This window comes from Saccostrea echinata, unplaced genomic scaffold, assembly GCF_033153115.1.
Source record: "Saccostrea echinata isolate AGI-Se365-2 ecotype Australia unplaced genomic scaffold, CSIRO_AGI_Sech_v1 ptg000054l, whole genome shotgun sequence".
NCBI lineage: Eukaryota > Metazoa > Mollusca > Bivalvia > Ostreida > Ostreidae > Saccostrea > Saccostrea echinata.
The window spans coordinates 48,351,006-48,423,094 of record NW_026889803.1 but is presented as its reverse complement, the minus strand read 5'-3'; the positions used below and the strand labels follow the sequence as shown (position 1 = coordinate 48,423,094).

Genomic DNA, 72,089 nt, shown 5'->3' with positions numbered 1-72,089 from the left:
GAATAAAAGTAAGGAATATTGACATTTTTTTTCCTCTTGAAAATTAAGTCTTAAACATGAATTTCTGCAAAATCAGAAGATTCAATCTAATACGCATGACATAAATGCTGATTGCCACACTTCTTTTTGAAGCACATACATGTATAATTAGAAATAGATGGATGCACAAAGAAAATAAGGTCATATAGAAAGCCTTGAAACATGCACTAGTTATCGGTAAGTGAAGATATCTTACATTGTTTTTTTTAGAGGGAATGAGGTAAATGCAAATTGCTAAATGAATGATAGAATAGAAAATGTGAATAACACTGCATCCTCTGGTAACAGCAAAAAAAAAAAAAAAAAGAGGCCCATGGGCCACATCGCTCACCTGAGCACATTAGCTAGACACAAATCAGTTCAGTATTGAAAAGATTACTGGGGGTTGGGGGGGGGGGGGTTGGGGGGGTTGAATTTTAAACTACCTGATGATGCTTCGATGTCAATATAACAAATGGCTTTGTTGTACTTGAGAAGATTTTTAAAAAAAATTTTCCCATATATTCCTTTGTAAAATTTTGATCCCCCATTGTGGATCCTCCCTATCCCAGGGGTCATCATTTGAACAAAACTTGAGTCTACACTACCCAAGGATGCTTCCATATCAATATGACTAAACATAGCTTTTCTGTTCTTGAGAAGAAATATTTTTTCTATGTGTTCTTATGTAAAACTTTCGATCCCCATTGGGTCCCACCCTACCCCTGGGGGGTAACATTTGAAAAAAAAATTGAATTTACACTACCTGAGGATGCTTCCATATCAAAATGACTAAACATGATTTTCATTTCTTGAGAAGAAGATATTTTCCAATATGTTTATATGTAAAAAATTTTTGATCCCCCATTGTGGTCCCGCCCTATCCCCGGGGGTCATCATTTTAACAATCTTGAATCTACACTACCTGAGGATGCTTCCATATCAAAATGACTAATCATGGCTTTGCAGTTCTTCATCAGAAGATACCTTCCTATACATTTCTATTTCAGACATTGATCCTCCATTGTGGCCCCGCCCTACCCCCGAGGGTCATGATTTGAACAAAATTGAATCTACACTACCTGAGGATACTTCCAAATAAATATGATCAATCAGGGCTTTGCTGTTCCTGAGAAAAAGATTTTTAAAGATTTTTCCTATATATTTCTATGTAAAACTTTGATCCTCCATTGTGGACCCGCCCTATCCCCCGAGGGTCATGATTTGAACAAACTTGAATCTACACTACCTGAGGATGCTTCCATATAAATATGACTCATCATGGCTTTGCTGTTCTTTAGAAGAAGATTTTTAAAGGTTTTTCCAATATATTTCTATGTTAAACTTAGATCCTCCATTGTGGCCCTGCCCTACCCCCGAGGGTCATGATTTGAACAAACTTGAATCTACACTACCTGAGGATGCTTCCATATAAATATGACCAATTAGGGCTTTGCTGTTCTTGAGAAGAAGATTTTTAAAGGTTTTTCCTATATATTTCTATGTAAAACTTTGATCCTCCATTGTGGCCCCACCTACCCCCGGGGGTCATGATTTGAACAAACTTGAATCTACACTACCTGAGAATGCTTCCATTTAAATATTAATTATCATGGCTTTGCTGTTCTTGAAAAGAAGATTTTTGAAGGTTTTTCCTATATATTTCTATGTTAAACTTAGATCCTCCATTGTGGCCCTGCCCTACCCCCGAGGTTCATGATTTGAACAAACTTGAATCTACACTACCTGAGGATGCTTCCATATAAATATGACTCATCATGGCTTTGCTGTTCTTGAGAAGAAGATTTTTAAAGGTTTTTCCTATATATTTCTATGTTAAACTTTGATCCTCCATTGTGGCCCTGCCCTACCCCCAGGGGTCATGATTTGGACAAATTTGAATCTCCACTACCTGAGGATGCTTCCATATAAATATGACCAATTAGGGCTTTGCTGTTCTTGAGAAGAAGATTTTTAAAGGTTTTTCCTATATATTTCTATGTAAAACTTTGATCCTCCATCGTGGCCCCACCCTACCCCCGGGGGTCATGATTTGAACAAATTTGAATCTACACTACCTGAGGATGCTTCCACATGAGTTTCAATTTCCCTGGCTTTGTGGTTCTTGAGAAGAAGATTTTAAAAGATGCTATTAATTTTTCACTAATTCTTTATTATCTCCCCTTGAAAGAGGGCGTGGCCCTTCATTTGAACAAATTTGAATCCCCTTCACCCAAGGATACTCTGTGCCAAGTTTGGTTGAAATTGGCCCGGTAGTTCTGGAGAAGAAGTTGAAATTGTGAAAAGTTTACGCCAACGACAACGAAGACAACACCAACGACAACGGACAAATTTTGATCAGAAAAGCTCACTTGAGCCTTTGGCTCAGGTGAGTTAATATATATATATATATATATATATATATATATATATATATATATATATATATATATATATATATATATATATACAGGTAAACTTCGTTGTCTCGACATCGACGGGACCATCGGAAAATGTCGAGATATCCGAGGTGTCGAGATATCAGAGTTGAGACTTGACGTCCAAGATTTCACTGCATAACCAAACACATACATGTGTATAAGCTTATTATACGTACATGAATTCAATATAGACTGTAGGTCAACTTATTTCAGCAATCCCTCTATTTTTATTAAAAATCTAAGAAGTTATTTTTTAAAATCTTATTTATAAAACCTGTTCTTTCTCTTTATCGAAATCATTCTAAATTTTTGTAGTTTTCCATCCAGCATTCGCGTGTTACTTGCTTTTTTGTCAGAACAGGATACGAAATGCGCTCTGTAAACTTCGAACCGAACTGTAAAAACATGATAAAGTCGACATCCGAGATACGAAAACATATTAAATGCGTAATCATTTTTTTTTCTTATTTCATTCAGGAAGAATGTGCATTAATATTATTTTTTTAAGAGATATGTGTATCTAAACTAACGTAGTGATATTACAGATGCATGAATTACGGATGATTCGGTTAATCTTGTCGTTAATCGATTATTTCCTGTTGAATGCATTTTAACTACAAAATATTATTAGAACATCGTTTAATTCTTTCGTTTGAATTTATTCAATATGTTTATTATTCTTTGTAATTTAGTTATCTTTTTCAATTTTAAAAGTTATGTTAGGTTTCGACATAAATAAACACCTGTAAATTAAGCAGAATCGTGTAGATTTAGCAATGATATTACCCAAGCTGAACATTAAGCAATTAACGTCTCAAAGACGCCGAGGGGGCTTGGGATTCACCTACAAACACAGTCTATAGAATTAATTAAGCAGCGTGCAGTCAAAACATGGGTGTGAAAGGTGTGAATTTTTGACGACGTCGAGATACCCGGAGCCGTCCGTGCGTGACGAGCGACCCTATCTGACAAACAGTTAGGTTCAGTGGAGCAGAAAATTGCCGATGTCGACATATACCAGGTAAATTTTGCTCATGGGACTGTGAATATACGTCGAGATAACCAGGGTTGTCGAGATTACCGAGGTCGACATATCAGAGTTTTTGCAAATCATTTATATAGTAAATACTGCCGTGACCGCGGACGGACCTCGACATATCCCAGGTTGTCGACATATCCGATGTCGAGATACCGAAGTTTACCTGTATATATATATATATATAAAAGAATAAAGCCTTACTATCAACATCCACAACATTATGCAGGACTTCATTAATTTTGTTCTGGTAGGGCCCAGTCTTTATCACAGATATGTAGAGGAATGATATCAGTTCTTGTAATGCTGACATGGAACTCATGAACCGTGACTCATTTAATGGAATGTGGTTACAGTTTGATGCTTTCTGAGCTGCCAGAGCACTCTGAAATACATAGAGATATCTTACTCTCTGCAGAGCTTTCATAGAATAAATTTCTAAGTCCTTTATTTTAAAGATTAATTATAGATAATCAGTGACCTTTTAAGGGAAAAAATCATTATTGTTCGCACAAAAAATTTACAATATGTATAAGAGATTGTGTATGACTGGCATGAAAATAATTTGCAATTCTGCGAACTTAACAAATCTTTAACATATTATTTTACTCTTTAATGAAAGCATAAAATAATGTTTGATTAAATTAACCATCACCAGATTAAAGTCAAAAATATTCTGTAATTTTGACGCTGAAATATTAAATATGTTATCATCTATCAGCTCAATACTATGCATAATAGATTTCTATCTGGATATAGAGAAAATTAAAGGATAATAGAATTTCATACACATTTTAATATGTAAATCAAAAAAAAAGAGAAAAATTTTAAAGACAGGAACATAAAAAATATAGACTACTCAGTTTTTATATGAAATTCAATATATCTGTAGTAAGTGAAAATTTTCAAAGTTTGTATATAAAATTACAGAATTTTGAAAAAAAATGCATGTTTTAATAAAAGTTCAACTGTACATGATATAGTGGTTTACAGAATATTTTTAATTTATACAATACCAAGAGGAGGTTACTGTGCTCATCATAGTTCTAATGGAAATCAGCAGCAAAGAAAACACATCAAATTCACCGCACATTTATTATTTTTTTTAAACTTAAGATACAGTGTTACAAATTCATTATAGTGATAATAATTTATGTTAATCTACACTACAAAATTGTGAAGTGACTTGTGAAAATTCAAAGCTTAATACTCTTTTAATTAATCAAAATAAAATCAACGATATTAAAATTAATTAAAAAAAATTAAAAAAGCATTAAATCATTTATAAAAGCTTTACTACATTAATTAATTAAAAGTAGTAAAAAAAATAAGCAGATCAGTTATAACCAGCATATTAATGTAATGCACCAAAAACATCTAAGCATGTTTGCAAATACACCCCCCCCCCCCCCCAAAAAAAAAAACAAAATCTCCTTCTTTGTTTTTGGAGTACCAATTAATCAAAAAATTATTTGAAACTCTTTGTATAAAACATATTTAAATCCATCTCACAAATATGTCATTAAACAAATCCCTCTCTGCTAATTTTGGTAGATTTATGCTGTTATAACAGAGTGTGACTAGCAAAGAAAAAGAGGGATTATACTGGTTCCCATCAGGGAATTGCCTTAACTAGTTCTTCCAGATCTTTGACCACACTGTGTATGAGACTGTGCTGGAGTTTATCGAGCTCATCTGCCCAGACAGCAAGGGAGGGGAGAAAGATATGGAGGGAAGCAGTCACCACACGCTCTGAAGAATCCTTCAGGGATGCCCATAGTAATTCACAACCCTACAACACCAGGCAATTACAGGATCAATAAATCATATAATTTGTGTAGTTTTATGTATTTACTAAAACATTTTTTGTGAGATACAAGAACCCTAGGTACATGAAGTATTAACATTTTAAATACATGCAAATATACTTCCTATTATTCATGTCTGCTTTATGTATTGCCTTTCCTTATCATGACACAATTACATCTACATTGTAAATGTAGCAATCCTTTTGCATAATGCTTCAGTATGTAAGAGTTGTTACTTGTGTGTATTTGTCAGTATGTAAGAGTTGTTACTTGTGTGTATTTGTCAGTATGTAAGAGTTGTTACTTGGGTGTATTTGTCAGTAGGTAAGAGTTGTTACCTGTGTGTATTTATCAGTATGTAAGAGTTGCTACCTGTGTGTATTTGTCAGTATCACAGATAAATCCAAAGAGAATTCCCAGACTCCGGACCACAGCCTCTCTCACTTCCGCCTCCTTATCCTCAGCCATCATCTGCTGGAGCATCGACAGAATGAGCGAGCTCAAAATCTCAGTCTGAAAAAAAATTTAAATTAGATAAGTCAAAATCTCAGTCTGAAAAAACATAAATTAGGTAAGTCTGAGAAAAATTAAATAAGTCAAAATCTCAGTCTCAAAAAAAATTAGAATAGATAAGACAAAAATCTCAGTCTGACAAAATAAAGGATCAGACAACTGAAAACCTAGTCAATGGAAAATAATTGCCTGGAAAAGAAAACTCAAGTTCTTAGAACTACTGTGTACTTGTAAGTAAAGCAATGTTTTCTCAACTAGTGGAGGTATAAACAAAGGATAACTTACAGGTAAGTAGGATGCCAGTGCGCCACATGCTTCAGCCACTAGGATTCTTCTCTCTGGATACTTGTGGTTTATCTACATGTATATGAATTATTTCTTTGTTTTAGAGATAAATTACCTCAATGGGAGATATGGGACATATTCAAATGGAAAAACTGAAGTAACAAAATCACTAACACGCGTGTACATATAAAATCAATATTATTGTTTAAAAATACAATTATTATATGCTGTCACTGTAATGTTCTTCATGTTTCACAATTTTTTCTTACTCTTGGAATACATTTGAAAGAGTAACTACCTGTTCCCAACACTGAGGAAGGAGTTCCTCCATCAGACGAGCACTTCCTGTGTGTTGGGCAAACGCCACACAGCCTGTCATGATCATCTGCCTATAAAAAATATCAAACTAAAGCACATGTCCTGGTAATTGATCTTAAATCATATTTTTCTGCCACAGATTTATTTTAGTGCAAGTATTTGGGGTTTTTTTTTTTGCAGAATTTCTGAGATATTTTCATTACAAAGTTACTTTTGACTAAGTTTTGAGACAATAAATGTTAATCACAATCAGCAAACCTTTGTTCTTCATCTGGTTTTTTGATCAGATTAAAGAGAATGTTAAGGAGCTTGTCTCTCTCTTTAGAGTCTGTATGGAGCATGGCAGTGCACAATATCAAGGGAATTAACTCCTGTCAAAAAAAAAAACAGTCAAAGACTTGAATAACTAAGTCATGGAAATATTTTGTCTTCATTACCGGTAGACAGATTTGTCTGTATAATAAACTGTAATTTTGTTATTTTAAATTCAATTTTAATTTACTATAATACATGTATTCAAATCTTAGATTCAATTTTAATTTAGTCACAAATAAAAGTAAAATATGATGATTTATTGTACTTCAGTATTCTAGTTTTCATTTTTATTTTATAGAATACTGTGAAATTACTAATTTTCATGAGGGGTTAATTTTCGTTGTTTTCGAGGTATGAAGAGAATTTATGTCCACCACAAAATATAATTCTTCACAAATATTACAACTCAGCAATTCTTCATTCACAAAATCAAATCCCCAAGAACCCATATTTTTCCCTCAAACTACGACAATTTGACCCCAAGAAAATATATGATTTTACAGTACCTGTATCAGTGTTCTAAAACTCTGATACTTAAATTCATTTCTTTGAATACCAAAAAGAAATTCTACCTCTCTTTTAGCCAGGAGTACATTGGGGACTATATGAGGAAGACAGCGTGCCAACATAGTGACGATGTGGTCTCTGTCAGCACCAATGATTCGGGACACCTGTCAAAAAATAAAAACATAGGCTAATAAACCTCCTACATTGAAAATAAAAACAAAATGCAATAATATATGACACATGTAAATTATCTTACTTAACAAAAAAATAAACAATTATATCTTATTTTTGAAACATACATTTACAGCCCCTCTAGACGACTCAATAGTCACTTACCTCATGTACAATACGATTATCTTTAGAAACATGGAAACAAACATCTAAGAGAGCTTTTCTGAAAGTGGGTGATAAATGCCTGAAAAATCAGAAACATTCAGTTATGAATTCTCTAACATTGCCCTGGTTTCGTTTTACATTGTATATCATCACACTTTTATAAGCATTGTTTATATCCAGTTCTTGGACTAATGCTTTGTTCACTTACCGCCCTGAGTCATCGTCTGGATTTTCTTTACTGGAACTTTCTTTTTTGTCAGGACTTTTATCACTTATGCTATGGTCTGAATCTATGACAACAAAGTCATGTGACCCCACACTCATGTCTTTATCATTAGACTGGTCCCCTTCTTTCACAGTTTTTGCCTCACTTTCACAATTAGTGTCCATCATTGACTCACCATTCATAGTTCTCTTATCACACTCTTCATTACTATTCTCACCAACACTAGGGCTTTCCACAGCCACTGTGTAATCTATTTCCTGATCAGACAATTTTGAAGATTTCAAAGGAGCAGAATTGTGTATAACCTGGTTTTCAGATCTTTGGCTAGAAAATTGAAAAAGAGTGTTTCAGATTAAGTTCTATCAGATATCCTTCACGAAGTGTGTCCCTATCTGTATGAAACCTACCTAGTTTTACAAGAGAACTTACCATTAAGGAAAATAAATACATTTATGATTTTTTTGGAAACTCCTTAACTTAATAACTTTGTAGAAAAAATCATTGTGTAATAATATACATATACTTCAATAAATTAACTAACAAAAGAAATCAAAGGATGAAATATATTGCAAAGAAAGTGTTGTAAAATGAGGACCTAACTAACCTATGGAACTGAGTAATCTGTGACATCAAGTTCTGGTTTTCTGTTCTTAAGATTGAAATCTGATTTTCAAAATCAGCAATATTTGACTCCTGTTAAAGACAGCACAGAATGTACATACCAGTATTAATCAAACAAATGAAACAAAGATACAAGTACTTCTACATTTAATATACATATATTTTCAAACCCTATTTCAACTTCCAAAAATAACTCTGCCCCTCTAACCGTCCCGTTTCCTCTTGCTGTACATACCAGGTAAGATTCCCAATATACCCCTGCCCCTTTAACCATTCCATATCCTCTTGATATACATACCAGCTGAGATTTCCCAATATACCCCTGCCCCTTTAACTGTCCCGTTTCCTCTTGCTGTACATACCAGCTGAGATTTCAGATCATTCCATTCTTCCTCCCTCCTCTGATTTTCCTCCAGATCCAGATCTGCCTGACAGGAGAAGTCCTGAGTTTCAGTTTGTGGGACAGCATGGCTCCCGAAATCTTTGTACAAATGTAAGAGACTTGGTGGCCGAGCCCTGTTTAATCCCACATCATCCCAGTCTTCAAAATCCTAACAAAGCACAAAATTAAAAGAGATGGTGTACACTAGGATTTTATGAAATAAAAAATTAGATTCATCTCAATTTGTAGCTCTGAGATATATTTGAGAAAGCATTTTTTGCAAGATAAAACTTTAAAAAGTTCTGTCATAAGTAACACATCTTAAAGTTGTGACAGTTAACAACAGACTTACCTGATCTTCATTCTCCTCTGAGAAGGTGACAGCTGTGAGTTTGTAGTTCTGCTGTAGGAGGAACTCATTAATCAGGAAATTAATGGCCCTCCTCTCTAATGGTTTAATGGCCTCCTCCTGTCCCAGAGTGACCACACCCTCATTTACCTTCTCTGTTGATCCAAGCTCATTCTCTGCATAGTAGAATTTAATGAATATTTGTTAACAAGCTGAGCTACCATATATTAAAATTTTGGCAATATTTAACTGCGTAAAACTTTTAATCACAACAGCATTTGAACAAAAACTGCAAGTTTTTCCTTTAATATTTCATGCACATACCAGTACTGTATTTTTTTTATATTTTAAAATATGTTGACTACAAAAATTACTAATTTTTACCTGCTTCTTTTGTTAAGCTTGCTCGAAGAGATTTGATGGAATCTTGTGCTTTTCTAAGTTCAAATTCCAGAACTAAACAAAAAATAAACATGAAATGAAATGGATGATATAAATGTATGCAGTACAGCATTTTCAAACCCCAGCATATATCTTTCAGGAGACAATATTTAGAATGCTAAACAATGATGCCTCATACCTAAGTGTACATGTATTTAAATGGCTAGAAAGAAGCAAAAACAAATGGTATGAATGGTCTAACACTCGTTACTCAATTTGTTTGCACAACCATTGCAGTTATCAGACTACATCTTTCAAAAAATAATAATTCAATGCTTAAATTGTTGCCATAAATCAGAACATTTATACTTGCTATTGTCTGATTAGACAGTAAACACAAGTGTTTTTTTTTTAAACAAAAGCCAGACATTAATATCACATATATCATGCAAATTATGCAGGAAAATTCATGCAAAGCTAAATAATTTCAAAGATTATTCATAGGTATAAAATTAAATTAATGCTATACTTATAGATACTGGTAAATCCCTATTGATAGGATCAATCAAACTGCTCACACATGTACCAAATTTAAATATTCAGGTATTGTATCTTTTTTGATTCTTGTTGATGTGGTCTATTTGAACATCCTCTATTTCATCTGCCACCCCAATGTTATATATCTGTGTGTTTATTCTCTCTAGATGTCAACTAGATACTCTGTGTATGCTTATTCCTATCAGAACCATCTAGATATCATCTACAGGTGTTCTGTGTGTTTCCATTAAAACCCCTTTAGATGTCTTCCATATAGGTGTTATATGTTATGTTTATTTCTATCAGAATTCCTCTAGATGTCACCTATTGACACCTATAGTTGTTATGTGAATGTTTGTTTTATACCTGCCACTCTTTCATCCACCTGTCCACCTCCATCATCTGAATACCGGGCAAAGTCCAGAGAATCAAATGTCTGTATACTGGATGTTCTATCTGTTGATTATTATCAAATGGAAAATATTTAAACATTGGATTTTAAAATGTCTATTTTATTTATATCCTAGTAAAAAATGCATGCTGATATCATAAAATAATAGATGCTATTTGAGGAAAAAGCAAAGCTATACATATTTTTGCTATTTAAATAAATATAAAATTTGAATTAAAGATTTATCAAATTAGTCAGAAAGGAAACAAAAGCAAAGGAATCAATTTTATCACATGACCAATCATGAAAAATACTTAAGATAGTTTGGGACTCCAAAATCTATCAAAATAAAAAAAAAATGCAAGAAAATTTCATCTTAAATATTATCATGACAATCCATAAAAATTACTATGCTTGATTGAAAATGTGTACATGTTATCACTTTATAAACAGCTATTTATGACATGTACGGCTTTACTACATTTTCATATTTAATCCCAAACTTGCTATGCACAGTAATCAACCTTATACAGTAAAACACGCTTATAGTCAGTGAATACGCTTATAACAAATTGATGCTAATTGATATAACAAATTACGTAAATAACAAAGCAAAATTGTCCGTCCCGGCCTGGCACTTCATTATAAGTGTGTTTTACTGTAGTGAAGTGACATGGACAAACAATTTTGATTCATTAAAAGAGGGTCATTCAAAAAATATGTAGACTTTCATCATGATAACTTTTTCATTTAACATCATGTAAATACCAGATTTAGTCACATATTTTAACAATAAATCCAAATAATTTGAATAAAAAATTTGAAATATGATATTTCAAAATTATTTTAAATTTAAGACTGTGAAAATGGGGTCATGCAGCCCATCAAAGTTTGGTAATTTACTAACAATACATTATAAAGTATTTATTGTCATATCCCTGTAAAATAGGGCTAAAATGAAATTAAATTTAAACATTCAAGTAGAGTATTGTTTCATCATTTCACATTCCAAACTGTGAGGTAATATTTTGCTCTTTTGAAAAGAAATCAATTACAGAAGACTGGTAGTCCTCCTGGAAAATGACAAAAAGATGTTGCATGATCCAGATCCAAAACAAACTCTGAAATGCACGTGGAAGCAGGAATTATATAAAGTGACCTATGCATTTGTGTAAAAATGGCAAAGGCAGTTTTTGAGTAGTACATACTCTGTATATAAGGATGATTTATCAGACCTGTGAGGAAACAGATTATTAGTAAAAACCTGGTCAAAAAGAGTTAGAAAATGTCACGGAAAGTGATGGGTGTTTGGGAAAGCTGAGTTACACAGTGAAAACATCTAAACATTGGTGATATAAACAATTCTAACATAGCAACCTAAGAATCAAGTACGTGAGTATTCATTTTTAACGAGCGGTCAAGGCACCACAAACTGTTCATGACATTATATTTTGATGTTACAATGTTGTTAAGAGTGCTCCATGGTGTCAAAAAACATTGGTTTTAAAATGTAGTACCATGAGTTCGATTTGAACAAATGGAATGCAACTGCAACTCGAGTTCATAAACAAAAACATTTTTTACAAATGATAATGTCATCTTAAATTTCTTAAAAATGATAACAAAAGCAACTTTGTCTCCATATTTTTTGAATGACTGTTGTAAATGAAATTTGTTAATTCATAATATGTTTAACCAGAAGTCTCTGATGAGACTGTAACTCTACTGGTTTGTACTTATAACAAAGGAAGATAAAAGTAGCACTTGGACGTGACACTTTGCAACAGCAATAAATAGAATAATGATCCTTGGTTTAGTCTCTTTTTGTGGCAAGATTTATTGCAATCAGACTAAAACTGTAGGAGGAGTAGCCTTTTAAAAGAACTTTTCAGAAATTTTGATTTTAGTAACCATGGCAACATCATTCAACAAAAAAAATAAATAAAGACAATTATGTATCTCAGTGTAGTTTAATTGTGTGTCAAGTTATACTGAAATCAGACTTAAAATGTAGGTGGAGTAGGGTTATGAAAGTATTTCAAGGAAATTTCAATTTTTTAATAACCATAGCAACACTGTTCATCAAAATTAAAAATGGATACATAGAATTATGTATCTAAGTGCAGTCTACTTGTGTGCCAATTTATACTGAAATCAGAATAAAAATGTAGGAGGAGTAGTATTTTGAAAGTATTTCAAGGAAATTTCAATTTTTAGTAACCATGGCAACACCATTCATCGAAATCATAAACTTATAAATAGAATTATTAATCTTTGTGTATTCTACTTTTGTGCCAAGTTATACTGAAATCTGATCAAAACTGTAGGAGGAGTGGCGTTTTGAAAGTATTTCAAGGAAATTTCTATTTTTAGTAACCATGGCAACACCGTTCATCGAAATCAAAAACCGATATACAGAATTATGTATCTTAGTGTAGTCTATTTGTGTGCAAAGTTATATTGGAATCAGATCAAAACTGTAGGAGGAGTAGCATTTTGAAAGTTTTTCACAGAAATTTCTATTTTTAGTAACCATGGCAACACCGTTCATCGAAATCAAAAACTGATATATGGAATTATGTATCTTAGTGTATTCTACTTGTGTGCCAAGTTATATTGAACCAGACCAAAATTGTAGGAGGAGTAGCGTTTAAATAATTGTTTACAGACAGACAGACGGACGATGGACACCTAACTATTGCATAAAAATGCAGTTTCCTTTGTGTCATACTACTAAAGCAATGACATCACCAATTTCAGTAAACTTCTGTAGCCTGCCTCAACCATACTGTATCATGTGTCTCATGTTGAAATTTTTTGTCACATTTTCATGACTAAGAAAAACTTTTAATTGAAAATTTCTCAAACTTTGACAACCTTCCATACCACAGGATTGAGATTCTGAACTTTTTGGATATTTCCTGGACAATCCAAGGCTTTTTTTAGTGACTAAAGATTATGTCACAAACAAAGGCATGTTTAATGATGATACATGTATATGTTAGTTCTGTAGTAGAGAGATTACAGAAAATTCTATTTTGTAAATCTTGTCAAGTAACTAGTTGCTATGCTTAAATGCTTAAGCCACCATGTTACTATGTGTGCAAAGTGGATTGGAGGTTATAGTGAGCACAGTGAGCTCAATAGACTAATGTGTAAGAACAGAGAAAATTCGAATTAAAATCTGTATAGAATGGGTGGACTTAACTGGCCAGAAAAAATACTGTAAATTAAAGTTTCATAAAATGTTTATTTCTTTCCATCACATAAATCCCCGATATCTTAACCGTGTATTCATGGTAAAGATGTGAATTTAAAACGCTCTTTTCGAGGTAAACTAAATAAATATCGAAGGCATGGTGCCTGAAGATTTCTTGAATATCAATAGATAATCAGGGTCACGCGTTTTTCATCGTCTGAATACATAGTCAGCGCATGTTTGTCGGCTGTTCTTCAGAAAACTGTAGTTGTATATTGAACAAAATAATGTCATATTAAAAGGAGAAGAGCCGACAAACGTGTGCTCACACTTAATTTAACAAAAAACATGTTTAAAACAAACTTCTCATTTCCATTGTTATGACTTAGTTAACCTTGATTTGACTTTGATTGACCTGTTAAATATTACAATTCATCATGTGATGTCCACCTGCGAGTGTACTTGTGAAAACAGTTACATTGTATTCTTCAACCTTACCTCGATCTAAATCACATCTTTGAGTGTGTTTGGTTGCCGTTTTCAGAATTTAGCAAATTAAATGTTGTTTTAATTTTGCGTGTCCACACATTTTTTTTTTTAATTTCATATTGACATCACTGTAATATGCCATACACATATTCGAATTTCTAGAGAGAGAGGGAGAGAGAGAGGTCAACAATGACGCCGATCAATAGGCCCGCCTTCTATCAATATTGATTATGTGACCTAAAAACCACTCCAGGTACATGCCAAATTCCGGAAGATGACACTAATTTATCGTTGCTTCAATTTTGATTCATGGCAACAGGGCATTGCTTTTGTACAAATGTTCTAAATAATATAACCATGTATACGTAACTCTTTCTATTGCTTGTAATATATTTTGGATTCACTTCACTTACAGCTTGGTAGAGTAGTCGCAAAAAGATCCAAAATAGGGCATTAAGTCCACCCATTCTTTGTAAATTTTTCTGTGAAACCTTCCCAGAATTTCTTCGCTACCAGGATTCCATGCCGAAATGGTGAATAAACAATCAACCAGTAATCATGTATTAAGATTTAGTTCTTGCAGAGAGCTTAAATGAAACAAAAAGTAATTGCATCTACTCTACAATGCCTTTCTTTACAAAATTGCAAAGGGCCTATTTAGACTCAATTAGAGAAATGCAACTTACATACAACATCATGTGACATCACAGTCTGTATGTCTCAAGCTGTTGAAGTTGAAGAGGTGGATCAAAGTTTAAAGTGTAAGCTATGTAAATGTTTCTTTTAAAGGTGTATAACTGTGCTCCCCCCAGCAGTGGCACCGTAATACATATTATATATTTTACATGGACTAACAAAAATTTCCTTAAACAATGTGTGGATCTTAACTCAGATTTTCTCCGTTCATACACATTATCAAAAGAGCTCGATTAAAGAACGGTGCTTGCTATTATATGTAAACAGGATATTTTATCCCTTTCTGGCTTTTGGGCAATTGGTCAAAAACTTTGTGATAAACAGTGATAAACATTCAGATACCTAACCTTCAACAATTTATGCACATTTAGTAACAACAAAATAATTACGCAGTGATGAAGTTCCAAATTCGTCTTTTGTACGCTCAAAATTTCCCGGGTTTGAAAAATAGTCTCGGAGTCGTGGGATTTCTCTTCCGGTCTCTAAGAGCTCTGTGTGAAATTCAAGGGCTGTCAAAACAAAATTCTCCTTCAAAAGGCTTGCAGCAAGTGAATCTAATGAAAGTTCATGGTGTTCACTTGCTTTTACATCTTGTGATTCAGTGTTAACTACTTCTGTAGCCGCAATCACTGTACTTTCATCGTCTTCATCATCCAGAAACGGATTTGTGTTGGGAACGTCCGCCATATTTTTGTCACGTGACAGATTTCAACACACACCTTCTTTCCCTCATTGAAAAAGATCCTATTCGGATAAGTATGGAAACAAAACTTAAGATTTATTTTCAGAATGTTTCCTATTTTTTTTTTTATTTTAACCTGATTTTATGTACGATTAATATTTTAAAAGAAAATATTAATATTTCAGTCAGCTTAATTCAGAAAATACATTGTCTATCACATCCGACTGTAAATATTTATAAAAGTTAAACTTTCATTGTTATATCGATCGAAAAATATTCGTAAAGCAAAAAGTAACAATAATCTTTAATAACAATAAATAAACAAACAACTAAAATTCTGAAGGACATACAATAAAGTTACTTTATTGTACATGTATGTCCTTCAAAATGTAGCGTTGAATTTCTTCTATAGAGTGGGAGTGATCGACCTTTTAAGGGGTGATAAATTAAAAATAAATCCCCTTTACTGATAATTAGACATGAAAAAATCTATCTTTAAGACAATTTTTCACCATTTTCAAAATTTTAACAATCGTTGACAGAGGTGTAAGTTGGAGCGTAGTGGGAACAACAACTCTGGATAGAGAATTCTGACCAGTGTTGTTCGAATCAATTTTCTCTGACATTCATATATGTTTACGATGAATTCGACTAGTATAACTGATACTGCCTTATAAAGATTACCATATATTCATCAATATTGCAAGTAAAAGTAATCAATCGATCATTAGAGGTACGCTTAACTGGCTGGAAAATGGGTTCTATAGCTACTTAGCTAGTCCATCTCGCCAATTTATTTATAGCTATATATCATTCAACAGTAACTTGTGCATAAACCACTTTCCGCTTCACAGATATAGTACACCCTGCTCTGTCTTTTATTTTCAGTTCAAAATACCACCTGTAAAGTTCGCTTACAGACGCATTGCATATCTGACAATTTTGTTCCGCATTTTCATAACTATATAAACAGATCCTAATTAATTCTCGATCATCACTCTATCTCTTGAGACTTGATAATGCTAACAACTGCTATAATAACTGAATTTATAAACAATAGAACTTCGTTAAATTCTAATTTTATATCTCTTCGTTTAAAACTTTTCTACGCGATGTTCTAAAGAGCGAGGAATATTTATTGCTACTCTTTCGAAATTAGCTTGGTTTTATTGTCCTTTTCGTCTGTCTCACTTGACTGTCAGTAAATTTTCTTTTAAATTTTAATAGTCATCAATGGAACTCCATATATGTTGAAGTTCGCGACTTATAGATGATCAGTGAGTTTTTAACATTTGCATTGCCGTCACAGTTTTCTCCAGGGCTTCGAAGTTATGAAAGCCTATCATGTGGGATCTATTTTTTAAACATACATTTTATTGTATGATAAATTAATTTATCGTAGAATATTAGCAAATACTAGTAAAGTTGGTCATTCTTAATTTAGTAGCTACACATTTTATGGATTTTCAGTTGAAAGATAGATGAATAAAAAAGCCCTTATTCTCAATGAATACTCAAGAAGAAGTACCTATATGATATTTAAACGTGTACATTCCCTATATTGGCCAAACTTGCATGGATGAAGTGAAAATAAAATGCAAACTACCAATCATGATTAAGATGAGCACGCACTGCGTGTAATCTTCATTCTAGGTAAATGTTCAAGTTAATATTCCTCAAAAGCAGGTCCATTTTTCACTACATAATTTTGTTTTAAGCAGCTCGATTCCTAAACATCTAAGCAGTCAACTTGAGTAAAATGCGGCATTGCGGATACATAAAGGCTTGCATTTAAAAATGGACAGTTTAACTTATTATAAATACTCAGGTGGAATAAATATAATTAAACACTAATTCAATCTTTTGGCCAAGATATGCCTTCTTTTAATCATATTGAAGACATATTAATGTTATTTTTTTTTAAATATATATTTAAACACACCTATCATTTAATAAAAAGGAAATAATCTCGAATATTGCGTATCTTCAAATCAGTTGAAAGGGCCATTAAAAAAATAAGCTTTTACGGAAGTTGAATTAACTTCTTTTGATAGTATGTGTAATAGATTTAAATATTGAACTTAAGTTGATTTGGCGCTACGTGCACAGGTAAGTAAACAATGAAAAAGATCTACGGTATGTAGATGTACCGGTATGTCAAACTAATACATCTATATTTGATTATGACACCTTTACATGTGAGGAAATAATGTGTAGATGTTATCGATGACAAGTGTGCCAGTTCATAGGAGATAATTTCAGTACAAAGGTTACTTAAGGACAACGATCGCCAAATTCTGTAAAAACACTCCACCCTTCCAGAACAAGCCAGACATACAGATAAACTCTCGGTAATGTGCCTAAATTTCTACAGACGTGTTTTCAACAATGAAATGGGGAGAGGGCTTACTTTTTGATGACCTTCATAACTATCGGTTGATTAATATTATCTCGATGGTGTATTAACAGGTATTCGTAGTGTTGATTTACGATCAATAACTATGAGTGTAAATTACCAAACAAATCCAACTGCAAGTGTGTTTAATTCATGTCCTTTATTCTTTTTATGTGCGTGTAAAGTTCTCGATTAACAATGGCTGCTCACTTTAGACTTGAAAGTTCCTGAACGTATTTTATTGTAAATTTTGAATTTACCAGTTGGCAGAAAATACAAAATTTTCAATATGACAAGTGGTCATATTTAAGCATTATTTTAGCATTTGCTATCACCCGATAAATTCAAAATTTACAGTACTAGTATGATAGAGGTATAACGGATATTTGTTCTCATAGACACAATTCATAAAGCATCGCTTGCGCTGCTCAGTTGAGTAGTCTCGTTCAACCAGACACTCGACTGTCTCCGTGAACTCCGACCTACAGACCTACTTGTCGGACTGTACGAAGACAGTCGAGTGTCTGGTTGAACGAGACTACTCGGTTGAGAAGTTGCGGAGTAGGCACGTGACATTGTTTCAGCGTTGAAGTAGAAGTAACGAGTAAGTTGCACCGTTGAACAACTATAGATCAACGTTGAGGTTTAAACGTTGAAAGCTCAAAGTTTTTACAATTTTTAAGATGCTAAACATTTTAATCGTTGAAAGCTTGTTGATATATAAAAATTGAGACAACGTATGTTTTGGTCGATATTTCAACATTGAAACAGCTTTCAGAATGCACATTCAACGATGGAAAAAATGTAATGCGCACAATATTTTCAATGAACATTGTAATTAGTTGGTATTTATTGGTAGAAAAAGTGCTAATTAGTTTACCAATATTAATGCGCTATTGATTAATTTAATTCAAAACGCATTTTATCTTTTCAGTGTCTATTATAAGCTTTATTTAAATCGAACAATCTACGATACTACTATAAAATTACACCACTCTCTAGGTTTATCTCCCTTTTATAGATGACGGAAATCCCATACGACTTTGAACAATATTACTCTTTATCATTTGTAGGCCATGAGGATGTGAACATAGACTTTATAAGTTTTAAAGAAATACTCCCAGCTATCTAGATATAAAACTCTGTTAGCAATGCAGTTTTTGCTCTCTTACAGGATGCGAAGGAATGGATGATGCCTCGTTTAATTCAGCCCAGCACTTTGTACTGTGTACAATTTGTGATGGAAATGCTGAATTCCATTGCAATTCATGCCATGACGACCTTTGTCAAATCTGCAAGAAAGGGCATCTGAGAAGCAACGCCACCAAACTTCACGAGATCGTAAGCTACACCAAAAAAGGAGAGGAGAAGGATCCACCGGAGGAAGTATACGAATCCAAAGACGTTAAGAAAGAGACAACATCTTTGACAAAAACAAGTCCAGCGAATTCGGATTCAAACACAATAGACTCAGCATCTGTACACGAAAATGAAACGATCAGTGATGAAAAGAAAGATTTATCCCGTTCTTTATTCTCAGGTGTAAGGCAGAATGCTACGGATGTTTCATTAGCTCAGTGTGTCATCCAAAACGAGATCACAAATACATCAGCGACTTGTAATACAGAAACGAACGAAGAGGGAACATTTTCACCTCAATGTGTTGTCGGAGCAACAGCTATTTCAGAAGTTATCGAAAATAGTCCAGCTGTCGACAACCCAGATCTAACGTCTGCACAGTGGCCTATTCTCGACAAATCTGATGAATCTTCCGACCTCGTCCCTTCATTAACGTGGGAGGCAACTGTCCGTCTGCCAAACCACACTTCTAAGTCAGGATGCCATATTTCGTGCGCAGGGTCAAATACAATGTGGATAAGTGACATGAGTGGTTCCCTTATTCTACTGGATTTCCAGGGAAACGTTCTTGAAAATATACAAACCAGAAGCGGTGCTGGTTTTCATACTCTGGCACAAGATGGGCTGCTTCTTTACACCGACATGGAGAACAAAAGAATTTTGAAAGTGCACTATGAACAAAAGATTTCAGGTGCATTTAAAACAAGCCTACGTTTGAAGCCTTTCAAGAAAACGGGGGATTGGACGCCACTTTGTATATGTTCCTCGCGCTATACTGGCGACCTTCTTGTTGGGATGGTAAAGGAGCATCGAGCAAGGATAATGCGATACGATTCCATGGGGAAAGAGAAGCAGGGAATCGAATTTGACAGTAAGAATGATGCCCTCTATGGTCTTCCTCAGTTTGTGACAGAGAATGCCAATATGGACGTAATTACATCAGACAGAACGGAACTGGTGGCGGTGGATATTACCGGCGGTAGGAGGTGGATCTATTCCGGCGCAGGTAAAACCGGATCCGGATTCCTTCCTGCTGGGATATGCTGTGATATGCTTCTGAACATTGTTGTTTTTGATGTGTTTAGCAACAATGTTCACTTGGTGGACAAAGATGGAAATTTTCTGTCGCGTCTCTTGGTTCTAGGAAATTCGTGGATACCACAAGGACTGTGTTTTGATGAAGAAAACCGTTTGTACTGTGGTGATCGCTCAAAAATTTTAATATACACATATGAACATGTGTGATTCGAAATTTGTTTGTAACTAAACAAGGAAGAGGATACACTCCTGTGAGTCACAGATGTTTTATGTCAATAAAAATTTTAAAAGTTAGAGGGGTTAGCTTGTTAGACGTGGAATACAGGGGGAACCTTAGGCCAACATTTTTTTATTTTCTGTTTTACGGGAATTTTTTTCAAAAATTTGAGTCGGGGGGTCGAAATAAAAATAAAAATAAAAACTCAAAATTTAAGCAGTCGGTCAGAAAAATAAAAATAAAATGAAAAAATGCAATAAAATTTTTTATTTTTAATTAATTATGGAACTTTTTTCTATGACCTTAATTTATTAGGAAAAAAAGTGTTATTTGAAAAACTTATGTATACAAAACACAAAATTGGTACTGCTAATGTGCTAATGAACTATTTTAGATTTAACTTTCTCTTAGGTATTAATATTTGGGGCAGGGGTGCATTTCTAGTATTAACAGCTTGCAGTTTCTAACATTAATGCAAATCAAACATACAAATCTATTATAGTCTTCTCTCAGATGTCAAATATCAGTGTCACCACAGTAAAACTTATAGGACTTATGTCACACCCTTCATAAACTTTTCAGAATCTTTTATTTTTCGGTATTCAGCAAATTACAAGATTTGAGGATTTTGGACTAGCTTTGGCAAAGTTATGGCAAATATACAGTGAGACATTCAATGGATCAGCTAAAATAAATTAATTCACAGAAGTGCACTGAGACATGATAAAATGAAAAGTTGTATAATATTTTTTTTTCAACGCAATTCAAATTAATATATACCTAGGTGGAAAAAAGTACCTCAATCTCTCTACTGAAAAAATATTCAAACTTCCACAATCTGTTGTATATTTGATCTTTTTTTATCCTTATATTTTTCTTTCTGAACATGCTAACTTTCAACATAATTGTAGAAAATATGTACATCTCTCCCATAGTATACACATGTAAAATACACGACAATATTTAATTCTGTTTACTGCAGAGTTCAAAACTTTAATTGTTGAAACTGATTCTAATCCACAACATTTGAATGAAAAAAAAAAGAAATAAAGAAAGCAGGCCTTGAATTTGAATAATATTTGAAAGAGCGTATCATTTACAACAATACTGTAGTACTTTTCCCTAGTGGTAAAAAAAGTTGTTTTACTAAACAAGAGATACAGATACGCTATATCAGCTGTTTAATTTGTTACATAGCACGCAAAATTTTATAAAATTACATATAAAAAAAAAGGAAATAATGTCTTGTATCAATCAAGCATATATTTTCGTAGGTTATTTTGAATTCCAATATTTGTCATAAAACGAGTGAAAGTTGTGACTCGAATTTCCTCAGCCACGCCACTTTCTACCAGTTCTACTGTGTTCTGTTCTGTCGTTAATTGTAAAAGAAAACACTATTGTCTTAAAATTAAGTTTAAAAAAGATCTTCAAGATGTATTTCAATGTATTGAAGCAATTGTCCGAGATAATACGTACTCAACACCTTTCAAAACAAGTGGTTGACAGAGCCTCAATTTCTACGTGGCCCTCTGCATGACATTTGATCATGATTACCGTTTCGTCTATTTCATTCAATTTTTCATTAAAAGTTAATCTAAAATTTATACTTTTTTCTAATACTTTTTGAAAAGACTATTTAAAAATATATGAAACCCTGCGATTCTGACATTTTGGCGCTATTCTGTGCCCATGGTGCAGTGACTATTCATACTTCGAATACTGTGATTGGATGAATATATTTACCTCAGCCAATGACAAATCGCATTTTGAAAGGCTTGTGAAAAGTTTATTTATATTTCTTTTATTTTTTCAGTGACTATAAATAAACTATCGGCGGGAGAAATAAAAATAAAACTTGAATTAGGGACTTTTATTTTTATTTCATTTTAGCCCAAATTAGGGTCGGCGCTCCCGTAAAACAGGATATAAAAAAAGTTGGCCTTAGCAATACAAATACTGTAAAGAAATAATTCTTATTATAAATAGAAGCAATGAGTAGTTACAGAATAGTAATACATACATTAAAACAGAAAACCTAGTATTGAAAAAAATTCTTTTTTTCGACTAAAAATTCTAGATTCTTTGTCTGCCCCCCCCCCCTCCTGAAATTGCCTGATCTGCCTCTGTAATGTCTTAAAGTTAACGCAGCATTATTAAAAAAAAACCCACTTTGGAATGGAAAGGAAATCACAAATAATGTCATGTGTTGATAGCCTCTCCACAAAATGACTCACAAACTCTAATCTGGAATTTCGACCCCTCACTCTTAAAAGAAACCCCTTGTTTGAATGTGAAAATACATGTATTTGTACCAGCCCTCCTCCACCTCCCCCAAAAATGTGCAATCCCTTAAGGTGGGGCTTTTTACGAACCTGGGTATTGAAGTCTTGGAGAGACATCAGTCATTTCAGAAAGCATGGTGCTTACTGCTAATTGGTAGAAAAAATGTCAACACAGATTAAGGTAAATAAAAATGTTAAAGAAAATTATGTCGTGCAGACGACACAATACTAGTATATGCAAACGAGAACGAGATAAATTGAGTCGTGCGAATGACATATCTCGTGCAAACTTTTAGTGCAAATGAGATAATAAATCGTGCGAACGAGATAGATTAAAAATCTCGTGCGAACGACGTAAATATGTTGTGCGAACGGGATAATATCTCGTGCGAATAATATAATTATCTCTTGTAAACAAGATATTATTTCGTACGAACGAGATAATAGGTCATGCGAACGAGATAATATATTGTGCAATATAGAGATTATAAGTTGTACGAACAAGATATTATGTCGTGCGAAGGAGATTATAAGTCATGCGAACGACAACATACATGTATTTTCCAAAATAAGAAGAAAACAAGATGTGTTTGTGAAACACTATGCTCCCGATTGTAACACAATTCTGGAGTGGGACGTAGATTACAGTGCAACAGTTATGGCCAATGTTAATTTAAAATTTTTCAAATGTAGGTCAAAGGTCACAGTTGAGGTCACATGTTAAAAAATGTCTGCACCAATGGAAAGGTCTTGTCATAATGAACACTCATGTCAAATATTAAAGCCTTACCCTTGACAGCGCAATAGTTATGGGCTAGGTTAAAGTTGACAACAGACAGACAGACAAACAGACAGACAGGACAAAAACAATATACCCCCGGGATCTTTCGATCCGGGGGCATAAAAATATTATGTCCTTAATGTACCACTACAAGTTTCATATAGCAAACAAGATTAAGTTCATATCCAAGGGGCGGATCCAGCAATTTTTGAAAGGGGGTTAGGGTGCCCCCCCCCCACTTAAAGATAGATTCACACACACAGGGAGAGAAAAAAAATCATCTTAGGCCATGGTAAATAATATCTTTGTAATCGTTGAGAATTTGATAAACTTGTGTTTTGTTTTTTTAACTTCATTTTTCTGAAAACCTACCCGCCAGGGAACGTAAAACAAATGATTAATTTTCTGTAGCCTTTCATATTCTCTTAATGACTTTTAAGTTAGTCCCTTCAAAAGATGACACGACAATGGTATATACATGTATAGTCAAAGATCGCCGGAATCTGATATCAAATTGATAGTATAAGCTTTTTCACTATGTATTATATAATGTATGTATTGATGTTAATTGAACCTCGCGTGTTACTACATGTAATAATATAAGCAGAATATTTTCTACCATTCACTCATAAATAAAACCACTGAAAGGGAGGAATAGGGAAGGTAAATGGAGGAAAAGGAAATATGTGGAATATGAGCAGAAATTGCGGCCAATCGAGCTGTAACTATAATTATATTCAAAACGTTCTGCACATAAAATATCTACATGTATTCTAGTAAACGTTTTCTCTTTCTCTCCTCCCCACGGGTCGCTCGATCTCCACTTCGCAAAACTGGGGTTCCAACCCCCGGATCCTCCCCTCTTGATCGAAAATGAATCCTTGTTATGGTTCACATCGGTCGGTTGGTTTCAATCCTTAGTCTACATAAATCGCTTTTGCATTTTCTTTCATTTTTACCAACATGTAATTTTCCTGATTTTTGCCGACAGAATTTTCCATAACGGTATTGTTTGATACCATTTTGCTACTTGTCAATGATAAAACCTTGCACTTAACAGTAAACTGACCTTGACATTTTCAAACAACCGAAGATAAAGACATTTCCAACAATGTATTCACACATATATGTTCTCCAAGACAAACTTTTAAGCTACTTAGTACATGTACTTAAAAAACATAACAGATCTAATACAAAAGTTGTTGTAAACTTCCCAGATGCATCTCCATTACAAGTTTAGTCTATGGGGGTATTTAGTTAATTAATCCTAAATGGAACTGCTCCAAAAACTTAACTAGAAACTCGTCCATAAATGAGGTCACATGCAGCATCCTTACACGAACCAATCAAGCCAGCTTGGTAAGTCAGGCTCTATTGCTAAGTAACAGATCTATGGTCCAACAAAGCTCCTGATCAAATTGCCCTACCTTCCATGAACACTTCTTATTTTTAACTTCAAATACAAATGCTTACTCTAAAGATTGTGACACATTTATTAAATATATAAATTTGATTCATATATTAACATTAAAAAATGCCACTCATTACGGTATTTAAAAAACAATGTTAAGTAAGCATTATTGCACTGACAAGTACAAAATAAGTATACACTATTTCACAAGTGGTTGATTTATGTTTACAAGTGTATTTATATTGTAACATAACAATTACACTTTAGTTTGAGTATAGAGAAAAAAAGAAGAAAACTATATTCATGAGATCTTTGCTTAGCAAAAATATGACAAAGGCACTGCACAGTGGACCATCCCCTCGCAGGAGAGCACATTCAGTTTATGCACACTTTGCCCAAAAGCTGTATGTGGTCCCAGATAATACAATAATCACGGATATAAAACATGAGATATACAAGAGTATCCCATAACTCATATCTACAATGTACAGTACAACCTGCTTATAGGGAATTCCTGGGGATCCTATGCTTATAGTCTTTTATAACAGTGGTTTTAATACATGTATGAGAGAATATTTCAATATATGAGAGAATATTTCATAGTTTTTCATGCTTAAAGTATATTCAAAGGGAATGTTCATAAGTATTTAAAGGAATACGTGTGAAAAATTTGATTCTCCATTACTTGCACCTATGTATTACTACTGTATACAGGGAAATTTCCGTCCTCGTTTTATTTTTACCTCTTTCTCCCTAGACACAAGGAGGTGAATTAGAGATGGAGGAAATTGAAAGAAAACGGTATAACTTCTTAAACAGAACTGTGACAGGGTAAATTTAAAATGGGGTGAAACTGCATGAACGTGTGAAAGGGCAAAAGTAATAACCCTGTATACAGTATATAATTTGTACATGTACCACAAATGGTAAAATTGTCTCTAAGAGAAATATGAAAGTTGTCATGCTTTTGCAATGCTAGATTTTCTTTTTAAACATTTAGTACAGGAATAAATAAATGAACTAATTATAAATTCTAGAATGTTTTCATTAGAAAATACCAGTGTACTTGAGTTAACCAGGAAACTCGTTCATGCGACAGAATCAAAACAATGCAGTATGTGAAATGACATATCTTTGGCAATAATACAATGTGCATTATGTAAACTTTGATATGGCACTTTATTAGAGTGTACAAAACCAACCCACTCACAAGAAAATTTGTTGCATAAAATTTTGTTGACAAGTGAAGTGCACAAATTATAAAACCCAGCAAAAAATCTAAATAATACAAAAATCAAACATTAAAGAAACAAATTTTAGTTAATACAATTAAATGGATTCACACTTTCAGAATAAAATAAATGTCTGAATTGACAAAAAATATATTACAAGACTGTGTACAGAAAGAATACTCTATAAATCTGACATAAAAAAGTTAATTTACTCTCTGTGACAACCAGGTTATTACACAACAATTGTCAAATGTGCACTTTAAATATAAACATATTCAGTTTTACCAGTGAGGTGTATGAGAGTAAAATTGTTTATTTTTTATTTTCCAAAGAGGTTGTTCATTGATTTAACTATATTCATATAAATTTCATATACTGCTGCAATTCCGGCATCAAAAGAGTTAATTATACACAGATGGTAATTATCAAGTTTTAATATATAATCATAATAATTTCAGTTTTGTGAAAAGCATTAAATCAGAGCAATGAAACAAGAGATCATGTGGAACACTCTCCTGTGTTTGACCTAAATCATCATCCACAATCTGACCTGTTTCTGGTCCAGCCTCAGACATAGATTATCAATCCTCACCAATCTGACCCGCTCCACATCCCCGGCATTAAACACACGGTAGATGTGGAAGTTCTCACGCTGTTCCTGTGCAAACTGAATCTGCTGAGAAGAAATCTCAAACACATCCTTATCATCAGTCAAGGTCGTCTTGACCTCTATAAAAGTTTTAACCACACCATCTTCTGTCTGGCGTGATAATTCAAAGTCATAAGGAGTACCCTGCTCGTTCTCCTTGTTACACCACTTAACCTCTATAATGTCTCTATCCCCCTCCTGCTGCTCTAACAGGTACTGATGGACCAGGTGTTCCCCCCAGCGACCTATTTCTTGTAAATTGGACTCATCCAGGTCAAGGTCAAGAGGTATTTCTGGTGTGGCCTTGAGATTGGAACCCTGACATAACTCTTCGTAAGTGTAATCACTAGCTAGTTCTGTCCAAGCAGGGTGATCTGCAATACAAAGTTACAACACCAATGAAAAGTTTTACAAATAATTACTTAACTATTATGACATGTATAAATTTTTATAATACATGTAATAAATCTTGGAAAAATATGAAGAAAGTATGAAACCAAAGGAATTCAAAGATTCTAAAGACATTCAAATGAAAACCAATCAAAATTACATTAAAATTGCTAATTAAATATAAAAGAAAAATCCAGAGTTTCTACTTTTACATGTTTGAATACACTTTTTATTTGTATTTTACCGGTACATACCCATTAGAATTCTCTTAGACTCAGGAACCCTTGGTGACCCCTGACTACTGTCTGTGGGATGCCGTCGTTTTCCCCCCGGCTTGTGGGTCACTGAGCTATCTTCATTTCTGATATTCTCCATATTTCCATGTTCCTGACCTTCTCCGTGATGAACTTTTTCCCCTGTTGTCTCTCTGGGCTGTATTCCTGTATCCTTAGCCTTACTGCTTCCACTAGATGGCACTGTTGTCTGGAGAGAACCCTCTGCTTTGAAACCTGACACTTCCCATCCCTGTTCTTTTTCCTCACCAGGTGGCACTGGTCTCTTGTTTTCTCCCGAGGACTCCGCCTCATTTTCTGATATCTTTCTCTTTGTTCCCTCTACAAAACCAAACATTCAAATGAATGATGAATTCATGTTTTGAAATTTCAGGAAACTGCAACATTTGAAAAAATCCCAAGAAATTAAAAAAAATCTTGATCATGTTCAGTAACCAAACATGATTTCATTAAATTCTGCATGACATTTAATGAAACTGATCACTTTCTATGTAAAATAAGATACATGTATACCAAGTACTATAACAGCAACACTGAATTCACAAAAAGCTATGATTGTTGTGATCTTGATTCCCTCAAATCAACAATTTCTAGACAAGTGGAGAACTACATGTATTTACCACCATCAACACATTCATATACTCACTTCCCTCACTGTCCTGCCTGCTAAGTTTGCTCCCCTCACCACTGCCCTGTCTGCTCCCCTCACCGCCATCCTGCCTATTGTATGACTGTTCCTCTGTCCTCTCATGCACCATGATTCCCCCTCCATAAGATTTATCTCCCTTGACAGTCTCTGTTTCCTCACCACTAGAGGGCTTCCTTTCATCTGTGACCTTAAATTGACTAGGCAGCTCTTTGACACTCTTTACATAATCAGGAGCCTTTGGAGGTGGCCATACTTTAGAATCTGCAGGTTTATCTTCTTTTTCTTTTCTAACTATAATTTAAAGAATCCAAATTATCATTGGGTTGGTAAAGGATGCTTTTTAAATTTAACAATATCAGCATTTTTGGCTCCTCTTTTCATGTACAAATATTTGTATTTACTGAATAAGCTGTCAAAACATTGAAAAGTGCTTGGTACATGTATCAGCAAACTGACTTTTGACATGGCTACTATGGTCAACTTTGATTCTCCACCACTTAACTCCTTATCCTTTAATTGTGTTTCTATTACTACAACTTTATGTTGAACAAACCTTTATTTTGAACTGGTCCCTGTATGTTTGACACTGGTGGCCAAGCTTTCAGGCCCTGATCTCCCTCCTCTGTCTGATTAACATCTGACCTCTTTTCTCCCGATACAGCCTCTTCAGGCCATAGCTCATCTTCTTCTGGGGAAATACAAAAATGTATAGTCTCAGTTTTAACAAATTTTATTGTAATGTACATGTATTTCCCTATGCTATATAGCTATTCAGTGAGGAAAGTGTATATTTGCGATCAGGAAAGAAGGAAAGCAACAGATAGTAGACCTTTCAATGACCATTTTATTGTAAACCAATTTCTATTCGCGTGCGAGAAATATTTGCAAGTTTTGCGACCTACTGTAACTGTTGAATATTAATCCCCGCGAACCATTTATTTTGGTTTGTTTTTGTAGAGAATGTTTCCTCAGTCGCGAAAATTAATCATCATGGATTGATTTCAAACTGACAAGTTGCGAGTAAAAGTTGATGCGAATAATAGTTGGTTTACAGTACTTTAACAACATATTTTTTGTAGCCTTTCTCAATTACCTGGTTCAATAGGCACTGGAACCTGAAAGACTGGTGGAGGAACAGACCAAACAGGTTCATTTGCTGGAAGCTGTTCACAGTCACTCTGTTCCATTATTTCCTCCAGAGTGTGTGGTTCTTTGGTAAGTGCTGTGATTAGCTCATTCAGAAAAGCCCTGCACAGAAAAAGATGTCTTGATGTACAGTCAAGTCAAACTTCATTTAAAAAAAAAATTGGGGTTGGTACAAAATATTCTTTCAACTGAATTGTAAAGAATTACTCTCTCATTCTCATTAAGAAAATCCTGAAATTTAATACAAAAGTATGTATCCCTCTATGATGAGGATTAACAGCTCATGTCAGCCTTTTCTAATAACCTACCCGGTACTTTACCTCAAGTCTTTGGAGCATCTATCATCCGAGTTGGAGAACAACTTGGCAATTTCTTTGTTTATGTCTGGATAACACTCAGTATAATCCCTGTGGAAGTAGAAGGTACTCTCCGTTTGCACACATTTCTCTTTCCTCAAGACAAAAACATCTGGGGTGTGATTCAATGAGTACCTCACTTCCAAACTTTTCACCTGTAATATGTACAAGAAATATAAAGGTAATTCATTTACAGTCAAACCTCATTATCTCGAACTCAATGGGACCAAGAATAAAGAATGATTTCAAAATATTTTATAAACAGTTTTTGAGCGACTAACCTTAAAGAATTGCATGGATGACAGTCGTTGAGATATATTCTGGTTCTGAAGTTCTTGATAGATATCTGGGTAAAACTTGTAGAGGAATCGCTGAAGTACCGGAACTGCTCTGAACACATACAACTGAAGCTCTGAGCATGGTTCAAGCATTTCAGGGATTTCTTGAACAACAGTGCAATCAGATAGCTTCTTCACACCACAAAAGTCATAGAATGGCATCAGTTTATCTCCCAAGTTCCGGTCTATCAAATAATACACAGGTAAATTTACTTATTTCAAATAAAACTACATGTATCAGGCAAATCAAAGTTCAACAGTGAAGACATCGTTTTTGGAAGCAAAATACAAAAGGCAAAGAAGAGTAACTCCTCTGTTAAGCTTCACTACTTGTCTACCTACCTAGCACTGCTGTTCCTCCCCGTTTGGGCTGCGGGGATCTATCCTCCAATACAACAAAGTTGACTTGGTCCTTTTTCTCAAACATTTTTTCTAGCTCCCTATTTTCTGCTATCATGGGGTGCTCCTTAGTACCTACCCATTTATTGCGTGTTGTGGCGAGAATCTTCTGCCCTTCTAATTTCCTAGAGATTGCACACACATTAATAATTAATTGTTATGAGTCTTAATCTGATAGTGGTTAAATGCATAATTCAGCTATTTCTATATAATATCAGCTAGAGCACAAAACCATTACTTACAAATTTCTTAATTTCACTTAGTATTCTGATAAGAAAATCCAAGAAAAAAAATGATCCAGTGAAACAATATTACATACTGAATTATGACATACATGATAATTGATGAATCACTGTATTTTGCTTACTTTTTGAGTGCTACTTTTTCTATCTCCATTACATTCATTCTTGTCTGACCAGTTAGTTGTGATCCATCTGGTCTCAGTTTGCCTCCAATGGTCAGGTACAACTTGAGAGCATCTGACAAAACAGACTTATCAGACAGGCTTAGAACTTGTCCCATCAGCACCAGTAATTCACCATACTCCAACATACTGGGCTCCATGGAAATTCTTCCAGCATTTTGGAATAACATTTTCAGATCATGAAACTGTCCGTAAGTGTCAAAGAGTATGGCTTTCTTGTTTAGCTCTGAATGATAATCCTGAATGATCTCACCATGCTTCACTATGAGTCCCGTTGGGTCAGACCACCAGACTTCCTTACTATTTAACATCCTACCAGCCTGAAGACCTTCTAGTGACCTCTGGTTCATAAAACCAGAACCAGGACCAAACCTTACTGGCATAGGTTTATCTGGCACGAAGATAACTGGGTGATTCTGGAGCAGTTCTTGGGTTTCTATAGGAGGCAGCTGATTACTAAGCCACAAATAGACATTGCTGATGTGATATTTGGTGGTAATGAATATTTTTGGTGTTTGTTCCAAGTCTCTTTTGCCCCAGTCAATCAAGAACTTCTTCAAATCCTGTAATCTTACGCTTTGTTTAATTCGTAAAAACTGTCCAAAAGAACTTTTGGGTGGGATCTGCACATTGATGTAAATTACAGAGTGAGCCAAAAGGTCAGTTATGTCCTTCAATGGTAAATACAAACAAGAAGGCTGCATCATCACCACTTTCTCTGACACAATTATATCTTCATTCTCAACACTCATACAGGTCTGTGATCCTGGCAACCAACTGGAGGTTCTCAAAAGGATGCTAAAGGATGTCTCCATATCCCTCATACGTCCCCCACATTTATTGTATAAGGAGGTGGATGTGAATTTGGAGAAGTGTCTGTCCCAGTTTTCTGCCAGGAGGACACACAGTGTGCTCATCTGCTGGGGATAGGAGGACATCTTACTGTTGTTCTGGATCAGTTCCTGCAGTTCTGTAGAGGACCAGTCCTCAATGTAACTTCCATCTTGTATGGGATCCAGAACCTCTTTAAGTGGAGCCCAAGGAGTTGAAGACTAGATTAAACAGAAAATATGAATTGAATTTGAATTAACTTTAAATATACATGTACAGACAATATTAAGCCACCTCTGGATCTCACTTACGATATCTTCTGCCGATATCTCTACTTTGACCTGCTTTACTGCTATGAAGTCTGTCACCCAAATTTTAATGAAGAAGTCCCGCCATTTCTGGATTTCAATAGGATTTCGGGTGTTCCGAAGGTAAACTGGATCCAATAAAATCCAGTCATATCCTACAAGAAGACATTGCATTTAGATTAATTAAAAAATTAAAAAAAACCTGTAATAAACACTTAAATCTAAAAGAATATTTTGTAGGTATTTATATGATTTTCAAAATTTATAAATAAAAATGATACTGGAGGTTCATATTTCAGTTGTTCAGTTTCCTTTGCCAATACAAGCAATTGTGCAATTCAAAAAAAAAAAATATTCCTACAAATAACATTGTCTTATACCTGGTAACACATCTTGTAGATTGATGTTGTTTTTGTACACTGGTGGGAAGTGTATGGAGCTTTGGGAAGGATTCTGCAGACCTTTGTTGGTTTTTAATATGGCTGACATCCCTAACTCCTCCACATTTATGAGTGAGGGGTCCAGTTCAATCTGCTCTTTTATGTAGATTATGTAACTAATCAGAATGTCGTTCCTCTTGTCCTGGAAACAACAATAATTGTCTAAGAAATTGTCAAGAAATAAATGTTTGTATGTAATCTTGTATCAATTAATTGCCATCAGCACCTTGTAGAAATTATTGAAAATGTTTATGTGCAGTTACAATTATTTATCACTACCATCAATTCAGGAATAAGTTGCAAAAACAAATACATCTACATGTACAGTATACAGGGAAATTTCTGCCCCAGTTTTATTTTTGCCCCCTCTGCCCTCATCATGAATGGGCAAATTTTAAATGAGGCAATACTTTTTCTAAATGAGACTGGGCAAAAATAACACGGAGTAAAAACAACCCTGTATGCGATATTCTTAAATATGTTTTTTTTTAAATATAATTAGTTTTCATGAAAATCTAAAAAAACCTAGGCCAAAGTTATGCCTAAAACTGACCTTCCAGGAGTTTGACTTAAGAATGGGCATGATGTGTTGGCAGATGACTTCCTTGGGGGACAGCTGACATACCCCAATCTTCAGCAGAAGCTTCTGTACTTGAGAATTCACTTCACTGTCAGCAGTAGAAACCAAAAGGGGATGGATCGTGTTCAAATCTTGCTGGAGAATCATCATAGGGTCTATAGGAAGAGAATTTTAATACAAAAGAAACATTAAATACATTTAACATGTTACTAACAAAATTGATCTACACTCAGTTTGAAAGAAGTACACATTATACTTCTTATTATATTAGAATAAGTGAGATAGTGTCAAGATATTTTCCAAAAATGTCTTCTGGGAAGCTTTTCCTCACCATTTTGACTAAATCCTGTATTTTCAGATAGAGGGAAGAAGATGGTGCTGTCACCAGTACACTGTCTCTGGTTGGTGGCCAGGGGTATGATCTTCATGGCCCTCAGAGTATCATACACAGCCTGGTTATCTGAGAACTCATCCAGGCTCCTGTAGACACATGCCATCCATTTAGCTGTCATCAAAACATTGCCATCTGTGCAAAAGAAAAGATGTAGCATTAACCTGATTTTGTTTGTGTGTTTTTAATTTTGTTTTCCAGTGGCCTTATTTTTCTTAAATGGTAAAATCATAGCTGCCATCTTATAAAAGGCAACTATGTATGTTGCATCTCATAAAAGAAACACAGGTGAAAGGTTTTGTGTCTGTACATGTACTGAAACCCCAAATTCTGAACAGTCATAAATTCTTGTAAGCTTTGTTTACCTTTAACAAAACCCTGTAGCTTTAGAACTCCTAGCAAATAGAATAAATAATGCATAGATCTGATAGACGGATAATTGATATCTCTGTATATTTTCGACAAAAAAAAAAGTTCTGGTGAAAGCAGTGCAATGATAAATGCTGTAGAATCATTTTAATCTGTATTGGTCAATGTTCATAGGTAACCAAAATATTACTTGTTTGTGAGGCTGTAATTTTAAGGGTAACTTGTATGTACTGAAGATTCAATAAAATGATAACAAAATAATCCTTTGAGGGAACCTAAATTTGTGGATGGGGGTGACCCATGAAAGTCATGAATATTGTCACAAAAAATTAAGATTCCATAGTAATTTGTACTGCTCTCTTTTATTAAAACTAGTGTTGTCAACCAGTACCCGGTTAACCTGTTAATCATCAAACGGTGCGAATATCGGTTAGTAAAACTGTTACTCAGGTACTCGGATACATTGAATTTTATAAAGTAGATCAGTAGTAAAAGTTTTTTTTGTTTATAACGTCCCCATTTTATTTACCGTTATTTTAACGTTAGTCTCGACCTAGCGTTTTACAAAATGTGATCAATTTGTTTTCATTAGTATTTCACAGATTATCTAATTGATGGCTTTTATTGCCAAGGGGTATACAAGTTTTGAAGGCTTGATTTAATTACAGACCTGTTTACCCATATTGTTGTCTCTCAGTATTTATTATTAGATTTGTCAGTGAGATTTGGCATTTGCCCGTAAGATTTCACTTTCCATCGATTTAACATCTATTACTTGAAAACAACTGCATTTTTGATTACCCAAAACATGGTTTAATAGCAAAGAAAAACATACCTCGCTTTCTTTCGAGGGGTTTTTGTCATTTTTTAAACCACCGCATTTTGGCAAACTGATATCACTTAAGTGTTTAAAATCTTTTTCTTTTTTTATAGCGATTAAAAAGCGTCAAACTGAGAAAGATCATTTCGAAAACTAAATGTGAAAATCCAAACAAACTGATTTCCGTATTTTTATATTGCAAAACTTGAGACATATTTTGGACTCAAAACCAGCACATAATACAGCGAAAACGTAAGAGTAAACAGGTCTGTAATTATAATTACCTCACATAAACCTTTGCTAGTCCGCAGCATGGCCATAGGAACCGGGGGGGGGGGGGGGGGGGGGGGGGGGGGGGGGGGGGGGCACGGGGCACCGTGCCCCGCCAATAATTTTGCCGATATATAGAATACTATACAAAACATAGCTACTATATGCTTGTGGCCCCTCAAAATAATGTCTGATGACCTTTTTTTTTTTTGCTTGTCCCCCTCCCAACTCAACTGAAAATATATGTTTGTGCCCCCTCAAAGTGAAATTGCTTCATATGGGCCTGTGCAGTACAAGATTAAAGAAGATGCCGCCACATGCATCGAAAGCATGGACATTTTTAAAAGAATTGAAATCCGTTTGGTGTAAATTATGTGAAATGGAATTTGCATACATGGGTGGGAGAACTATTATGCTTAACCACCGCAGAGTGAAGTATGACTGTGAAACCAGCGATACATAGAGCGCAAAACAGCCAACGATTACAGGGTGTTCAAGAACAAATTTATTTAGCACATATTGTGTGTTTGTAATTATAAATAAAGTTCATGTGCAGTGCATTTGTGTTTTATATATACCAATATACAAATAAGACATATTTAGAAATTATAATGACAGTACATACAATATATATAAATAATTACAGCCGAGTATATATACCACGAACAAGAATGTTCTGATGTCTAAAGAAAAACCATCTGAGTAACTGGTTACTCGATCGGAAAAGTAAGCGAGTAACCGATTACTAAAAATTGTCTAATTTGACAACACTAATTAAAACCCATGCATCTGTTGTTCCTATCACAACAGGACCTTTAAGCTGTAGTTAATATATATGTTTGGTCTATACCTGTGTCAGTAGTTTCCTGGCTGGCTGACCACTGCTGTAGCAATGATTTCCCTATCAGAAGCAGGTGTTCAGTGTTCAAAGACTCTATACCCAGACTCAGGGTCAGGGAAGAATTTAACATGGCTGCCACATCTCGATGGAGGTAAAACAAATTAAGAGTGTCCTTCAAAAGGTCAGGTGTCACGACCTCTAGGACTAGAGGGTCTTTTACAGTCACAGTCTGTGATGGAATCTTCCATGAACATTTGCCTGGTAATGTAAAGATATTTGTATTATTATCCTCATTTTTTTTTTCAAATTTATGTCCTTTACATGCCTTCAACACATAAATGTACATTAGCAGGAGAAACTTGTGAGCCATCTAATTTACCAAAGGCTTAATTTTGAAAGATTGATCATTAAGGCCATTGCAATAAATATGTTACCCTTGCTGTTGGGTTGAGTGGGGACACACTGTTTGGCCCGGAGTTTCTGAAGAATCTGATTGGCTACAGGTCTGAAGAAATCTATGATTTCATCCTCCACAGGGACAAACTGTAGGAAGGAAGTTACAGCCTCCACGTTTGAGAAGTCAGCATGGTTCTGTAAAATATTCAAAAAGGCTGAAAATATGCGAGTACAAAGGTGATAGCTTTAAAGATGTCAATCAATTTGCATTGTTGTATACTGTAGACAGGGTTGTTTCATCCCCTTATCATTTTGCCTTATCACACTTGCAAATGATTTTGCCCCATTTTAAATTCTCCCACACATGTTATGTTACAGAAATATACATGTTTGAAGTTGTTCTATTTCCGATGTTTATTTGTTCACTTGTAATGAGATGAAAGGGGAGAATATAAAATTGGGTGAAGACTTCCCTTTACAGAGTACGTCATACTTTGAATGCTTCCAAAGCTTCTATAAAAAGGACATGGAGCTCGTTACGAAGCCATTGGTTCCAGGAACTGTCTCGGTCCACATCCTCACGACTGGACGGAACGTCAAAGTCACCTTTAACAAAAATAAAGATATGTGAACTCTGAAGAACATTCATTAAAGGTATTACTGAGAGGTAAAAAATTCTGCTAAGTTATACCCTGGATGATGAAACGGAATCCATAACTTCTCAGAGGTAGAAAAGCAAACACTGGCTGCTTCGGTGGAACAAACTAACAATAAATCAAAGGACTATTAGTGGTTATGTCTTTTTTTGGTATTCTTTAATTCTAATTTTATGGTGAAATAAGCAAAAATACTGGTTTAAGCAAATGGCATATATAACATGGAGATGGTACTTTGCTGTCTTTCTTTTGTCCTGCTGGTCGGAGCGGAAAAGCCAGGGCGATTTCTGTAGATTCCACCTCTACCCCTGATTTGGCCTGTAAGACAATATATTTTTACTCCAAATACAAATATTCAAATACAATAAATATACTTGAACAGAAATAAAGAGAAGTAAAGATGATGGTTTTATTAATAAACATTTTATCAATCAATGGCAAGAATAATTGAAAGAATAAAATGGTTTGTAAGTAAACTGTATATAGATATGATCCTTTTAATTTCTTTTGATTGTAGTTATTTCATTCATTGACCTGCAATGATATTGTGGACGCATCCAGTCGTTTCTTGACCACAAGCCACCTATCCACTTTGCTGTTTTCCACTATCTCCACTACATTATCCCCAAGGTCTCTCCTTCTTATCTCCTGGATAACATCTTCTACTCGATTCTCAATTGTGATCTGTCTCAGGCGATTCAAGAACAGCAGCAAGGAAGGATGGATATCATGAAATCTGGCTGCCAAGGTTCGCATTTGAGATTTCATTGAATCTTTTATTGGTAAAACTATTTTTGTCATCCAACTACAAGAGAAACACCATATACCTTCCATAAAAATCACACAAAGTTGTGTGGAAATTTGAGATTGGAATTTTTTGAACTTCTAACAAGATATGACAATGCTTACCCCTCCCCCTCTTCCCATTTGTCTTCTTCCACCCAGTGTGGGAGGATATAGCCTGTTGGCCCAGACTGAACATCAAATTTGATGTGAAATCCATTTGAGTGGACTTCTGGTTCATCTGTCACCCGGAATACTGACTTGAATCCAATTCCCTTCTGACCTACAGTTATCAATGTAAAACCAACTCCAGAAACTGTGTCATACATACTAGTACACAATTTACAAATTTCATTAATTCCTGTTTCTTTTATCTATAAACCTACCTATATACCCAGCCTTGTGCTTGCCCTTGGTACTCCTTCCCACATCACAAAGGGCACGAATGTTCTTCTCCTGGAAACCTGTCTCATTGTTTAAAATCACCACTCCATCTGGTCTCATTATGAACTGCACAGATGGACAAGTGTTTTTCTGTAGGTCCTCAGGGTAACTGTTGTCATCAGCATTCTGTATCAGTTCTATGAGAAATTACAAATTCATTATGCTTGCCAACTTTGAAATATTTATCCATAATATTAATCCCATCCTTCCAAAAATGAACATGTAACAAATTCTAGTTCCAATCTCAAAAGAATGTAATAAAAAGATGTCAAATTACACTGTAATATTAAAGATTTCAAATTTTTTCTGCAAGAGTAATGGCTGCATGTAAAATTTCTCTAAACTCTGTAATACTAAGCTCTGCTTGTAGCAACTCTTTTCTCTCCTCACCAAGTACAAAGTGGGTGTCCTTGCTGTAGAGATCTTTAGACAACCTGTCCAGACTTCGTCCCAGTCTCTCTTGTTGAACTCTCATCAATTTCTGTCCATCTTCATTTAGCTCCACCCCAATCCCAAACTCCTCCCTCCTAATCTGATTGACAATACCCTGACACGTCTGCTCTACATCAGTCTCCACGGTTACTGTAGATGCTGCCTCCTCCATGTTGTTGTCTGGAGACAGAAGATCAATGACTGTGTCCTCAGACTTAACAGTTAGATCTGAAAATAGTTAAAGATATATGTATATATTCTTATTTATCAGGGATACATCACTACCATTTAGATTTTCATCATTCACACTTTATATTTTATTGTTAATTTTCTTTTCAGAATATTCTGTTTTCATATTTGGTCACATTTGATACACTTTTGTCTAATTTATGATTACCCTAAAATATAAACTGGATTTCTATAAATGATAATGTATAAACATTGAAAACATTCATTTGTGAGTATGCAAAAGACCCATTGACCTAAAACTGCAATATAATCTTATTAGGCTAAAATCACAAGGTTCAAATGAGTAACATGGCAGTATATGCCTTGCACTGAACAAGTAGAAACTGTGAAAAGTTTACAGACAGCTGGAAAGATAAATGCCAGACAAACTTTGATCAAAATAACTCAGTTAAGCCTTCATCTCTGGTGAACTAAAAATTCAATTCTGTATCTGCCTAAAAATCTAATCAGATGAACATGTACCAATGCTGGCCTCGTTCATTTGTGCATCTTCTTTAACATCATCTTCAATCTCTGTGCACTCATCCACCACAATCATCTCCTCTTCCTCCTGAACTTTGACCTCAGTCTCCAACTCCACATCTGACAAGTAGGATGTGGAAGAAGAGTCTTCCTCACCTTCACTATCTTCAATAATCTGCAAGAAAAAAGCTTGTAAAAGCATACCTTGGCAATTGACAAATGAATTTGACTAAGGTCTGCAAACTCTTCTCTTTCTCACCTCAGGCTCATCCTTGAAGAACTCTTCGGCAACCTCTGGGGCCACCTCTTGTAGAGAAGAGGGCATTGGTTGACAGCGAACCTGAATACTGTCCATCCACTCAGCCACGCCAAGGAGACAGCCCAGCTGCTGGAGGCGGCTTAACTGGGTCAAGGTCACACATGACTGGAGGAGCATGGTCTTTGATTTTGATTGTCCTATCACCTGACCAAGTGGGTCCAGGAACATCTGAAAAATAAAAAGAAAGTCCGAAGCTTCACTTATTTTTTTTTGATTTATTATCTAGTCTTACATGTAAATAAACCAAAAGAAAATTGTCGATATTTTGACCATTTCAAACTAGAACTGTCCAAAAGGGACAAATACCCCCCGCTGGGTTTTTCAGAGGTGCCAAATCACTAACATTTTATGGATCTAAGAGGTGTTCACAATTTTCTTATAAACATTTAGAGTGAAAAACTAATTATATTTTTTAATGAATGAAACCAAGGAACAACCGAATAAAACATCAATACCAATACATTGTAATTACATTGTTTTTTTAATACACTGAAAAAATAAATTGCAACTATCTGTCATCTGTCATCTTTTTGAGACATGACACTCTGCAAATTGATTGTTGAAAAAAAATCAATTAATTACAAAATCAAATTAATCTTGATAACTTTATATCAAATTCATTTTAAAAATAAAAGGCTGGTCATCCAGTAACTATGTACTGACAGACAATAAATTACAATTAAGAGAATTAAAGAACAGATATCTTTAAATTCCCAGGAGATATAGATAACACATGCTTGATCAGAGATGCCCCAACAACTTCCTGCACTGAACTCATTAATTAATCTTTAACTGGATGATGTCCACTCATTACTCCCAAGGGACAAATGGATTTACACTATCTGCTGTATAATGTAAAAATTGTTTTTAATGACTTGATGATTTCTTTTTTGTTTTAATGAATAGTTTTAAGCTGTAGTTCACATTTTTGTACAGATATTCTAGATTCTATGTCTCAAACCTTAGAAATAAACCCAAAATGACTAAGTCAATAAAAATGAAAAAAAAAAACAACTGTAAAATGCAGAAAAATTATCAAATAATGTTGAAAATACCAGGTGCACATCTTCATATGGTAAATAATGAGTGTACAAATTTTCAAACAATTCTATGAAATAGTCTTTGAGAAAAGGTCAGGACAAAACCACATAATAAAAATGAAAAAAACACCTGTAAAATGCAGAAAATTATTCAATCATGATGAAAATACCAGGTGCACACCTTCATATGGTGAATAATAAGTGTACAAATTTTCAGACAATTCTATGCAACAGTTTTCAAGAAACTCTCTGGACAAAATCTTGTCTACAGACAGACGGACATGGTGATTCCAATATACCCCCCCTAAACTTCGTTTGCGGGGGGTATGATTATATTTTCATATTTTTATAATGTGTGTAACTTGAAGCAAAGTTATCAAGTTCCAGACAATAATAGTGCAGCTAGTACCTGTGAAGCCAAAACAGAGCAGGTTTTGACAGGTAAAATTGACAAACAGTCCAGAACAAAGTGTACAGCAGTTTCTGCAGGCTGGCAACTAGATGGTGCCCCTAAAAGATAGAATCAGATTTAAATCAACTCACAAGCATTTCAAATTACTCCATGACAATAAAACAATCATAATTCTGCCATACCTGGCACATTGTCTTTTGAGGCTTCCCCATGCATTTTGAACAGTTCCTCCCTCACATGATTAGCAAGCAGAGCTACAGGGGTGTTCTCAACACCTTTATTCTGGATCACCATTGACATGAGGTGTCCACTTACATCACGAGCTATTCTGTTATGGAGGGCCACACAAAATTTTTCTGGGGAAGAGCTACTTAAAAGCTTCAGGTATTGACCAGGGGAGCTCTCCAATGCTATAAAATCTGTGTTCATGATCTTGGATCCACCTGAAAATACAGAACAATTTCGTTCGATCATTTTGGATTAAATTTAAACTTATTCACGAGTGAAAGGACATCTTTTTGTAATCTATTATGTACATTTTTCTATAAGTATTGAATGTAACCAGTCCCTGCATTTAATATTTGGTATATTTACATACCCTCTACTGGCCAAGATTGGCATTCTCCATACTTTTGAATAAAGTCCCTTAACTTCCCTAGCTGTGGTTCAAACACAAGAGACCACTGACTCCAATCAGCCATGTTTTCCAATAGAGGACAATTATTCAAACAGGCAAGGGCTGCTTCCTTTGTCTGGTGTCCTAAAATTCCAGTCTGACCTTTCACCTCAAAACTACACATAAGGAAAATGCAAAAAATACAATGATGCAATATAGAGTTTTGTATGTTATATCCAAAATCTTAGATTTCTGGAAAAAATATTTTTTTATTAAGTAATATCATACTGTATTTTATTAAACAATATCCTAATCAAGTTTGTATAATGCAGTGGTAATCTCAAAAATTTCTACATGAAAGCAAGTTACCTTTCTGGTGGAATAACAGCAGCCTCATACACAACACAGTGTTGATTGGACACATGTTTCCCTGGCCTATCAGCTAAACCAATCAAACGTGATGACGTCCCATGTCCCAGTTGTTTGACCTCCTTCACAGAGAACTGGTGACATAATGCTTGCTGAATCTTTTCCTCCTAAAAAGAACCATAATAACTCTGTTTTTAAACTAGATCGACCTCGTTATTTATTGTACATATACAGTGTAATGCGATACAATAATCACATATTCATGTTTATGCCAAGAAGTGTTCACATACAAGGGGCATTTCAAAAGTTCTGGCAACTGGTATATACAATTTTAACTACGTTACGGATTAAAATGACTCTGATACCACTGTAAAGCTTAGGCAAATATGCATTAGTAGTGACGTCATTTTACATTCAAAATGACGTATAGGTCTGCTAAAATGATGTCATAATTAGGTATACTCTGTATACTGGGCATAAAAATGACTGATAAGGAGAACAATTTTTTGTTGAGCAAAGAGCGTATTGCAAAATTTGCTCATTGCTTGGCTTTACGGCAACAGAAATATAAGCCGATTTAGATGTAGTATATAGAGAGCATGCTCTTTCATATCGAGCAATAGCAAGATGGGTATAGTTCAATTTAAAGAGGGTAGAAAATCAATTGAAGATGACCCCCGTGGGGCGTCCAGTTTGTGCATATGGCGAAAAAGAAATCGTCGCTGTTCAAAATACGATAGCTGATGATGCTAGATATACAGTTGAGGAAATAGCAGACTTAACTAACATTAATTCGTCAGCAGTTTTTCGTATTTTAAAGGAAAACTTAAAGCTTAGGAAAGTCTGTGCTAGATGGGTGCCGCATCTTCTCTCGGAAGAGCAAAAGTGCATCCAGGTAGAAATGGCTTCACTGTTACTAACAATTTATGAAGACTGTGACCAAAGGCGAATAAATGAGATTTTAACCGGTGATGAAACATGGATATATTTTTTTGAAGCGGAAACTAAGCTCAATAATAAAGTTTGGATCGGTGAAAATGATACAAAGCCTCAAATTACACGCAGAAACCGGTCTGTCTGGAGAGTAATGTATGCCTTATTATTTTTTATTCTAAAGGCCCTGTTGCTCAAGTTCTGGTTCCAGAACTCAGCAGTGTTACTGGTCAATTTTATGCAGAGAATGTCTTGTCTCAGGTTGTAGAGCACTATAAAACGACCCGACCAACAACCAGTACTAGAGGAATTAAGCTCCTCCATGACAACGCACCTGCCCATAGATAAGAGGTAGTAACCAAATATTTAAAGGAAAATGGTATTGCCGTTTTACCACATCCACCCTATAGTCCTGACCTAGCTCCATGCAATTTTTGGTTGAATGCCGTTATCAAAGAAGCCCTCCGAGGACGGCAATTTGAAAGTCGTCATGCAGTCGGAAGTGCCGTATTCCAGTGTATGAAGCGTATACCGAAAGAGGACTATAGGGCAGCACTTTCCACGTGGATTTCAAGACTGAAAAAGTGTGTCCAGGTCAACGGAGACTATTTTGAGGGATTGATATAATTTAATTTATGATAATGACGCTCATTAATTTACCGCACACCAGTTGCCAGAACTTTTGAAATGCCCCTCGTATATAGACATCAATATAATACAGAAATATGTATATAGAAACTCAATGTTGTTTCTTTGAACAGCACTTTTTTGAAGTATTAGTGTTTGTACCTTTGACCTTTACCTCTGACCTTAACCTCTAAATGTGGTCACAAAAGAAGTCTCTATCTAATATTATGACCTAGGTCACATTTGTAATACATCGACATATAAATAAAAAGTCCTACTACAAAAGGTCCTTTACCTATTTTTCAAAGGCATAAAAATATTAAGAATTGAGATACTGCAACTACTTCGCTATTCAATGATATACCATGTACACTTTGTACATATGTTTGATTGCTAGATGGGCACACAAAGCATACTGAGATATTTTTATTCCTTCCATGTAGATTTTTTAAATAAATTTTATTCTCTAGGTACCTGTGAGGTGTTACTCTGTTTGCACTGGTGGATGAACTCAAGAATGTGAGTGAGGGAAGGGAGATATCCCCCTGCAACATCACCATGTCCTCCCCCTGTCCCTAAACTGGTGCCTCCACAGTCATCTAGTTCCTTTAAAGTGTCAAAAATTTATAAAAGTAATTAAAGTACTGATATAAATTTATTTTGGTACATGTACTTGTCACAACAAAAAGTATTATTTTTTTATATCATAAATCCAGCATTGCATGTAATAATAATAAATGCATGATAAAAGTGTTTTACTTGTTTGGTCTCTTGTATGAGAAATTCCAGGAATCGACCATATCCCATTGCCAGAAATGATTCAAATTCAAAATGATCTGTAATTCTTTCCTCGATGTGGTCCAGATGTTTTAATGTAAGTGCTCCATGGTTCTGACATTTGTCAAGGAAAGTCTTTAGAAGTTTAATGATGGACTCTAGACAAAACAAGAAAAAAATCAACTCACATCATCATCTTTCCCCTAGAACACATTATGAGATTATTCATATTATTGGAAGTATCTATATACTTCAATCTATATCATTTTTTATTGGGCCCAGTCAGAAGCATTCCTTACCTTTCGTTGGAGGGGGTTTCTTTTTCACAGTAACAGGCACCTCCTTTGGTTTGGTGGTTGCCTCAGTCAGAAACTGTCTGTGTATTGTCTCCACCTCAGTGCGACTGATACAGATTGCTATGTGAAAGAGATTCCGACCAAAACTATCTGTAGTGACTGCTTGAAGGAAAGCATTAATGGCCTCTGTAAACCTGGTGAAGGTTCGTTTCTCCGCTTTGTTTGCAGGGGCCTCCACTGAGCTACACAAGGTTCGATATTTATCAAAGATCTCCTTCAGGGCCTCAGTGGGCCGGATCTTAAGGTAGTGCTCCCTAATCTATCATAGAGAACAAAAGCTCATCACTTAAAATAATCTTCTTAAAGTTAGTTAGCAATACTAATCATTACTGTAACAGTATGGTACATGGTATACAGATTTAAAAAAATTCAACAGATGTCACAGAAATTCTATTCTGTAAAGCCAAGAAACCAAATTCAGAGTCATGTCTCTTTCATGTTTCATTGAAAAACATGTCAAATAAACCTTCATCTCTGTGTAAATGACAATGGTCATGACATGGAACATTCTAGGAAAATGAATAACTTTGAATAATAAAATAATAATGGAAAGAAATTACCTGTCCTTGTCCATCTCTTTTGTTCATGAGGACTGCCCTGAATCTGTGGAACACTTGCTCTATCTCTTGTTTCAGAGTTTCCTTTGTATCCTCTGTGACTTTTCTTCGAGTCCCAGCAGCATCTCTCTGAGATTTCTTTAAGACCTGCCAATAAAATTAAATGTTGTTACAACAGAGATGTCAACTAGATGGAAGCAATAAAACCTGTGACATTCTATTTAGTAATATACATGTATTAATGTACATGTGCAGGGGATTTCAAACATTGAAGTGAGCCATCTTAGATACATTTTTTTTTTTATTATTATTTAGAAAAGTAATTCAGTCAGTTCATTACCATCTTTAAAAACTTTTTTGTTTCCCATTTGATATGCAATATCCCCTTACAAACTGGTATAGCCACATGCCAAGAAAAATTTACCTGCATGGCTAGAGGTAAGCTGCGAATTCGGACTCCAAGGATGTAAGCATTCTCCACTCTATACGTCTCCACCAAGTACTCCATGAAGTGTTCCAACTCAAGCTTGGTGTTCCATCTCTGATATTTATTCAAGTAGTTCCGTAGATTCTCAAAAATATCAGAGGTAGTAATTTCCGGAATATCAGCCATATCTGTAGGAAACTTGAAGTTGTTATAAATGATTGGCAGTCTTTGGAGGGGACCAACTTGTAAAGCAGCAAAGCTGTCCTTATCTGGAGCAAATTCAGCCATGCACATCTTCAGTTCATGAAGTGTGCATATGGATCGTGTGTTCAGAAAGGCTTGTATGTATGCATTAATCTTGCAGAGCATCCTGTTATGTTCAAATAGACAGGGTATCTGGTTGGCATAACGCCAGTGACCCAGCTCCCCAATGGTTCTTCTACCAAGTCTTTGTAACATCAAACTTTCCACCCTTTCCACACTGACATGCTCTTCTGCTTCAGCAAGGGCCTCAATGCACTCCTTGGCAACATTTTCAATTTGGTCCTTACTGAAACGACCATACCTGTCATTATTCCACACCCTTGGTAGATGGGTTTCCTTTTCTTCAAATTTCCGAAGACTAATTGGTCTGATCACCAGTTGGCAAACTGCCAAGGAAGAATCCTGTGATGGGGCACTAGGCAGAACAAATGCTGGTGTTTGCTGGAGTTGAGAGTAAGCAGACTGCATCTGAAAGTCTCCAGGGTGGCCTCTTATTCTTGGTGTAGGGTGAGAGGGTAAAAGAGGGATAAAACCAGAAGAACTCTGGTCCCTAGTCAAATCCACAAGGCTACCCCGAGTTGAGGATGGTTCATCCTTTGTTAGATCTATCACTGGGGTGCTACTTCCTGATGACCCAGGGGTCAGTTGACTCCTCCCACTTGGTGCTTTTTTAATAAGTCGAATATAGGGAATTCCATTATTATCTTGAACTTCTTCGATTACATCAGTGAACAGGTCTAAAACCTTGGTTAGCTGTGAAAGTCCCACTTGTACCTTGTTTGGCTGTTGTTTGAATTCCTGATGATAGTATCGCCAGATTTCACTCTTTTTGATGCCCTTTGGATGATGAGTCAACAAGCTCACAATATTTTTCTTAACCATTGAACGTGTCTGCTCTATTTTGGTTTTATGTTCATCTTTTTCCATTTTGACTGTTGAAGCTTGAATGCTAGAGTCCTCAGATTCTTCACTTTCTGATTCACTCTCTGATTCACTGCTGGAGGACACTACACAGGGTTCTTCAGGATTCCTGCCCACTGCAAAACTGGACTGTTTTGCCTGGGTCAAAAACTGGCCAACAGCAGCTGAGATATTTGTCTGTAATGTGTTAAGTTGTGGCCTTGCAATGCCTCCCATCATCAGCGGTTGTGGCATCAAAGAAGGTCCTGCCCTTAGCTGTTGTGTAGGTTGTATGATTGGGATACTTGCTTGGGCTATAAGTGGTTGTCCAATTGAGTAGGCTAAGCTTGGAGTGGGTAACGGGAGAGATAATTGCTGAACACTTGGTGTTACTGAAGGACTACTGGCAGGTTGTGATCTACTGTACAGTGCCTAAATCCAATAAAAAAGATAAAGATTATCTTCTCTTTTAAGCAGACACTTGCATTGAATCACCTTATTAAATTCTTAAAAGTAGTACATGTAATTTCTTTTATTCCATTGACCTGAATATATATCTGCCACGAACCTGCCTGACCACTATAAATTTAAAACTTGAATCAAAAGGCAGTTGGAACCATAGACTTGGACATGTCCCTGGTATTTTAAGATAGTGAAGTTCAAATATCAATATTTACATTTGCTCTGTTCTTCTACTAAGCCAACTGTGAAATTGATTTGAAAGTCATTTTTGTGTATACTCACGCGTAGAAATATACACAGTGAAACTCGCCCTAAAGTGACGTCACAATGAGGCTACAGAGACGTTAATAAAAATGTAACGATATAGGACAGCAAGAAATTCAAACATTGAGTATATTATTGGTGCTTTTAAACTTGTAAAATGTAAATATAAGGAATGTTTTTTAAGTTTAGTGTGAATTATTGGTGTGTAAATCACACAGACTTGTCACGTAGGCATATTTCATGAAGCGCGCTAGCGCTTCATGAAAAATATGCCTACGTGCAAGTCTGTGTGATTTACACACCAATAACTCACACAAAACTTAAAAACATTCCTTAAATAAATATACATGTATAAGAAAGATTATTACTCACTTCATCAGTTGACCTGCCTCCACTGCTTGTACTTTCTGTAGTTTTCATTGTTTTTTTCACTTCTTTTGCTTGTGTATGATTTTCTTCAGACTCTGATGATGATATTTTATCTATCTGTACATCTGGTGGATCTTCTCCAGCTGGAATATACCCCTCAATAAGACGAATCGTGGGACGTCCTTTCTCCATCACTTCATAGATCATGTCACCAAAATCTGCCAGAAGGTTGTGCATTTTCCCTGTGCCATAAAACGCAGCACTGATCTTCTCAACCTTGCTGCTATAAATGTTCCATAGATGTGCTTTTGGAATGCCATCAGGTTCCCTCTCCTTTAGTAACTTGTACAAATTCTGCTTTAGTTTCTGTCTCCTTTTGGTGAACTTATTTTCAGCCATTTTTCACCTTCTACAATATATTCAACAAAAATGCAAATTGATTTTCTTTACAACTTAATCTTAACTTTATATCCAGAACAAGTAAATATCAAATGAATGAATTAAGTGAAAATTACTAATATATTGTTGTGTTATTCCATTTTTTAAATCAATCCCTTGAATATGTCTGAAATACCTAACACTGGTTAATAAATCAGTAATTATATGTTGATGCATTTCTAATAAGTGTTACGGAATCAAAGTTGTGTTCACCAATATGATAAATCTTTCTCGTAATTGTCCTTACAGTAGTATTTTACAACCAGGAAGTTAAATGTCATATGTTTTCTGTCAACTAACAGGAAAAAACATCAATACTTAAACAGAAACACAGTCATATTGGTTGTGTTCATATCAGTTTACCATTTTTATAAGCTTATGATTTAATTATATTAATTTCAACAAAATCAGCAGTCAGTACTTACGTGGACATAAACTTCCATACCTGTATTTTATTGATATGAATTATGAAGCTTTATTTATATATATTACCTACTTTCTATTTTATTTTCCAAGAACTCCTATACTGATTAGAATTATTTTTAGCTTCTTGCAATTTATAAAAACTGATCTGAAAAACCCTGATTATCAACCTGGGCTGTGATTTGAAAAAAGTGTAGAAACGTAAACAACATGTAGGAAATTAGGCCTAATATTAAGATACGTACTAGAGCAAAAAATCCTCACAATACCTTAGAGTCTCGAATACAAGCATATAGTTTTGTTTGCTTGTATGTTAACTGACTTTAGGTAGCTGTTAGACCTTGTTGAAAAAGAAAATTACAAGAAATACACTTTCATGTACCCACAAACATTAACTCTAAAAGCACGTTTAAAACATATACAGAATGTTTTGCTACAACGCTTATCATGCGTACTGAAAATAGATTAACAAATGACAAAGTACAATATACTTACGTGTTAAATTATTATATCTATGTGTTCTAAATTTTATGTTTATTTTTTAGTCATTTTTTTTTCAATTCTGTTTACTTAATGTTATATATTTAGCGTATTTATATCATATAAGCTCATTCAGCGAACACAAATATGAAAGTGAAAGTAGAATGGCGCAAAAAAGAGAAGATATGGAAGCCTAAAAGGGTAACTATTTAGCTCACCTGAGCAGAATTTTCTGATCAAAAGGACAAGTGCATTTAAGCAATGCTTCATGGGCCCTTTTTCAGTGACGTTTTACTTTAGAATATATTACCAAATTGTTCTTTTTTGGTAATAGTTAAACACAAGTGGATATTTCTAATTAAAATCACGTTAAAACATCATCTAAATCAGCATGGATTTGAAACAAATGAAGATTTTTTAAGCCTATAACTACCCCAAATCCGGAAAAGTCGTACCGATCCTATTTTGAGTTTCATTTATTTAAATCAAGGGGAGGAGACATTTAAATCGGACACTTGAACAATCTGATGGTGGATCATTGACGGGCGCGTTTGCCGAATGATACTTCTTGAGCTTTTTTTTACCTGAGAAAAAATGAAGTTGTATAGATGCCTGTAGCCAGAGTGATCAAACTAAGAACTTTGCACGCTTGCATTTGAAATAACAGAATAAGTATTACCATTTGTTCCTTTAAATTTTAAAATGAAAAAAGTGTATTTAGGTGGCTTTCAATACCGATACCATTCTTGCATGAATGTTAAAAATGTTTGACACTTTTATGTATGATCATGACATTTTAACGACACTAAACTCTCCTAACCCTCCCGTGTTCTTAAAACCAAATACATACAAACTTACGACTTATATAATGATGGCTCTAAATTCGCTCTTGAGTACATCTTGGAGGACAAATAAAGAATTCTGTAGACACCTTTTTTTCCTTAGATTTCTTTATGTGTATTTGAAGTTTTGACTCTAAATAGGACAAAAAAAAGTTTGAATAGATAATCAAGTCAAAAATAAATATTTTATTAATGTTTGAAATATGTGTCACGTAACACATGACAGACATATAACGTAACATGACAGACGTATGATAAAACGTGACGTGATTAAATTACATTTCTGATGCTTAGCAATACAAATAATCTGTAAAAAATAAAATTAAACAATTCCTTTAACAATGCAAACATTTTTTTTCACTCTTATTTAGAAGAAAAAAGATTTTTAAGCTACATTTGATGCACAAACTGATGATCGTAACACTGACAGACTCCTTTACTTAGCCAGCCAAATAAACCATAAACTTTCATTATTTTATCAAAAAGATAATGTTGCCGTAAGAAATGGACATTATTCAAATTTTGATTCCTTATAGATTTTAAATTTGAATTTTTAAAAAATAAATCTCTGCTATACGCTTTGTAACATACAAAATTTCCACCATGTCTGTCATGTTACGATATTTCTTGAGCAATATCTGTTTGAAACGAGCCAATAAAATTTATCATTCAAAGTTTATCTTTTATTCTTGGAAATTATAATACACCAGACATTATTATTTATGAAAATACTAATGAAATTTTAAAAAATAAATTATTGCATATAGATCAAACCTATATCGTAACATGTACGGATGCACGTAACCCTGACAGACTCATTTTAAAAACTGCGAGAAAACAACTACAAAATTGTATTGTTTAAGTTATAAAGACAAATTTTGCCTTGTAATACACTAATATTCTTAAATAAAAATACTTTTTGGTTTAATTCATTGAACGTATAAATCTGAATGCACCCGTTTGATTCACGTAACATGAACAGACATTCGTTTTGTCCGTCATCGTTACGATAGTATTCAGGTAATGTCTGTCAATCGGTACGTTATGTAAGAAATGTCAAATTTTAAGTGTTTATGTAGTGATGAAGAGCGTGCAAGTTCATTTTTTTTTTTAAATCCAAAATACACCTACTAGCTGACAATATTTGATGATATGTGTTTAAAATCTAGGGTAAAGACAACTTATATTTTCATGAACGTAACATACTTCGTGTAACGTAACACTTGACAGACAAACGTTCGTGGCTTCTCGGGCTCTCTCTGTAGCTCTTCTTTTCGAAATGTAAACACATTTGCATAGAACACTGGAGAAAATTTAAATATTCATAACCTTTAAGTCAAATGTATAAGAAGAAGCATCTCCGAGCTCCATTCTTAAAATAGAACGTAACGCCCACTTGCCATGACAGACACAGGAAGCATCCCACAGATTTGTTAATTTCTAAGCACACGTGCTTTTCTGTTGAATCTGCGATCACTTAATTGATAAACAGGTAAATTTTCTATCAGTAGACAAGAAAGATAAAATAGTTTGCATAAACAATGGCCCATTTTATAACAATGTACCCGGTGTATTGAGTCTGACAGACGTTACGTTCAAAATATGAGAAGAAATAAATTCCAATTTTTCTTTTATTTTAGACATAATGTGCATTAAAATACTTTTGTATGTTAATTTTATCCTTCTTAAACAGTAGTGAATGAAGATATTCTGTGTACAAGGTATTATCGCCGTATATTTGACTTTTATTTTGACATGGTTGAAAATGTCCCCCTACACATGCGTAATTCTAGTGGAATTATCAAATTCATTTCAAGAAAAAAAAAGTAAGTTGATGAAAAAATCTGCTCATTTTATCTTTTTTATATATTTGCAATATACTTTTCAATATAAAACATTTCTTATTTCAATTTTTTAAATAATTTATTTTATATTCCTCTTGTTAAAATCATAGGTCAAGATGTACTCAAGAGCGAATTTAGAGCCTGATACAAAACGTAGCTATCTTTTACAGTGAGCACCTTTGAGGAATGTTTACCCGGGTAGAACTCACGTGGCTACCGGTATTTTAAATAATTTATTCCACGGGTGGGTTCAACATAGGTCATACAGGTAAATAGCTGTCACTTGCTATAGGAAAAACATTCAACTTTTCATACATTTTTAATGTTTTAAGTACAAGCCTAATCTTGTACAAATTTCCTACTTTCACACAAGTTTTATAAATGTATAATGCGCTTTTTGTCATTCGCACAAGTTTGTACAACGTTAGGCTGACAGTAAACAAAAGCTTTGAAATGATTGACCGTCCTCGATTTACTACAGAAAATCACGAATGTCGGCTGACCCCTACCACATTGTATGGTTTTGCTCTTTGTATATTCATGAATTTCGGCGATAAAATTTGTTGAATCTTATATATGGTTTAGATATCAATTAATGATCTGAGATGAAAAATTATGCTTAATTTGAATCTTCATTTTTTCACATTTTACCCGGGCCCATAAGTGCACTTGTTCTTTGTCCGATGTATAATGTCATTGTTGGCCTTTATTGTAAACTTATCACGTTGTCATTTTTTTCTCCAGAATCACTGGGCCAATTTCAACCACACTTGGTAGCCATAAAGAATCCTTGGGTGAAGGGGATTCAAATCTACTTAATTAAAGGGCCACACTCTTTCAAGTGGAGATAATTCCAAAAATAGCAACAAATTGACAGACTGAAGTTTGTTCAAATCATGGCCCCAAAGGTATGCTGTATGGGCAATGGAAGAGATCAAAGATTTACATAAGAAATAATTAAGGTATCATATTAATTAATGTATTTACATCCCGATAAAAGTTTTAAAATGATACCTTAATTATTACTTCTTTTGTGACTAATTAATAGCAAATATTTGCGTACTTTAGTTTTAAACCCATGAAATGAATTATTTTTTACATATCAGCAGTATAGATTAAATGTGCATGTTGAACACATCGACCACCTATGACGTCATAGAGAATTTAATAAGATGAATTTATGGTCATGTGACAAACCTGTTAATACACAGGCTTAAAGTCAAGATCTAGTAAATGAGTTTAGACTTTCTTCTTGGTGCTAGATTCATTATGATGTCATAATTGAATTAAACTTAATTTTTCCCGTACTTTACAGCTTCAATAGAATTATGAAGAAAAGAAAGCAAGCTTTCATGGATTTCTATTTGAAATCATGTCAAATGTAACCCCGATACTCTTATTCCATTTAATATAATTTTAAAGTAGAGATCAAGAAGATATGAAAAACCGTTTTCTGAGAGACTGTAGGCAATATTGATACATTTCCTTTGTCTGAGATGGAGAGAAGTCCCATTTTTATACCAGACTTTATTCATTTTTCATTGAAAATGGGCAGTTTTTCCGATGAGTTTATCCTAAAATTATGTCTGGATACACCTAATTTTACCAAGCTATATTCGTAAAGGATCATTAAAAGAATGTGTATCTCAAATTTGATGTCACATGAACGTAAGATTACATATATAATGTATTGCTTTCTCCATAAATGCTTTTCTGAAGGTTTATTTATGCATCCATGGTTGAAATGTATAAGAGATATTTTGAATTCATGTGGTCTCTCTTATGTGTGGATGAATCAAAATTTTTCTAGTATTTCATGGTTAAAATCTATTGTGAAAGAAACATTGTTAAGTCAATTTTTACAAGACTGGCATATGAGCATAGAAAATTCACCTAAATGTTTAAATTACAGGATTTTTAAAAACAATTTTGGACGAGAAATGTACCTAAGTAAACTCCCAAAAGATTTAAGAATTATATTGACAAAATTTAGAATTTGTAACCACAAACTTCCAATTGAAGCTGGTAGATGGACTAATACTGATAGATCTTTAAGAATATGTAATTTATGTAATAAAAATACTTTAGGTGATGAATTTCACTATGTAATGGAGTGTCCATACTTTTCCTCATTTCGTATGAAACTTATTGATAAGAAGTATTGTTTTCATGTAAATGTTTATAATTTTGAGAATCTTATGTCCACCACAAATGTTGACTCACTGATAAAGCTGTCTTTGTTTGTTAAAAAGATATTGGCCATTTTTCAGTAATACTTTGTCATTTCATACTACTCTTCCTTACTTGACTTTGTATTTTGTATATATGTAAATATGTTCATGTACCTCATATACCATTGTATGGTCTGAGAGAAATAAACAAACAGAAATCTATGGGCACCTTTAGATCTTGACCTTAATATGCCTTGTTCAAATAGTGTCATACAAAGGAAGATGTCATACAAAGGAAAACATTTGCAAATGTAAATCCTTTACACAGCCTTCGTGTTAAAAATTGCTTAGTCAGGGCAAAAAATAAGAGATTTTGATCCCCTCGGCTGAAGGGGAGGATAACATAATGTTATTGGAATGGATTGTAAGAGGAAGATTTTTCTGACTCAACTTATAGATCCATAGAAATGCAAAAGGTACAGGCCCGGGATTAGCACATGTATACCATTTCATGGTGTGATTCAAGTTTTCCACTCGGCAAGCAGAGTTTTGACGCTGTTAATGGAGATAAAAGAAAATAAAGACAAGCATGCCATATATGGTTGTATAGATAAACTATTAACGGAAGTAGACAAAGGTAATAAACAAGTTTGCCAGCGCATTTTCTCTGAAAGTGTAAATGAGTGTGATTCTGGGGATGAGGGTACTCCATGTAATTCGGAGCTGGATACCTTGTGTTATTATTATACTATGGGTTAAAAATTTATTACCAAATCAAGTGCCTCTGATATGAAGGTGACCTACATGAAGAAGGGGAAAAAAAAAAGAATTAAGGAGGTAGGGCAAAGTTTACTCATGTGAGCATTAAAAGAAGCATTGTATTTCATGGTATTAGTTTGGTCTAACCTTACAGGAACTATGGCACAAGTTGTTCAATTAGTACAATTATAGATCCATTTATAGTGAATAAGATTATATATATATATATAAATTATTATAAAAAGAGCTCATATGCTAAAGATTTCTGAGAGTTAGAGAGAGAGAGAGAGAGAGAGCTAGGTCAAAAAGATTTCTTTTTCATTAAATAAATAGTATTTACACTTTTCCATTAGAAATAGGTGATTTTAAATTAAGCAGTCCTGTATCTGAATTAATTCTAGGAAGAGTTAGCTCAATCTTTCTTTTGGCAGACTTTTTTGTTTTAAAATGAATTCATCTTAGCACCTTCTTTAATCAAGTGCACCAGTCCTCCAGAATATTAATTCACACACATAATGTACATTAGACATGTACAGTAATAATTATTTATGAGAAGTTGATTACTTCACAATTAAATAACCTACAGAATATAAAAGTTTGAATACATTATTTATATCTTTTATAAAAGTTTTAGTCTTGAACTTCTATTTTACTTAGAGTCTCCAGTTTATCATTATAATATTTACAGGAAGATGGTGTAGAGATCAACCAATCCCAGAATCAAATACCGTAAATCTATACTGGGTAAAAATCAGAACCAACAGATAAAAAAAATATCTTTATTTCATTAACAAAAGTACAAACTTCATATATAGTAACATGTCCATTTACTTGTAAAATTATTAATGCATGCAAGTATAAATTTACTTACTGTTTCAGAATCACACTTGTTGACACTCCTAGTATTCAGAATAACTAAAGCTCAATAAAATAATGAAACAATTAATATGGTAACTGCGTTTAATATATTCCATGAGGCATACCTTTACTGCATTTTAATACTTATTTTCTAAATATTCAATAATTATTGATTTTATTTCCTAATAAAACAACATCTGTGTACATATATACACAACTGGCTTTATGTTTTCATACCTGATAAACTACATGTAGGCCTAACAGGAAAGATAACTCTGACATTGACACATTAATTAATTTCTTTATAAATTATTATGCAATAGCCAAAAGATCCTTTTCTCTTCTCCGGTAAATAAATGGAATGGCACAATAAATCTACAATCTTGATTGTGAATATAGTTTTAACTTCTTCTGGAAAATCAATATGAAGAAGCTTTAAATATATGAAGCTATAATTACAGATCTAAGGAACATTTTATTTTAAACATTTATTTAAGAAAAGAAGAAAAAAAAAGACTCTTTATAAAATCAACCATATGTATACTTCTAGTATGTATAACTTATACTATCATCTTTAACAGAACCTCAAATATTAACAAAACTGAAAAATCTAATTGGTAAAATGCCTTCATTGACATTAGATTTGAACATTGGTACTGGCACAGTTAAGACTAGTGCATGTATGTACGACAACAGCACAATATTTGACTAAAATCACACATTATACATATTAATCTGCATATCAAAAGTAAAAATGTCACAACGTCATCAAATTTAAAATATTTTTAAAAAATCAAAAATTCCAAAATAAAATATTTGAAAATAACAAAAATTCCAACATAATATACTTAAAAATAATTATTCCCAAAGAAAGTAATAATCATTAATCTAAAATGCACACTTAAGACTTCGGTCTGAAAAGAATCCTTTTTTACTGGTATTAAAAATCATTACATTTGTCCAGACAAAGAGACTGTTTATAGTTTCTTCAACAATAATAATTTTTTTCGGAAAGGGGAGGGGGTTCCATATTGCACATTTATTCTATCCTAACTAACAATGACTTTGTATGAATTATATTGCATATATTTGTAGCATAGCTTCATGCAATACACATGTTAAAAGGTACAGTTTATATACTTTTACTGCTGTAGAAAAGCTGTAAAATTAACAAATTAGATTTTAAAAAGTTCAAGAAAAAGGTAAATAGAAGTCCTGAATATCTTGGTTTCTAAATGGAGCAAAAACAGATTTCTTTTAATAACATCATGCTGTGCACCAAATATAAAGGTGTTAATCAAAAGTGAATCTTTTGAGTTTTACACACACTTTATATCAAAATAGATAAAGCTATAAAATAAAAAATAACTCAAGAAATGAAAGCATTTTTGAAACTCTTACATGTATATATAAGCATCATATTAACATTCAATCAACCCTTCTTGCCATCCTGAATAAACTTTCGAAGTTTGGTCCTCTGAGGACTCCTTAGCCAAAATTCATTCATTACATTCAGTTTGTAAAAATGTGAATATCAACTATTACAATGTTAAAAAGGTCAACAAATCACATGCAGGATATAAAATAGAGCCATTGCACTTGCATGTTCCAAATAGGAAGGTACAACTGTAGAATCATATAAAATGATGTACACATATTTCAATTTAAGATAAAAGGTGGTACCAATTAAATAATAGGAAATAAAAAATGAGCTCAGAATTCATTGGAAATAGTTCTACTCTACACACAAACATGTTTGATCTTCTAAATGGGTAGATTTTCCAAACCTGTCATTTGTTTGCAAAGAACTAATGGAAAATCTCTTACAGTACATTCCCGGCTGAATTTTTTCCAGTTTTCTCTTCATTTTTTCAGTATTATGAGTATCTCTTTGCAATTTTGTATGAAGTGTGTGTAAATTGTGGGTTACACAAAAATTCATTTAAGTAAATTATATTTGATTTACACTACATCTTGTCCATGACAACTTAATAAACAGTCTCTTTATAGGTTTTTTTTTTACTGTGATATTTTTATCTAATTTAAAGAAGATTTGAATAAATCAAAGTGTATGGAAAAAAAAAACATGTCCGTAAATCAGATCACAATCCCTGAATACATATGTGCACTGAACACAAAATCTGCAGATGATAGCTATAGAGGCATGATAATAAAATTCCGTGTACATATGAAGGACAAATTCTGACATAATATGTATTTTTCTTGAAGACAATGAGAGGAACTCATGTAGGCTACAGCTGTCTTCAGACTTAATGTAATATAACATTTCAAATCAAAGGCCTCAATGTCATTCCATGAATGCAACCAAAACACATCTTTAATTGTGATAGGTAACCCATGAAGAGCGGAGATTGTACTACCCTATATTTACATTGTCACCTGTGATATAAATAACCATGACATATTTAACAGGATGATGATGATGATGAAATTGATACTGGACAGGCGGAGATATGATTTGGCACTACAAGGAATGTACAGATCTGGTACATTGTTATTGACAATGTCATAGGACACTACTTGTTTTGGACACAAAATTCCTCTCTCCTGCAATAAATCAAATAAATAACTTTATAAAGATTTCAAAATTTTGAGTGATTAATTAAAAAAAAGTATTTATATCTTTCAGAAGTACTTTGAAAAAGAAACCTTTAATGAAATACTTCAATGTTTAGTTAACAAAATTTTTTTTCTCTCTAGAAAATTCTCAACAAAAGAGAAAAAGTAATTCAACTAACTTTTCTGCTACAGTTTCAATTCTTTTTAACTTTTATGAAGAAATAAAGCTACAGGTTTAAGACTGTCCCCATCAATAATAAATAAAGTACACATGTAGCTCACCTGACAAACATCCGGACAATGTGGACACACTATGTATCCAGTGTGGAGGAAGTACTTGGACACAAATCGTACACGGATTCTCTGTCCAGTCTGTAGACATTGATAGCTCATACCATCTACAGATAACACTAGACCAGCAGTGTTACTACACTCAGACTGAAAACAAAATAATATATATAATATCTGTAGACACCGATAGCTCATTCCTTACAGATAACACTAAACCAGCAGTGTAATGTACTACACTAATAATGAAAATAAAATAATATACATGTACATGTATTATACAATTATTGCTGGTTTTGAGGTCAATACAATGATTTAGACACCTGAGGAGTACAATATTCACCGAGCCTGAACGGCGAGGTGAATATTGTACTTCGAAGGTTGCTAAATCATCATATTGACTGAAAAAACAGCAATAATTAAGATATCATATAATTCAATGATTAAATGACACAAACTCATTGAGCAATACATTCCATCTTACTTGTTTACATTTACTGAAGTACTAGCCAAACATAATGAGAGAAACAGGGTTAAAATAAACATGACCAGTTGTATTAATATGGAAGTTTAATTCTATTTTAGTTGCAATGTAGAAAAAAAATATCAAGCATGTAAAAAGGATCAATTATGGTAAGGTCCATAAATGGAGGAGGAGGCTTTCATTGAACATTTTTAACCTTAAAATTAAAATTAAACAAGAGGCCCAGGGGCCACATTGCTCACCTGAGCACTGTGGCTAGGAAAAGAAGAAAAATCAGTTTAGTATTGAAAAGTTTAAATGCATAAGTGGTCCCAACCTACCCCTAAAAGGGAGTGGGGGGTATGATTTGAACAAAATGAAATCTACACTAACTAAGGATGCTTACATGATTTTTTGACTAACTGTGACTTTTTTCTCTACAAGTTTGAACTTTCATTGTGGCCCCAACCTACCCCTGGAGGTCATGATTTGAACAAACTTGAATCTACACCAACTGAGGATGCTTCCATATAAATATTACCAATCAAAGCTTTGCTGTTCTTGAGAACAAGATTTTTGAAGATTTTTCCTATATATTCCTATGTAAAACTTTGATGGTCCATTGTGGCCCCACCCTACCCACGAGGGTCATGATTTGAACAAACTTGAATCTACACCACCTGAGGGTGCTTGAAAATAAATATGACGAATCATAAGTTTGCTGTTCTTGAGAAGAAGATTTTTCCTACATACTCCTATGTTAAACTTTAATCTTCCATTATGGCCCCACCCTACCCCCCTGGGTCATGATTTGAACAAACTTGAACCCACATCACCTAAGGATGCTTCCATATAAATATTACCAATCATAGCTTTGCTGTTCTTGAGAAGAAGATTTTTGAAGATTTTTCCTATATACACCTATGTTAAACTTTGATCGTCCATTGTGGCCCCACCCTACCCCCCTGGGTCATGATTTGAACAAACTTGAATCTACACTACCTGACAATAATTCCACATGAGTTTCATCTTTCCTGGCCCATTGGTTCTTGAGAAGAAGACTTTTCAATAATGCCATTAATTTTTTGCCATTTCGTAATGATCTCCCCTTGGAGGAGGGCGTGGCCCTTCATTTGTACAAATTTGAATCCCCTTCACCCAAGGATACTTTGTGCCAAGTTTGATTGAAATTGGCCCAGTAGTTCTGGAGAAGAAGATGAAAAGGTGAAAAGTTTACGACAACAACAACGACAACGCCAACGACGCCGACGACAGACAACGGACAAATTTTAATCAGAAAAGCTCACTTGAGCCTTCGGCTCAGGTGAGCTAAAAAGGTGTGGGAGAGGGACAGGCCTCCTACAACACCCCCACTCCTCACACCCACCCCTCCCCAAGATTCTATGTGCCTTAATATTATGTTCATACGAGTGGTGGTCAGGTGCAAGTGAAATAACTTTCCAAAACTATTTTTATCAATTTAGAACTTCCCAGTCTATTTTCAGACTAATGTGGACAAAAATAAATCCTTATATTCACCTGGAGGGTCATGTGCAAGTGAACATAACATAGTATTTTTCTGACATTGTTGGATCTCAGCCAATCAGAGAAAACAGGAATTATTCAGTCTTATAATAAATAATATTTGTAGACACAGATAACTCATTACATGTACAGATAACACTAAACAAGTAGTGCTATGCACTACACTCATACTAAAAAATATATACATGTATACAATTAATCTTTCTTTCATTATTATCTGCAAAAATACATGTACATGTATATTAAATCTTGGTACAAAAAATCTCAAACCTCATTTTACAACCACACCTTTTGATTGAGTGAATTATAGAAATGATGTCTTGATATGATTATGAAAGATGACTTGATAAGAATGTTTGCATGTATTTCAGCAGAAAAATAGTTACACTATTATAACAACTTTTATTGATTTAGATGCCAAACTATGGCCTACTAATTGAGTAAGAACACTAGGTGATAAATTTGCAGGGAGTGAGAAGGAATGTGGCGGTCAGGCAGGTTTGACTGCCAGTGGCCAGATAGCTCAGTTGGTAAAGCAACTGACTAGTGATACAGGGGGCCCGGGTTCAAATCCTGGTCCGGTTGGGGTTTTCTCCCTCTCTGGTTATAGTAGCATAAGAGGAGTTTATCATACACATACCTGGTAACAGCCACTACCACCATGTGTGGTGTGGATCAAGCGGTTACAATGCTGCAGACTCCACAAAGAAGATCCATGATTGACACAGATAGAGTTAGCACCATAAGATTCTCCATAGAAGTTCTGAGAGGGTTCTACAATAAAGTCACAATAGAAAAATTCTACCCTAGAAAAACCTCCAAAATTAAGGTTTTTGTGACAGATTCTTAGATTTTAAAACCAATATATTTTAATAATGTTTACTCTGATAACATAACATTCTGATCCCCTTGTTCCATTTTCTAACTCTTCTATTATGATTATTAGTCTTCCCCTTTGCTTACTTGGGACGTTCCCTGGCAGAAAACATCTGGAATCTCGAGTATTTACACCATTCTCCTTCCAAATAAATTCCTAAAACACAACAAAAACAAAAACCCCTAGAGAACAAAGCAAACAAAAATTCTTTATGGATTAGAGCCATTAAGACTATCTTGTGAAGAAATATTTCTGTAGATGAAAATGAAGTTTACCTGTAGGTATGGACAGTAATCTGTCAACAGAGCCTCTCCCCCAGTCTTCTGTAACCCCCCTTACCTGTAGGTACGGACAATAATCTGCCAGCTCTACAGAGCCCCCCAGTCTTCTGTAATCCCCTTACCTGTAAGTATGGACAGTAATCTGCCAGCTCTACAGAGCCCCCCAGTCTTCTGTAATCCCCTTACCTGTAAGTATGGACAGTAATCTGCCAGCTCTACAGAGCCCCCCAGTCTTCTGTAATCCCCCTTACCTGTAAGTACAGACAATAATCTGCCAGCTCTACAGAGCCCCCCCCCCCCAGTCTTCTGTAATCCCCTTACCTGTAGGTATGGACAGTAATCTGCCAGCTCTACAGAGCCCCCCCCCCCCCCCCAGTCTTCTGTAATCCCCTTACCTGTAGGTATGGACAGTAATCTGCCAGCTCTACAGAGCCCCCCCCCCCCCCTTCCAGTCTTCTGTAATCCCCTTACCTGTAGGTACAGACAGTAATCTGCAAGCTCTACAGAGCCCCCCCCCCCCCCCCCCCAGTCTTCTGTAATCTCCTTTACCTGTAGGTATGGACAATAATCTGCCAGCTCTACAGAGCCCCCCAGTCTTCTGTAATCACCCGACCACTGCACTCCTGATGAGGAGGTAAAATACTATAAACAGAAAATGCAGGCAGATGTCAGTGACCAGAAACAGTATGACAAAAGAACTTAACAATCACCTGTAATATTAAAAGCCTCAGTTGAATCTATAACTTTGAATGTTAAATAATTATTAGAAAAAAATGCTTGCATATATTATACATACATGTATATGTATGTTGATCAAATTCTTACCTAGAATTAAATTACAGTTAAACTAATGTATAGTATGAAGTAAATTGAAAATCAAATTGGTTTTTATCTTTCCTTTTGTTGCTTTATTATTATCTTTAGAATATCAAATTCTACATCTGACCTGATGTTCCATGAGTAAGGTACTGGTGATCTTGTACTTATGGAGATAAGGTACTGACTTGACATTATTGGAGGTAACGTATTAACCTGATGCTCCAGAGTAAGGTACTGACCTGATATTATGGGGGTAAAGATTAATCTGATTTTACAGGGGTGAGGTACTAACCTGGTGTTCTTGAGGGAGGGGACTTCAGGGTAAGGTACTGACCTGAATTATGGGGGTGGGGGAGGGTTAAGTACTGATCTGATGTTACCGGGGTGAGGAAATGACCTAGTGTTCTTAAGTGTTTTTGGGAGGAGGGTGGGGGCTCCACAATAAGGTACTGACCTGATATTCGGTAGGGGGAGGGCATCTTCACTAGCCAAGGGTTTCTGATCCACTACTCTCCTCATAAACCCTTGGCCTATGATGCTGTCAAGTTCGGGATTGTTTACGTCACATGATCTCGAATCTTACCACATATGCACAGATTGCATCATTGATAGAAATAAAAAGTGTATTAAAAATATAAGTATTTAATGAATCAAGCAGATATCGAGCGATGTTTATTTGATATGTAGGGTGCAAATCTATATCTGCAATATGGATTTCTGATCACATTATGTGTATATATGCTTAAAGCTATTTACAGAATGACATTATCTTACGGAACATTGTTTACTAGTGCTTTTCATTCCCAAGACTAAAGAGTCAAGATATATCCTGATCAAAGATGTCGTCATTTACAAAAGCATTTGCTGATTGGTCGAACCATATCAACTGACTCCAACCACGACTTGAGAAGAAAATCGTGACTATTGATATCAAGATAGCACAAGGGTTTATGTGGAGAGTTGCGGATCAGAAACCCTTGGCTAGTGAAGATGGGGGGAGGGGGAATAAGTACTGATCTGATGTTACAGGGGTGAGGTACTAGCCTGAAAATCTTTGAAGGTAAGGTATTGACCTAATGCTCCAGGGTAAGGTACTGACCTGATATTCTGGAGGTAAGGGTCCTGAGTATACTGCTAGATTACAGAAGGCCACAGCTTTCCTATTTCGTGTACAGTCTGTCCTTAGCATTCCTTGTCTGATCTGCTTACAATAAGGGTGCATGTCTAGCAACCTGAAAAGTCCATCAATATTTATCAAAACTTTGTATTTACGTCATACTTGACAAATTCAATGACACATTGTACACGTATTTGCTATTATCTAGATAGGTGTTTCATTTATCACACTACTTACGGAGGCTTGTGTGTATCCATCCAGTCCTTGCAACTCTTGGTCACAAAATCACAACCTAGGTTTTTACCCCACTCCAATTCTTCTGCAGTGTTATAATTCACTTGGTACCATCTTGAAATAACATTTTAAAGTGCTAAGTCAGATATGTAATTATTTACAAATAATTTAGGTATTTCAAGGTCATTTTAAACATACTTCTGCTAGTATACACAACATTTAAATTGTCATGCAATTTGATTCTGCACATATGTTTCCAAAAAGCATTGATCATTCAGTGTATTTTTTGTCTGCCACAATTATGAAGTACACATACCAGAAAACTTCAATCTACAAACTTTCACAAGACTTTTTAATGTGATTAAACTTGACCCTTGCTTTTCATACTAAGGAGACCTAGTTTGTGTTTTGCAGAAGCCTCTGCACAGTTATTTTACCCAGTATCCTCCATCAGAGCCAGCGTTACCCTGGAAACCACAGGATTCTGTGTGTAAGTACCTGTCATCACCTCGTTCTGTGAAAATAATGACAGAATCTTTATTTTATAGACGGCTGCTAAGAACATAACCATGTTTACCATAAGTAGCATTTTTTTATCAAATTTAATGTAAATTTACACACATCCTTAATATTATCATCCTGAATCTACATGTATCAAAGTATGTAACATGCTACCAATACACTGTACTTTTTAGAGCCTTTTGACTTAAAAAAATACAAAGGAAACATTATATAATGTAATGCAAATCAAGTGTTGGTTGTAGGAAGTACTTCTCCATGATTAATAAAAGAAATACTGAGAGGCATACTGACCTCAAACAATCGTTTTTCCCAGTGTGTGATCGAGGTTCCATATATTCCTTGGTTTTCTACCTCGGCCCCCTCCAATGTAGGACAGTTAAAGTGACGTCTAACTTCTCTCTGTTTTAATAATTGCAATTTTTTTTGGATTTAGGAAAAAGAGAATCAAATATACATGTATTTATGCAAGAACATGTAAATGCATATTTTTTTTTTCAAATACAGGTTTTCTTCAGTCATTTTGAACACTGTTTTTATATGCATGTTTGTATCATGCTGTATACAGTTTCTTTTTATAATACATGTATCTTTCTGTAAAAATAAGTCAAAAGTCCAGCAGAGCTGTGTTGATCTGTTAACTTGCAAACTTTAAATAAATCTTAATATTTAAATCCTGATTGACAGTCCTCTGGACACCATTATACCATGAGTTCTATTTCAGCCTGTACCTTGACTGCTGGGGTTACAATCATATTGACCCTCCTGATTATCTGCCCTCCTGCAGTTTTCCAGCCATATCGTATCACTTCTTTCATCACACGATCACTCCACAGGTAGAATTTGGATCTGTAACCACAGAAATAAAATACATATACTGTGTTTCACAAATTGAAACATCCTTTAAACATCTTTTTTGCATTTTACAGCACCTAAAAACAGGACTCGGTCATTGTGTTTAATTAACTAACAAAGGTTCAATAAAATTAAGATGTCTTTATGAACAAGCATTCATCTTCTCACATTTAATGTGTATATTTATTTTCTTTTACCTTGGGTCTGTGTAGAGTGGTTTATTACTGGAGGGGTCTCTAGGTGTTAAGGGGTTTCCAAACTGGTCACGGAAGAAAGCATACAACCCAGCAGAGAAACCCTAAAAAAAATCCGCTAAATAGTAACAGTCACCTGCATAAAAATTACTCTGGTATATATACATGCATGTATTATTATGTCATGGATAATATTTTTCATATACATTTTGCAGATCGTTTAGTGACTCAAGGTTAAATTTAATTGTTATTTAATGTAACACAACACATTACCAAAGCATGCAAGATTTCATGTTTCATCGTGGACAGGAGCTGAGTTCGGTCATGCGTGCGAGTTGACACAGAATCAGGACATATACTGATGTAACCAGCTACAGGTCTGTAATAAAGAGGTTCTCGCACTCACTGACAATTTTCTACGTAAGCAGTGTTTTGACATACTGTGAAATCACTAATTTTCATGGGAGTTTGATTTTCATTGTTCTCAAGGTATCAAAAGACCCACAAACTCATGCCATTCATGAAATCTAAATTTTCAAATCTATAACAACTCACAAACCAATAATTTTTCCCCAAACCACAAAAATCTGACCCCACAAAAACATGCGATTTTACACAAGTATAAATTAAATCCTGTTTTATTTGTTTGCTGCTATTGGAAGCAAACTACATGTACGGGGGGAATTTCGAAAGTTCTGGCAACTGGTGTGCGGTAAATTAATGAGCGTCATTATCATAAATTAAATTATATCAGTCCCTCAAAATAGTCTCCGTTGACCTGGACACACTTTTTCAGTCTTGAAATCCATGTGGAAAATGCTGCCCTTTAGTCCTCTTTCGGTATATGCTTCATACACTGGAATACGGCACTTCCGACTGCATGACCACTTTCAAATCGCCGTCCTTGGAGGGCTTCTTTGATAACTGCATTCAACCAAAAATCGCATGGAGCTAGGTCAGGACTGTAGGGTGGATGTGGTAAAACGGCAATACCATTTTCCTTTAAATATTTGGTAACTACCTCTGATCTATGGGCAGGTGCGTTGTCATGGAGGAGCTTTATTCCTCTAGTACTGGTTGTTGGTCGGGTCGTTTTATAGTGCTCTACAACCTGAGACAAGACATTCTCTGCATAAAATTGACCAGTAACACTGCTGTGTTCTGGAACTGGAACTTGAGCAACAGGGCCTTTAGAATAAAAAAATAAGGCATACATTACTCTCCGGACAGACCGGTTTCTGCGTGCAATTTGAGGCCTTGTATCATTTTCACCGATCCAAACTTTATTATTGAGCTTAGTTTCCGGTTCAAAAAAATATATACATGTTTCATCACCAGTTACAATCTCATTTATTCGCCTTTGGTCACAATCTTCATAAATTGTTAGTAACTATGAAGCCATTTCTACTCGGATGCGCTTTCGCTCTTCCGAGAGAAGATGTGGCACCCATCTAGCACAGACTTTCCTAAGCTTTAAGTTTTCCTTTAAAATAAACTGCTGATGAATTAATGTTAGTTAAGTCTGCTATTTCCTCAACTGTATATCTAGCATCATCAGCTATCGTATTTTGAACAGCGACGATTTCTTTTTCGCCATATGCACAAACTGGACGCCCCAAACGGGGGTCATCTTCAATTGATTTTCTACCCTCTTTAAATTGAACTACCCATCTTGCTATTGCTCGATATGAAAGAGCATGCTCTCTATATACTACATCTAAATCGGCTTTTATTTCTGTTGCCGTAAAGCCAAGCAATGATCGAATTTTGCAATACGCTCTTTGCTCAACAAAAAAATTGTTCTCCTTATCAGTCATTTTTACGCCCAGTATACAGAGTATACCTAATTATGACGTCATTTTAGCAGACCTATACGTCATTTTGAATGTAAAATGACGTCACTGCTAATACATATTTGCCTACCGGTAAGCTTTACAGTGGTATCAGAGTCATTTTAATCCGTAACGTAGTTAAAATTTTATATACCAGTTGCCAGAACTTTTGAAATGCCCCTCGTATACCTTTGTAAAGAACATTACATCATAAACATCACTTAGGTATCACTTTTAAAAGAAAATCAGTTAAAAAAAAGTCTTTAAAAATATCTTACCTGTCTTGCACAATCTCCTGTTGGCAGTGAGCAGCATAAGCAATTGTTTTGGCTTGTTGACATTTAAATGATGGTAAAGCTGCCACATAAAGAATAAAATCAGCATTTGAAACACCTGCTCCAGCCTGTCCTGAGCTGCGAAGTGCACCAGTACGTTGATCATGATAGTAACACCTCTAAAAACATTGTGCTTTAATTTACATGTACAAGTACAAAATCTTGAAGTCAAAATGCTTTAAAGCACTAAACTATTAATGAGCATGCCATTATTACATATTTTGTCAATAATCAGAGACTAAAAACAATTGATTCTAACAATGAAATAAAAAGAAACCTCTAAATGATCCTCTGGAATAAGAAAATCACCACATCTTGTTTTTGGAGAACAGAGATCTACACAGTAACGATCACCTTTATCATACACAACCATGTTATTGACACACTGCCTACAAACCATCAAAAGAAATATTTACAGTGACTGTATAACAGAGAACCTAAAGTGTCAATCAATTTTGCCCAATGCTTTTCTACATTTATTCTATCAAATTAAAGAACAACATCATGATATTTGTGTAAAATTATTCAGATAATAATGGGCAGGAATTCAACATTTGCATTTTTGCTATGCTCAAAATAATCATCCAAAAATAAGTTTTTAACAATTTTTCTCTGATTCTTAAATGTGAAAAAAAACCTGAAATTTTTGTAGTAAACAAATTATTTTTGCAATAATGATTTTTTTAGAGTATGGATAAAATGGATTAGCCACAGTCAAATTTATTTGATTGAATTAATTGTTTTCGGGTTTCAACTGGAACATTTATTGAAATCAATTTGAAATAATTGCCATTAAGTTTGTAGGTGTACCTATTGAGGCGGATGGCACTTGCTGATGAACGTTTGACTTTTAGGGTATTCTCCCAATATTGTACAGCTTCTTGGACAAGTGTCTACAAAATATCTTAAATATGAATATCTAATTTCTATGATAATATATTTTTTTAGTCTTCTTAATCAATGAATACAATGAAGTATCAATAAATTCAAGCAAATATTTTACATGATTGTAACATCTAACTTGCAGAGTTTTTTTAATAAGCCTTTCCAGAGACCTATATACTAACGGGATATGCAACTCCTTCAGCGCCATGTTTATTTACCCAAAACGGCACACACAACACTGCAAGTTTTTCAAACTATGTTTTTTAAAATTCCCAGAAAAAAAGCTTGTTTTCTGATTAATGTAATCTGTTCTTTTTGTGTATCAGAATGGATATTTAATAAATTTTAAAGCTCATATTATAAACTAATTTAGATATTAAGTTAACAACCACCAAAATCGGCGATTTCTCGGAAATACGGCCGATCAGGGGCATGCACTGATTTTTAAATAAACGTAATTACTACTAAGATAAGGAGTAAAAACAGTGCTAATAACAAATCTTGAATGATTTTTTGATAGATAAATTAAGATTTTATTCTGAAATATTTGATAGCAAAAGAGATATATTTAATTAAAATTGACTTACGAAATCACGCAACTTACGAGGTATCCCGAGACTTGCGAGAGTTGCCTATCCCGTTAGTATATAGGTCTCTGGCCTTTCCAAATACAAATTAATATATTTACATTGATCAAATGCTGGTGAGAGTATGGGAGTTTCCTAATACTGCTGTCAATAATAGTTTTGATTCTAAGTTGCTGATGTACACTTCTTTTTGTTATATTCCAGTGGCCATCTATTTTCACATCATAAACAACCTAAATATAGGTAATAAAAACTTCAAAAATATAAATAAGAGGAAATGCTTCCTTGGTTTTTGACTTGTAATATTTACAATACATTACAATAATGAATAATAATGTACAAAAACCCCAAATCTTTAATCTAACCTGGAAAATGTACTAAGAAGAATTTGCATAAATATTAATAATCATATAATTTTGTACATATCACCATGAATGGTGTTTTGGACATAAAAAAGGGCTAATAATAATGTAAAAGCAACCTGATATTTCAAATAAAAATGTAGAAAGTTAATCATCTCACCTCCTCAGGCGTGGGCGGGCGATGAACGCAGTCATGTCCACTTAGTACAGATTTCCAGCTCAACGCTGTAATTAGACACACAATAAACAACCCAGGTCTCATCTTTTTTGCCTTTATCGCTTTAGATTGACATTTTGAGTAAATTTTTGTCAAAATACAAATTTTGCTGATGATCCATTATCCCCGAAAAATAGAGAATAGGATTTCAAAAAATCAAGATCGATCTGTCAGCCATCACCCCATCCTCCCGTAATTTTGGCAGCTTTACAACATTGCCGAGGGCCACCTATACCGCAAAACCGACAACAGCATAAAAATAAAGGTCTATAACCTTAAACAAACAGACATGACTTCTTATGAAGTTATGTGATCATTTTGCTGAAGAAATAAAATGCAAATCGAAAGTAAAGATTTTCGAGCCCGACTTGTTTTCAGTTCAAACCCGAGGAATTTTTTTTGGGGGGGGGGGGGGGGCAAAAATCCTGGATATTTCCTTTTCAAACGGAACTTGTAGTTTTGTACCTTATACAAATTTTAAAATAAGCTTTGAAAAGAAAATGTCATGGCTTTTTTATTTGAAAGAGGAAAAACAACTTTTCCCATTTTAATTTTTTTTCTTGTCCAACCGTTAATTACTTTTCCTCCTTAGTGGGCTTAGTCAATTCGAAAAGTTTCAAGGAATTATACAGTAGTATCTTATAATATAAAAAACACGATGTGTTTGTGAAACACTGATGCCCCCGTATGGCAACTTGTAGCGAAGGTTAAAACTTTCTCAAATGCAAATCAAATATGTTGGTACCCAAAGTAAGGTTTTGTCTCGAGGAATATACCTTTGAAATATGAAACCATTGAATAGATATGGAGAAGGTTAAAGTTTTTCAAAAGTATGTCAAACATCAAGGTCAAATGGTCAAAATTAATGGTGCCCAAGGAAAGGCATTCTCACAAGAAATACACATGTGAAACATGAAAGCCCTAGCCCAACCGTTCAAAAGTTATGGCCAAGGTTAAAGTTTTTTAAAAGTAGGTCAAACTCCTAGGTCAAGGTCAAAGGGTCAAAGTTGTTGGTATCCAAAGGCAGGCCTTGTCACAAGGATTACACATGTGAAGTATGAAAGCCCCAGCACCAATTGTTCAAAAGTTATGGCCAAGGTTAAAATTGGGTAAAATTTTGTAAAACTGGTTCAAACTCCAAGGTCAAGGTCAAAAGGTCAAATATGATGGTACCCAAAGAAAGGTCTTGTCACAAGGAATACACATAGCGTATAAGATAAACATTTTGCTAAAAAAAAAGTTAATTAATAATTCACGTTTTGTTAGTTTTTACATAAACGGTTTCCCCGAAGTTCCTGATGGAGCCACTGAAACAATAGTATTCTTTGAATAAGGTTGAAAATGAAATTGACCAAAATATCAAGATCACACACACGCTTAATTAAAATACAGAATCAAATCTTCTTGTGCAATGCATGTAAACTTAAAAATTAAACTTGCGTATGATTTGGATATTTCTCATTAATATGTTTATTTAGCATGAGTCTTATCTTAAAAATTAAGATTTCATTGATTACCCAAATAATAATCTGGCAATAAGGACTACTTTCTATTTCTCACGAAGGCTCTAATATAAAAATAACAAGCTTTAAAAACATACTGGCATGTGCTGATAATACAATTCTTTTACGAGGTAAAAGTGATTGAATGAGTCGGACGCCATACGAGAAACTGTGACTTTCATTTTGGACTTGAAAAGATTCGTGGGTAAAAAAGATACTATTTTCGATGTATCTAATTGTCCATCAAGCCCGTAGAACGCAGGGGGGGGGGGGCCCACTTTTTTGTAAGTATAATATTTTGTTAAAGTAAATTTTCCTTTAGATGCTGGTTGGCCCCCACTTTTTGATGTTGTAAGGTCGAGCACTGGCAAATTCCAGGATTTGGACAGTAAAACAGTAAATTAGCTTTTTTTTTGCTTGTCATATAATTTTGGGAAGTTGCCTCCCCCCCCCCTCCCCACACACACACTTTTAGTCAGTTTAGGTTTTGTTTTGTTTGGTTTTTTTTGCTTGTCAGATTTTTTTGGGAAGTTGCTCCCTCCGGCCCCCACTTTTGAAACCGTTGCTACGGGCCTGTCCATCTTCGCTTGCCTAGGATAGAGTAGACTTCGAATCGGAAACCCTTGGCAAGCGAAGATGCTAATTTTCTTCTGTTAAGGAACCTAGTTAGACTAGTCATTGTTCTATATCTTACGGATTTGAAAACGAAGCATTACAAATTTGCAAAAAAGTCTTTTTAAAAATTATATTTCATGTTTTCTGCCCTTTGAAATTTAATTTGTTGGTAAAACCAGGAGGATACTAGTATATTAATCACGCAAACTAAACAAAAATTCTATTATGTAATACAGTATTTGAAATCAAATTGTATATATATTTAATTCTTGTTTACGTCATCCCTCTGTTTTTGCATATCATATCATGGA

At 34.5% G+C, this 72,089-nt stretch overlaps 4 protein-coding genes across 5 annotated transcripts in view; 1 reads left to right on the top strand and 3 right to left on the bottom strand.

Moving 5' to 3' along the window:
• LOC133172095 (RAB11-binding protein RELCH homolog) overlaps positions 1 to 15,541 on the bottom strand; it is an 86,779-nt gene extending 71,238 nt beyond the window's left edge. The window contains exons 1-15 of the mRNA XM_061306903.1: positions 15,238 to 15,541; positions 10,440 to 10,529; positions 9,540 to 9,611; positions 9,159 to 9,331; positions 8,787 to 8,975; positions 8,408 to 8,496; positions 7,786 to 8,127; positions 7,578 to 7,656; positions 7,307 to 7,405; positions 6,678 to 6,790; positions 6,400 to 6,490; positions 6,102 to 6,173; positions 5,676 to 5,816; positions 5,123 to 5,287; positions 3,700 to 3,880 (exon numbers count right to left, since the gene is read on the bottom strand). Of these exons, the coding sequence (XP_061162887.1) occupies positions 3,700 to 3,880; positions 5,123 to 5,287; positions 5,676 to 5,816; positions 6,102 to 6,173; positions 6,400 to 6,490; positions 6,678 to 6,790; positions 7,307 to 7,405; positions 7,578 to 7,656; positions 7,786 to 8,127; positions 8,408 to 8,496; positions 8,787 to 8,975; positions 9,159 to 9,331; positions 9,540 to 9,611; positions 10,440 to 10,529; positions 15,238 to 15,535 (2,194 nt within the window). The 5' untranslated portion in view covers positions 15,536 to 15,541. The remainder of the gene's footprint in view (positions 1 to 3,699; positions 3,881 to 5,122; positions 5,288 to 5,675; positions 5,817 to 6,101; positions 6,174 to 6,399; positions 6,491 to 6,677; positions 6,791 to 7,306; positions 7,406 to 7,577; positions 7,657 to 7,785; positions 8,128 to 8,407; positions 8,497 to 8,786; positions 8,976 to 9,158; positions 9,332 to 9,539; positions 9,612 to 10,439; positions 10,530 to 15,237) is intronic.
• Positions 15,542 to 17,770: 2,229 nt separating this feature from the next.
• Positions 17,771 to 20,569, top strand: LOC133205715 (uncharacterized). The gene is made up of 2 exons (XM_061341580.1): positions 17,771 to 17,881; positions 19,100 to 20,569. The coding sequence occupies exon 2, from the start codon at positions 19,111 to 19,113 to the stop codon at positions 20,527 to 20,529; it is 1,419 nt and encodes a 472-aa protein (XP_061197564.1). The 5' UTR covers positions 17,771 to 17,881; positions 19,100 to 19,110; the 3' UTR covers positions 20,530 to 20,569.
• Positions 20,570 to 26,333: 5,764 nt separating this feature from the next.
• LOC133204972 (uncharacterized) lies at positions 26,334 to 48,264 on the bottom strand. Its single transcript, XM_061340712.1, has 34 exons — positions 47,860 to 48,264; positions 45,595 to 47,193; positions 45,174 to 45,317; positions 44,557 to 44,872; positions 44,240 to 44,415; positions 43,955 to 44,086; positions 41,921 to 42,087; positions 41,534 to 41,727; positions 41,118 to 41,378; positions 40,933 to 41,033; positions 39,424 to 39,651; positions 39,165 to 39,339; positions 38,412 to 38,681; positions 37,964 to 38,158; positions 37,704 to 37,860; positions 37,329 to 37,599; positions 37,029 to 37,112; positions 36,830 to 36,902; positions 36,632 to 36,744; positions 36,177 to 36,333; positions 35,752 to 36,000; positions 33,383 to 33,577; positions 33,025 to 33,206; positions 32,412 to 32,613; positions 32,035 to 32,186; positions 30,836 to 31,944; positions 30,412 to 30,593; positions 30,013 to 30,254; positions 29,696 to 29,886; positions 29,323 to 29,477; positions 28,783 to 28,917; positions 28,227 to 28,520; positions 27,542 to 27,901; positions 26,334 to 27,271 (listed from the first exon to the last, which is right to left on the bottom strand). The coding sequence occupies exons 1-34, from the start codon at positions 48,253 to 48,255 to the stop codon at positions 26,775 to 26,777; spliced, it is 9,354 nt and encodes a 3,117-aa protein (XP_061196696.1). The 5' UTR covers positions 48,256 to 48,264; the 3' UTR covers positions 26,334 to 26,774.
• Positions 48,265 to 55,578: 7,314 nt separating this feature from the next.
• Positions 55,579 to 69,945, bottom strand: LOC133205340 (leishmanolysin-like peptidase). 2 transcript variants are annotated; one of them, XM_061341130.1, is made up of 18 exons: positions 69,605 to 69,945; positions 69,184 to 69,315; positions 68,421 to 68,503; positions 67,888 to 67,999; positions 67,554 to 67,729; positions 65,717 to 65,822; positions 65,447 to 65,547; positions 65,126 to 65,243; positions 64,689 to 64,796; positions 64,313 to 64,389; positions 63,879 to 63,989; positions 63,624 to 63,756; positions 62,314 to 62,347; positions 61,828 to 61,886; positions 61,511 to 61,580; positions 61,188 to 61,321; positions 58,534 to 58,689; positions 55,579 to 58,239 (listed from the first exon to the last, which is right to left on the bottom strand). In XM_061341130.1, the coding sequence occupies exons 1-18, from the start codon at positions 69,704 to 69,706 to the stop codon at positions 58,060 to 58,062; spliced, it is 1,992 nt and encodes a 663-aa protein (XP_061197114.1). In that variant the 5' UTR covers positions 69,707 to 69,945; the 3' UTR covers positions 55,579 to 58,059. The 2 variants fall into 2 exon arrangements, with proteins under 2 accessions (XP_061197114.1, XP_061197113.1); XM_061341129.1 differs by lacking the exon at positions 61,828 to 61,886 and having other exon boundaries at positions 62,255 to 62,347.
• Between the last annotated feature and the right edge of the window lie 2,144 nt (positions 69,946 to 72,089).

Bases quoted from the DNA above. Each gene is read 5' to 3' on its own strand.
- LOC133205715 (XM_061341580.1), top strand. From the start codon at position 19,111: ATGGATGATGCCTCGTTTAATTCAGCCCAGCACTTTGTACTGTGTACA.
- LOC133205340 (XM_061341129.1), bottom strand. From the start codon at position 69,706: ATGAGACCTGGGTTGTTTATTGTGTGTCTAATTACAGCGTTGAGCTGG. The intron at 68,000-68,420 runs GTACACCTACAA...GATGGTTTGTAG, and splicing joins AGTGCCATCCGCCTCAATAG to GCAGTGTGTCAATAACATGG. The intron at 67,730-67,887 runs GTTTCTTTTTAT...CAATGTTTTTAG, and splicing joins TTCCAGAGGATCATTTAGAG to AGGTGTTACTATCATGATCA.
- LOC133204972 (XM_061340712.1), bottom strand. From the start codon at position 48,255: ATGGCTGAAAATAAGTTCACCAAAAGGAGACAGAAACTAAAGCAGAAT. The intron at 44,087-44,239 runs GTAAAACACTTT...GACACTTTAAAG, and splicing joins TCATACAAGAGACCAAACAA to GAACTAGATGACTGTGGAGG. The intron at 37,113-37,328 runs GTCAATGAATGA...ATTGTCTTACAG, and splicing joins CGTCCACAATATCATTGCAG to GCCAAATCAGGGGTAGAGGT.